Source organism: Schistocerca gregaria, chromosome 3, assembly GCF_023897955.1.
Source record: "Schistocerca gregaria isolate iqSchGreg1 chromosome 3, iqSchGreg1.2, whole genome shotgun sequence".
Lineage (NCBI taxonomy): Eukaryota > Metazoa > Arthropoda > Insecta > Orthoptera > Acrididae > Schistocerca > Schistocerca gregaria.
In genome coordinates this window covers 169,866,784-169,938,872 of record NC_064922.1, presented here as the reverse complement: position 1 = coordinate 169,938,872, position 72,089 = coordinate 169,866,784, and the positions used below count along the sequence as shown (strand labels likewise).

General features: G+C 42.3%; 1 protein-coding gene across 2 annotated transcripts; it reads right to left on the bottom strand.

Moving 5' to 3' along the window:
- Positions 1 to 22,935: 22,935 nt before the first annotated feature.
- Positions 22,936 to 67,932, bottom strand: LOC126354464 (15-hydroxyprostaglandin dehydrogenase [NAD(+)]-like). Of its 2 annotated transcripts, XM_050004162.1 has the most exons (7): positions 67,850 to 67,932; positions 58,269 to 58,362; positions 50,174 to 50,297; positions 46,945 to 47,051; positions 41,162 to 41,335; positions 36,976 to 37,130; positions 22,936 to 23,364 (listed from the first exon to the last, which is right to left on the bottom strand). In XM_050004162.1, exons 2-7 carry the CDS (start codon positions 58,359 to 58,361, stop codon positions 23,247 to 23,249), a joined length of 771 nt encoding a protein of 256 aa, XP_049860119.1. In that variant the 5' UTR covers position 58,362; positions 67,850 to 67,932; the 3' UTR covers positions 22,936 to 23,246. The 2 variants fall into 2 exon arrangements, with proteins under 2 accessions (XP_049860119.1, XP_049860120.1); XM_050004163.1 differs by lacking the exons at positions 58,269 to 58,362; positions 67,850 to 67,932 and adding an exon at positions 53,132 to 53,218.
- Positions 67,933 to 72,089: the final 4,157 nt, after the last annotated feature.

Genomic DNA, 72,089 nt, shown 5'->3' with positions numbered 1-72,089 from the left:
AAAAGGAATTTATGGACTACTGTAACTCTGATGTAGATATTCTGCGTAGAGGTTGTTTGGAGTTAAGGAAACAATTTTTAGAGATTGCTAACATAGATCCATTTCAGTACATAACTATTGCGAGTGTTTGTATGGGTATTTATAGGTCCAAGTACCTCCAGGAAATTACTATGGCTGTGATAAAAAGTGACAAGAAAGAAATGTATAGTAAAGAGTCGATAACCTGGCTCAACACCTTCGGGGGTGTACAACACGCTTTGAATGGTGTAGAAGTAACGATTCGTGGGACAAAAGTAGATGGATTCAATAAGGACACTAATACAGTATACCAGTTCCACGGTTGCTTTTGGCATGGATGTCCTGATTGTTATCAAGAAGAGACTATTAACAATGTTAACCATGAGACTATGGGAGACTTGTACGAGAAAACAAAGCGAAGAAGTTACCAAATTAGGGAAGCAGGATACAACCTTGTCGAAATGTGGGAATGCAAGTGGGCTAAGAGTAAAGCATACAACAATACTACTCCAATCGTTGAACCCTTGAACCCTAGAGATGCTTTCTCTGGAGGAAGAACAAATGCAAGCAAGCTTAAAGTGTGTGGTAAAAAGCTGAGATACATAGATGTATGCAGCCTCTACCCTACAGTTCAGTATTTTGATTACTATCCTGTCGGTCACCCTATAAAATTATACAAACCTAAGAGGTACAACAAAAATTGGTACGGTTTGATTAAGTGCAAAGTATTACCACCGCGCAAGCTGTATCATCCTGTTTTGCCTATTAAAAAGGATAAGTTGATATTTGGGTTGTGTGGAAAGTGTATTGAGGAAAAATGTGGTGCTTGTCAGCACACAGACGATGAAAGGGTGATAATAGGAACGTGGACTACAGATGAAGTGAAGAAAGCTATAGAGAAGGGGTATAAAGTGGTACAAGTATACGAGGTTTGGCATTTTGAAGAAAGAAGTAATGATCTATTTAAAGGATACGTTAAGGACTTTATGAAAATTAAGCTAGAAACGAGTGGGTGGAAAGAAGACTTTGAAACTATTGAAGAGTACACCACAGCGGTTAAGGAACATCTTGATATCGATCTGAATCCCAAAGAAGTGGTTCCGAATCCTGGTAAGCGTGCCGTTTCAAAGATTTGCTTAAACTCATTGTGGGGTTAATTCGGTCAAAGACAGAACTTGACCCAAAGTGAATACGTAGTGGATGTAGAGAGGTGGTACAAAGTAATGTTAGATGATAGGGTTGATATAAGCAATATGATTTTTATTAATGATAATATTGTACAAGTCACCTATAAGTACAAAGATAATTTCGTTGAAGACTCCTACTCAACCAATGTGTTTATAGCAGCATTTACAACTTCTAATGCGCGCCTACGGCTTTATGATATGCTAGACAGGCTAGGGTCAAATGTGGTCTACTACGATACTGATAGTATTGTTTATATTGATGATGGTACCAACACTGTTGAAACTGGTTGTATGTTGGGGGAGTGGACTGATGAACTGGGTAAGGATGATCATATCACAGACTGGATTTCTACAGGACCTAAGAGCTACGGGTACGTGACATACAAAGGAAAGGAGACAATGAAGGTAAAAGGTTTCACGTTAAACTATGAAAACTCTAAAGCATTGAACATCAAAACTATGAAAAATATTGTGAATAAGGACATCGATAAGGTTAAATTGAAATATAAAATGATTACAAGAGATACAAAATCTAAACGCTTGATTAATAAGGATGTTAGTAAAGAATTCAAATTCGAGTATGATAAAAGAATGACTGAGTCTGAGGTCAATGGTATTATTGAAACATATCCTTGGGGATATTAAATAACAAAAGAAATAGCAAAGTAAGATAGAGACAATCTTGAAACAGATTAAGATAAATAGACAAGTTAAGGTTAAAAGAGGCTATAATTGGTAAGATAAGTTAAGGTAAGGTTTCACCTTAAATAAGATTAATGTAGGTAAAATAAGTTAAGGTAGACACAAACCACAATCTTAAATAAGATTAAGATAATTTTTTATGGTTAATAGGACCTTAAAAAAGTGTTGGTTAAGTATAGGAATAATTCTTGAAAAATCTTCGATTACATTTTAAGGTTAAGAGTAACCATAAGTTTTAACACTTTTTATTGAGACTCTTTATTTAAATAGAATGGATGGTTCTAACCACACATTTAATACTTGTTTAAGATGATCTTTCTCAACACTTTTCAATGCATTTTAATCTTTTTTAAGATTAGTTTGAACCATATTTTTTAATAAAATCTTATGACGTTTTTTAAGTTTAGTTTTAACCTTAAAATAGGTTAACTTTTCAAGATTGGGTGAACCATAAAATAGGTTCATTATTTTCTATTACGTTTTATGGCTAGTTTTAACCTTAAACAAGATATACTTTTGGAAACCTCATTGGGGAGAGTGTGGTTGGTTTGAACCATAACTGTTGATTGTGTTGTATGGTTGTGTTAACCTTAGTTTTGAAAACCCCATTGGTGTTTGTGTGGTTGGTTTTAACCACAAACAAGGTTAAAAATAAAATGAATTTAAGGTGAACTTGAACCATAAATAAAAAATTGAGAATTGATTTTTAAGGTTAAATAGGACCTTAAAAGTTAAATAGAATTATGGTCGAATTTAACCCTAGAAGAGGGGGTGGTCCCAAGTGACCCACATACTACCTTATACGACTGGTGAACATCAATGCTACATACAACATAAACATCAGAAAGGCGGAAGGTGTGAAAGTCGGTGTATTTGTAAGGCTACCGATAAGGAGAGTTTTTTGGAACACTTTGTAGCTAAAAACAAGGATAAACTTCTCAAAAATGTTAAGCTCACTACCCTTCAAAGACAATTTGGTAATGGAGATATTTCACAACAAGAGTATAAAGTACTCTACAATAATACACTGACTGAAATTATAACGTTATTAAATGGTTGCCATTACACAGAAAAGTTTATCTGGTTCGACTATGAAGCTGAGCAAGATACTGGAGTGCACATCCCCAACCTCGTAGTAGCCCACTATATTGACGGTACCAAAGTTTCCTACAAAACAAATGAAGAGTTCTGCAAGTGGTTGATTTCTAAGAACCACCAAGGGTACACGGCTATTGCACACAATGCGAAAGGCTATGACTCACAATTCATTTTAAAATACTGTATAGAGAATACGTTGAAACCATACACTATATACAATGGAACAAAGTTGATGATGCTAGAGGTAAACGGACTAATAAGCATTATTGATAGCCACAATTTCGTAGCTTCTCCTTTGAGTGACTTCCCTAAAACATTCGGGCTGAAAGAACTTAAGAAGGGTTACTTCCCACATTTCTTCAACACAAGAGACAATCAGACTTATGTAAGACCTATTCCTGAGACCAAATACTATGGCGTAGACACGATGAAGACAAAAGCTAGAAAAGAGTTTCTTGAGTGGTATCATCAAAAGGTTAAAGAAAATTATATATTTGACTTTCAAAAGGAATTTATGGACTACTGTAACTCTGATGTAGATATTCTGCGTAGAGGTTGTTTGGAGTTAAGGAAACAATTTTTAGAGATTGCTAACATAGATCCATTTCAGTACATAACTATTGCGAGTGTTTGTATGGGTATTTATAGGTCCAAGTACCTCCAGGAAATTACTATGGCTGTGATAAAAAGTGACAAGAAAGAAATGTATAGTAAAGAGTCGATAACCTGGCTCAACACCTTCGGGGGTGTACAACACGCTTTGAATGGTGTAGAAGTAACGATTCGTGGGACAAAAGTAGATGGATTCAATAAGGACACTAATACAGTATACCAGTTCCACGGTTGCTTTTGGCATGGATGTCCTGATTGTTATCAAGAAGAGACTATTAACAATGTTAACCATGAGACTATGGGAGACTTGTACGAGAAAACAAAGCGAAGAAGTTACCAAATTAGGGAAGCAGGATACAACCTTGTCGAAATGTGGGAATGCAAGTGGGCTAAGAGTAAAGCATACAACAATACTACTCCAATCGTTGAACCCTTGAACCCTAGAGATGCTTTCTCTGGAGGAAGAACAAATGCAAGCAAGCTTAAAGTGTGTGGTAAAAAGCTGAGATACATAGATGTATGCAGCCTCTACCCTACAGTTCAGTATTTTGATTACTATCCTGTCGGTCACCCTATAAAATTATACAAACCTAAGAGGTACAACAAAAATTGGTACGGTTTGATTAAGTGCAAAGTATTACCACCGCGCAAGCTGTATCATCCTGTTTTGCCTATTAAAAAGGATAAGTTGATATTTGGGTTGTGTGGAAAGTGTATTGAGGAAAAATGTGGTGCTTGTCAGCACACAGACGATGAAAGGGTGATAATAGGAACGTGGACTACAGATGAAGTGAAGAAAGCTATAGAGAAGGGGTATAAAGTGGTACAAGTATACGAGGTTTGGCATTTTGAAGAAAGAAGTAATGATCTATTTAAAGGATACGTTAAGGACTTTATGAAAATTAAGCTAGAAACGAGTGGGTGGAAAGAAGACTTTGAAACTATTGAAGAGTACACCACAGCGGTTAAGGAACATCTTGATATCGATCTGAATCCCGAAGAAGTGGTTCCGAATCCAGGTAAGCGTGCCGTTTCAAAGATTTGCTTAAACTCATTGTGGGGTTAATTCGGTCAAAGACAGAACTTGACCCAAAGTGAATACATAGTGGATGTAGAGAGGTGGTACAAAGTAATGTTAGATGATAGGGTTGATATAAGCAATATGATTTTTATTAATGATAATATTGTACAAGTCACCTATAAGTACAAAGATAATTTCGTTGAAGACTCCTACTCAACCAATGTGTTTATAGCAGCATTTACAACTTCTAATGCGCGCCTACGGCTTTATGATATGCTAGACAGGCTAGAGTCAAATGTGGTCTACTACGATACTGATAGTATTGTTTATATTGATGATGGTACCAACACTGTTGAAACTGGTTGTATGTTGGGGGAGTGGACTGATGAACTGGGTAAGGATGATCATATCACAGACTGGATTTCTACAGGACCTAAGAGCTACAGGTACGTGACATACAAAGGAAAGGAGACAATGAAGGTAAAAGGTTTCACGTTAAACTATGAAAACTCTAAAGCATTGAACATCAAAACTATGAAAAATATTGTGAATAAGGACATCGATAAGGTTAAATTGAAATATAAAATGATTACAAGAGATACAAAATCTAAACGCTTGATTAATAAGGATGTTAGTAAAGAATTCAAATTCGAGTATGATAAAAGAATGACTGAGTCTGAGGTCAATGGTATTATTGAAACATATCCTTGGGGATATTAAATAACAAAAGAAATAGCAAAGTAAGATAGACACAATCTTGAAACAGATTAAGATAAATAGACAAGTTAAGGTTAAAAGAGGCTATAATTGGTAAGATAAGTTAAGGTAAGGTTTCACCTTAAATAAGATTAATGTAGGTAAAATAAGTTAAGGTAGACACAAACCACAATCTTAAATAAGATTAAGATAATTTTTTATGGTTAATAGGACCTTAAAAAAGTGTTGGTTAAGTATAGGAATAATTCTTGAAAAATCTTCGATTACATTTTAAGGTTAAGAGTAACCATAAGTTTTAACACTTTTTATTGAGACTCTTTATTTAAATAGAATGGATGGTTCTAACCACACATTTAATACTTGTTTAAGATGATCTTTCTCAACACTTTTCAATGCATTTTAATCTTTTTTAAGATTAGTTTGAACCATATTTTTTAATAAAATCTTATGACGTTTTTTAAGTTTAGTTTTAACCTTAAAATAGGTTAACTTTTCAAGATTGGGTGAACCATAAAATAGGTTCATTATTTTCTATTACGTTTTATGGCTAGTTTTAACCTTAAACAAGATATACTTTTGGAAACCTCATTGGGGAGAGTGTGGTTGGTTTGAACCATAACTGTTGATTGTGTTGTATGGTTGTGTTAACCTTAGTTTTGAAAACCCCATTGGTGTTTGTGTGGTTGGTTTTAACCACAAACAAGGTTAAAAATAAAATGAATTTAAGGTGAACTTGAACCATAAATAAAAAATTGAGAATTGATTTTTAAGGTTAAATAGGACCTTAAAAGTTAAATAGAATTATGGTCGAATTTAACCCTAGAAGAGGGGGTGGTCCCAAGTGACCCACATACTACCTTATACGACTGGTGAACATCAATGCTACATACAACATAAACATCAGAAAGGCGGAAGGTGTGAAAGTTGGTGTATTTGTAAGGCTACCGATAAGGAGAGTTTTTTGGAACACTTTGTAGCTAAAAACAAGGATAAACTTCCCAAAAATGTTAAGCTCACTACCCTTCAAAGACAATTTGGTAATGGAGATATTTCACAACAAGAGTATAAAGTACTCTACAATAATACACTGACTGAAATTATAACGTTATTAAATGGTTGCCATTACACAGAAAAGTTTATCTGGTTCGACTATGAAGCTGAGCAAGATACTGGAGTGCACATCCCCAACCTCGTAGTAGCCCACTATATTGACGGTACCAAAGTTTCCTACAAAACAAATGAAGAGTTCTGCAAGTGGTTGATTTCTAAGAACCACCAAGGGTACACGGCTATTGCACACAATGCGAAAGGCTATGACTCACAATTCATTTTAAAATACTGTATAGAGAATACGTTGAAACCATACACTATATACAATGGAACAAAGTTGATGATGCTAGAGGTAAACGGACTAATAAGCATTATTGATAGCCACAATTTCGTAGCTTCTCCTTTGAGTGACTTCCCTAAAACATTCGGGCTGAAAGAACTTAAGAAGGGTTACTTCCCACATTTCTTCAACACAAGAGACAATCAGACTTATGTAGGACCTATTCCTGAGACCAAATACTATGGCGTAGACACGATGAAGACAAAAGCTAGAAAAGAGTTTCTTGAGTGGTATCATCAAAAGGTTAAAGAAAATTATATATTTGACTTTCAAAAGGAATTTATGGACTACTGTAACTCTGATGTAGATATTCTGCGTAGAGGTTGTTTGGAGTTAAGGAAACAATTTTTAGAGATTGCTAACATAGATCCATTTCAGTACATAACTATTGCGAGTGTTTGTATGGGTATTTATAGGTCCAAGTACCTCCAGGAAATTACTATGGCTGTGATAAAAAGTGACAAGAAAGAAATGTATAGTAAAGAGTCGATAACCTGGCTCAACACCTTCGGGGGTGTACAACACGCTTTGAATGGTGTAGAAGTAACGATTCGTGGGACAAAAGTAGATGGATTCAATAAGGACACTAATACAGTATACCAGTTCCACGGTTGCTTTTGGCATGGATGTCCTGATTGTTATCAAGAAGAGACTATTAACAATGTTAACCATGAGACTATGGGAGACTTGTACGAGAAAACAAAGCGAAGAAGTTACCAAATTAGGGAAGCAGGATACAACCTTGTCGAAATGTGGGAATGCAAGTGGGCTAAGAGTAAAGCATACAACAATACTACTCCAATCGTTGAACCCTTGAACCCTAGAGATGCTTTCTCTGGAGGAAGAACAAATGCAAGCAAGCTTAAAGTGTGTGGTAAAAAGCTGAGATACATAGATGTATGCAGCCTCTACCCTACAGTTCAGTATTTTGATTACTATCCTGTCGGTCACCCTATAAAATTATACAAACCTAAGAGGTACAACAAAAATTGGTACGGTTTGATTAAGTGCAAAGTATTACCACCGCGCAAGCTGTATCATCCTGTTTTGCCTATTAAAAAGGATAAGTTGATATTTGGGTTGTGTGGAAAGTGTATTGAGGAAAAATGTGGTGCTTGTCAGCACACAGACGATGAAAGGGTGATAATAGGAACGTGGACTACAGATGAAGTGAAGAAAGCTATAGAGAAGGGGTATAAAGTGGTACAAGTATACGAGGTTTGGCATTTTGAAGAAAGAAGTAATGATCTATTTAAAGGATACGTTAAGGACTTTATGAAAATTAAGCTAGAAACGAGTGGGTGGAAAGAAGACTTTGAAACTATTGAAGAGTACACCACAGCGGTTAAGGAACATCTTGATATCGATCTGAATCCCGAAGAAGTGGTTCCGAATCCAGGTAAGCGTGCCGTTTCAAAGATTTGCTTAAACTCATTGTGGGGTTAATTCGGTCAAAGACAGAACTTGACCCAAAGTGAATACATAGTGGATGTAGAGAGGTGGTACAAAGTAATGTTAGATGATAGGGTTGATATAAGCAATATGATTTTTATTAATGATAATATTGTACAAGTCACCTATAAGTACAAAGATAATTTCGTTGAAGACTCCTACTCAACCAATGTGTTTATAGCAGCATTTACAACTTCTAATGCGCGCCTACGGCTTTATGATATGCTAGACAGGCTAGAGTCAAATGTGGTCTACTACGATACTGATAGTATTGTTTATATTGATGATGGTACCAACACTGTTGAAACTGGTTGTATGTTGGGGGAGTGGACTGATGAACTGGGTAAGGATGATCGTATCACAGACTGGATTTCTACAGGACCTAAGAGCTACGGGTACGTGACATACAAAGGAAAGGAGACAATGAAGGTAAAAGGTTTCATGTTAAACTATGAAAACTATAAAGCATTGAACATCAAAACTATGAAAAATATTGTGAATAAGGACATCGATAAGGTTAAATTGAAATATAAAATGATTACAAGAGATACAAAATCTAAACGCTTGATTAATAAGGATGTTAGTAAAGAATTCAAATTCGAGTATGATAAAAGAATGACTGAGTCTGAGGTCAATGGTATTATTGAAACATATCCTTGGGGATATTAAATAACAAAAGAAATAGCAAAGTAAGATAGACACAATCTTGAAACAGATTAAGATAAATAGACAAGTTAAGGTTAAAAGAGGCTATAATTGGTAAGATAAGTTAAGGTAAGGTTTCACCTTAAATAAGATTAATGTAGGTAAAATAAGTTAAGGTAGACACAAACCACAATCTTAAATAAGATTAAGATAATTTTTTATGGTTAATAGGACCTTAAAAAAGTGTTGGTTAAGTATAGGAATAATTCTTGAAAAATCTTCGATTACATTTTAAGGTTAAGAGTAACCATAAGTTTTAACACTTTTTATTGAGACTCTTTATTTAAATAGAATGGATGGTTCTAACCACACATTTAATACTTGTTTAAGATGATCTTTCTCAACACTTTTCAATGCATTTTAATCTTTTTTAAGATTAGTTTGAACCATATTTTTTAATAAAATCTTATGACGTTTTTTAAGTTTAGTTTTAACCTTAAAATAGGTTAACTTTTCAAGATTGGGTGAACCATAAAATAGGTTCATTATTTTCTATTACGTTTTATGGCTAGTTTTAACCTTAAACAAGATATACTTTTGGAAACCTCATTGGGGAGAGTGTGGTTGGTTTGAACCATAACTGTTGATTGTGTTGTATGGTTGTGTTAACCTTAGTTTTGAAAACCCCATTGGTGTTTGTGTGGTTGGTTTTAACCACAAACAAGGTTAAAAATAAAATGAATTTAAGGTGAACTTGAACCATAAATAAAAAATTGAGAATTGATTTTTAAGGTTAAATAGGACCTTAAAAGTTAAATAGAATTATGGTCGAATTTAACCCTAGAAGAGGGGGTGGTCCCAAGTGACCCACATACTACCTTATACGACTGGTGAACATCAATGCTACATACAACATAAACATCAGAAAGGCGGAAGGTGTGAAAGTCGGTGTATTTGTATGGCTACCGATAAGGAGAGTTTTTTGGAACACTTTGTAGCTAAAAACAAGGATAAACTTCTCAAAAATGTTAAGCTCACTACCCTTCAAAGACAATTTGGTAATGGAGATATTTCACAACAAGAGTATAAAGTACTCTACAATAATACACTGACTGAAATTATAACGTTATTAAATGGTTGCCATTACACAGAAAAGTTTATCTGGTTCGACTATGAAGCTGAGCAAGATACTGGAGTGCACATCCCCAACCTCGTAGTAGCCCACTATATTGACGGTACCAAAGTTTCCTACAAAACAAATGAAGAGTTCTGCAAGTGGTTGATTTCTAAGAACCACCAAGGGTACACGGCTATTGCACACAATGCGAAAGGCTATGACTCACAATTCATTTTAAAATACTGTATAGAGAATACGTTGAAACCATACACTATATACAATGGAACAAAGTTGATGATGCTAGAGGTAAACGGACTAATAAGCATTATTGATAGCCACAATTTCGTAGCTTCTCCTTTGAGTGACTTCCCTAAAACATTCGGGCTGAAAGAACTTAAGAAGGGTTACTTCCCACATTTCTTCAACACAAGAGACAATCAGACTTATGTAGGACCTATTCCTGAGACCAAATACTATGGCGTAGACACGATGAAGACAAAAGCTAGAAAAGAGTTTCTTGAGTGGTATCATCAAAAGGTTAAAGAAAATTATATATTTGACTTTCAAAAGGAATTTATGGACTACTGTAACTCTGATGTAGATATTCTGCGTAGAGGTTGTTTGGAGTTAAGGAAACAATTTTTAGAGATTGCTAACATAGATCCATTTCAGTACATAACTATTGCGAGTGTTTGTATGGGTATTTATAGGTCCAAGTACCTCCAGGAAATTACTATGGCTGTGATAAAAAGTGACAAGAAAGAAATGTATAGTAAAGAGTCGATAACCTGGCTCAACACCTTCGGGGGTGTACAACACGCTTTGAATGGTGTAGAAGTAACGATTCGTGGGACAAAAGTAGATGGATTCAATAAGGACACTAATACAGTATACCAGTTCCACGGTTGCTTTTGGCATGGATGTCCTGATTGTTATCAAGAAGAGACTATTAACAATGTTAACCATGAGACTATGGGAGACTTGTACGAGAAAACAAAGCGAAGAAGTTACCAAATTAGGGAAGCAGGATACAACCTTGTCGAAATGTGGGAATGCAAGTGGGCTAAGAGTAAAGCATACAACAATACTACTCCAATCGTTGAACCCTTGAACCCTAGAGATGCTTTCTCTGGAGGAAGAACAAATGCAAGCAAGCTTAAAGTGTGTGGTAAAAAGCTGAGATACATAGATGTATGCAGCCTCTACCCTACAGTTCAGTATTTTGATTACTATCCTGTCGGTCACTCTATAAAATTATACAAACCTAAGAGGTACAACAAAAATTGGTACGGTTTGATTAAGTGCAAAGTATTACCACCGCGCAAGCTGTATCATCCTGTTTTGCCTATTAAAAAGGATAAGTTGATATTTGGGTTGTGTGGAAAGTGTATTGAGGAAAAATGTGGTGCTTGTCAGCACACAGACGATGAAAGGGTGATAATAGGAACGTGGACTACAGATGAAGTGAAGAAAGCTATAGAGAAGGGGTATAAAGTGGTACAAGTATACGAGGTTTGGCATTTTGAAGAAAGAAGTAATGATCTATTTAAAGGATACGTTAAGGACTTTATGAAAATTAAGCTAGAAACGAGTGGGTGGAAAGAAGACTTTGAAACTATTGAAGAGTACACCACAGCGGTTAAGGAACATCTTGATATCGATCTGAATCCCGAAGAAGTGGTTCCGAATCCAGGTAAGCGTGCCGTTTCAAAGATTTGCTTAAACTCATTGTGGGGTTAATTCGGTCAAAGACAGAACTTGACCCAAAGTGAATACATAGTGGATGTAGAGAGGTGGTACAAAGTAATGTTAGATGATAGGGTTGATATAAGCAATATGATTTTTATTAATGATAATATTGTACAAGTCACCTATAAGTACAAAGATAATTTCGTTGAAGACTCCTACTCAACCAATGTGTTTATAGCAGCATTTACAACTTCTAATGCGCGCCTACGGCTTTATGATATGCTAGACAGGCTAGAGTCAAATGTGGTCTACTACGATACTGATAGTATTGTTTATATTGATGATGGTACCAACACTGTTGAAACTGGTTGTATGTTGGGGGAGTGGACTGATGAACTGGGTAAGGATGATCATATCACAGACTGGATTTCTACAGGACCTAAGAGCTACGGGTACGTGACATACAAAGGAAAGGAGACAATGAAGGTAAAAGGTTTCACGTTAAACTATGAAAACTCTAAAGCATTGAACATCAAAACTATGAAAAATATTGTGAATAAGGACATCGATAAGGTTAAATTGAAATATAAAATGATTACAAGAGATACAAAATCTAAACGCTTGATTAATAAGGATGTTAGTAAAGAATTCAAATTCGAGTATGATAAAAGAATGATTGAGTCTGAGGTCAATGGTATTATTGAAACATATCCTTGGGGATATTAAATAACAAAAGAAATAGCAAAGTAAGATAGACACAATCTTGAAACAGATTAAGATAAATAGACAAGTTAAGGTTAAAAGAGGCTATAATTGGTAAGATAAGTTAAGGTAAGGTTTCACCTTAAATAAGATTAATGTAGGTAAAATAAGTTAAGGTAGACACAAACCACAATCTTAAATAAGATTAAGATAATTTTTTATGGTTAATAGGACCTTAAAAAAGTGTTGGTTAAGTATAGGAATAATTCTTGAAAAAATCTTCGATTACATTTTAAGGTTAAGAGTAACCATAAGTTTTAACACTTTTTATTGAGACTCTTTATTTAAATAGAATGGATGGTTCTCACCACACATTTAATACTTGTTTAAGATGAAGCTTAACCATAATCTTTCTCAACACTTTTCAGTGCATTTTAATCTTTTTTAAGATTAGTTTGAACCATATTTTTTAATAAAATCTTATGACGTTTTTTAAGTTTAGTTTTAACCTTAAAATAGGTTAACTTTTCAAGATTGGGTGAACCATAAAATAGGTTCATTATTTTCTATTACGTTTTATGGCTAGTTTTAACCTTAAACAAGATATACTTTTGGAAACCTCATTGGGGAGAGTGTGGTTGGTTTGAACCATAACTGTTGATTGTGTTGTATGGTTGTGTTAACCTTAGTTTTGAAAACCCCATTGGTGTTTGTGTGGTTGGTTTTAACCACAAACAAGGTTAAAAATAAAATGAATTAAGGTGAACTTGAACCATAAATAAAAAATTGAGAATTGATTTTTAAGGTTAAATAGGACCTTAAAAGTTAAATAGAATTATGGTCGAATTTAACCCTAGAAGAGGGGGTGGTCCCAAGTGACCCACATACTACCTTATAAGACTGGTGAACATCAATGCTACATACAACATAAACATCAGAAAGGCGGAAGGTGTGAAAGTTGGTGTATTTGTAAGGCTACCGATAAGGAGAGTTTTTTGGAACACTTTGTAGCTAAAAACAAGGATAAACTTCCCAAAAATGTTAAGCTCACTACCCTTCAAAGACAATTTGGTAATGGAGATATTTCACAACAAGAGTATAAAGTACTCTACAATAATACACTGACTGAAATTATAACGTTATTAAATGGTTGCCATTACACAGAAAAGTTTATCTGGTTCGACTATGAAGCTGAGCAAGATACTGGAGTGCACATCCCCAACCTCGTAGTAGCCCACTATATTGACGGTACCAAAGTGTCCTTCAAAACAAATGAAGAGTTCTGCAAGTGGTTGATTTCTAAGAACCACCAAGGGTACACGGCTATTGCACACAATGCGAAAGGCTATGACTCACAATTCATTTTAAAATACTGTATAGAGAATACGTTGAAACCATACACTATATACAATGGAACAAAGTTGATGATGCTAGAGGTAAACGGACTAATAAGCATTATTGATAGCCACAATTTCGTAGCTTCTCCTTTGAGTGACTTCCCTAAAACATTCGGGCTGAAAGAACTTAAGAAGGGTTACTTCCCACATTTCTTCAACACAAGAGACAATCAGACTTATGTAAGACCTATTCCTGAGACCAAATACTATGGCGTAGACACGATGAAGACAAAAGCTAGAAAAGAGTTTCTTGAGTGGTATCATCAAAAGGTTAAAGAAAATTATATATTTGACTTTCAAAAGGAATTTATGGACTACTGTAACTCTGATGTAGATATTCTGCGTAGAGGTTGTTTGGAGTTAAGGAAACAATTTTTAGAGATTGCTAACATAGATCCATTTCAGTACATAACTATTGCGAGTGTTTGTATGGGTATTTATAGGTCCAAGTACCTCCAGGAAATTACTATGGCTGTGATAAAAAGTGACAAGAAAGAAATGTATAGTAAAGAGTCGATAACCTGGCTCAACACCTTCGGGGGTGTACAACACGCTTTGAATGGTGTAGAAGTAACGATTCGTGGGACAAAAGTAGATGGATTCAATAAGGACACTAATACAGTATACCAGTTCCACGGTTGCTTTTGGCATGGATGTCCTGATTGTTATCAAGAAGAGACTATTAACAATGTTAACCATGAGACTATGGGAGACTTGTACGAGAAAACAAAGCGAAGAAGTTACCAAATTAGGGAAGCAGGATACAACCTTGTCGAAATGTGGGAATGCAAGTGGGCTAAGAGTAAAGCATACAACAATACTACTCCAATCGTTGAACCCTTGAACCCTAGAGATGCTTTCTCTGGAGGAAGAACAAATGCAAGCAAGCTTAAAGTGTGTGGTAAAAAGCTGAGATACATAGATGTATGCAGCCTCTACCCTACAGTTCAGTATTTTGATTACTATCCTGTCGGTCACCCTATAAAATTATACAAACCTAAGAGGTACAACAAAAATTGGTACGGTTTGATTAAGTGCAAAGTATTACCACCGCGCAAGCTGTATCATCCTGTTTTGCCTATTAAAAAGGATAAGTTGATATTTGGGTTGTGTGGAAAGTGTATTGAGGAAAAATGTGGTGCTTGTCAGCACACAGACGATGAAAGGGTGATAATAGGAACGTGGACTACAGATGAAGTGAAGAAAGCTATAGAGAAGGGGTATAAAGTGGTACAAGTATACGAGGTTTGGCATTTTGAAGAAAGAAGTAATGATCTATTTAAAGGATACGTTAAGGACTTTATGAAAATTAAGCTAGAAACGAGTGGGTGGAAAGAAGACTTTGAAACTATTGAAGAGTACACCACAGCGGTTAAGGAACATCTTGATATCGATCTGAATCCCGAAGAAGTGGTTCCGAATCCAGGTAAGCGTGCCGTTTCAAAGATTTGCTTAAACTCATTGTGGGGTTAATTCGGTCAAAGACAGAACTTGACCCAAAGTGAATACATAGTGGATGTAGAGAGGTGGTACAAAGTAATGTTAGATGATAGGGTTGATATAAGCAATATGATTTTTATTAATGATAATATTGTACAAGTCACCTATAAGTACAAAGATAATTTCGTTGAAGACTCCTACTCAACCAATGTGTTTATAGCAGCATTTACAACTTCTAATGCGCGCCTACAGCTTTATGATATGCTAGACAGGCTAGGGTCAAATGTGGTCTACTACGATACTGATAGTATTGTTTATATTGATGATGGTACCAACACTGTTGAAACTGGTTGTATGTTGGGGGAGTGGACTGATGAACTGGGTAAGGATGATCATATCACAGACTGGATTTCTACAGGACCTAAGAGCTACGGGTACGTGACATACAAAGGAAAGGAGACAATGAAGGTAAAAGGTTTCACGTTAAACTATGAAAACTCTAAAGCATTGAACATCAAAACTATGAAAAATATTGTGAATAAGGACATCGATAAGGTTAAATTGAAATATAAAATGATTACAAGAGATACAAAATCTAAACGCTTGATTAATAAGGATGTTAGTAAAGAATTCAAATTCGAGTATGATAAAAGAATGATTGAGTCTGAGGTCAATGGTATTATTGAAACATATCCTTGGGGATATTAAATAACAAAAGAAATAGCAAAGTAAGATAGACACAATCTTGAAACAGATTAAGATAAATAGACAAGTTAAGGTTAAAAGAGGCTATAATTGGTAAGATAAGTTAAGGTAAGGTTTCACCTTAAATAAGATTAATGTAGGTAAAATAAGTTAAGGTAGACACAAACCACAATCTTAAATAAGATTAAGATAATTTTTTATGGTTAATAGGACCTTAAAAAAGTGTTGGTTAAGTATAGGAATAATTCTTGAAAAAATCTTCGATTACATTTTAAGGTTAAGAGTGACCATAAGTTTTAACACTTTTTATTGAGACTCTTTATTTAAATAGAATGGATGGTTCTCACCACACATTTAATACTTGTTTAAGATGAAGCTTAACCATAATCTTTCTCAACACTTTTCAATGCATTTTAATCTTTTTTAAGATTAGTTTGAACCATATTTTTTAATAAAATCTTATGACGTTTTTTAAGTTTAGTTTTAACCTTAAAATAGGTTAACTTTTCAAGATTGGGTGAACCATAAAATAGGTTCATTATTTTCTATTACATTTTATGGCTAGTTTTAACCTTAAACAAGATATACTTTTGGAAACCTCATTGGGGAGAGTGTGGGTGGTTTGAACCACAACTGTTGATTGTGTTGTATGGTTGTGTTAACCTTAGTTTTGAAAACCCCATTGGTGTTTGTGTGGTTGGTTTTAACCACAAACAAGGTTAAAAATAAAATGAATTTAAGGTGAACTTGAACCATAAATAAAAAATTGAGAATTGATTTTTAAGGTTAAATAGGACCTTAAAAGTTAAATAGAATTATGGTCGAATTTAACCCTAGAAGAGGGGGTGGTCCCAAGTGACCCACATACTACTCACGTAGCGGTAACTTCAGTTGACATCAGCATTGACTCACTTAGTTCAGTCAAACAAAGGCAGACATCCCGCTAACGTCATATTTCATTAAACTGTATAATAAATATTCTTTCGTCTTTAAAAAATAAATTAATATTTCTAGCTTGTTTTGCGTCACAAAACAAAAATTTGTAATTCGTTCCGTGAGGTAATTTCCTATCAAAAATTTAGCCCGCCTGCCGAAGAGACTGGCCACCCCTGCTTTAGATGATCCATAGTTACGTGTATATTGCGCCAAATAAATTACTCTTTTCGTCTTTTTCCTAAATTTTCTTGATAGTGTTTCGCGAAAAGAACGTCGTCTTCCTTCCAGGGATTCTCACGAAGAATCTTCCTAATGCTCTCGTACTGTCCGTACCTACCGGAAGCAAATCATGCATCACTCCTTTGAATTGCTTCGATGTGTTCCTTTCACCCATTGGGGATCCCAAACTCTCTAGCAGTACTCGGATTTCTTTTCGCGAAACACTATCGAGAAAATTTAAAACTTGCATTAGTGAGTGACTGCAGACCGATTCTACTGCCGCCAACGTACATGTCGCTTGAGGAACACGCAGAGAAGATGAGAGTAATGGCGGTTCGTACGGAGGGATATGGACAGTCGTTTTCGCTAGCTCTGTTCGCATGTGGAAAAAAAAGGTTCAAATGGTTCAATGGAGCACTATGGGACTTAACTGAGGTCACCAGTCCCCTAGAACTTAGAACTAAAAACCTAACTAACCTAAGGACATCACACACATCCATGCCCGAGGCAGGATTCGAACCTGCGACCGTAGCGGTCGCGCGGTTCCAGACTGTAGCGCCTAGAACCGCTCGACCACCCCGGCCGGTGGTGCGCAGTGTTCCTTTGACATAAAACCTATGACAAGAATGAAGTGTTAAGGCCGCGGGTCGAGAATATCGGCGTAGTTACAACATCGGACGGCATGGCCGCGCATGCAGTCAACACTTGGGTTCGCAATTTTGAAGCAACGGTTCTGAATTGAAAAAGCAATCTGCAAGAAGACCCGAACTCGCTCGTACGAGAGACAAGTCAAACTGCTTTCGTAAAATGCTTAGTTCATCACGCAGAGTCTCTACACTTGAGTCGAATATAAAAAGAGGCTTTAAAGTTCCATCTGTACAGGCTGCGGATCGTTCAGCAACTTCAACCTAACGATCTGCTAATGCGTGGACCATATGCTGAACACATGTTCGCAAACATGCACGGCAAGGACAGTTTTATTAAGAACCTGTGGATGTCGGACGAAGCTCACTTCCACCTGTGCCTTTTTCAATAGACACAATTTTCACTCTTGGTCTCAGCAAAATCCACGTCAGCTACATGAGCGTCCATCGCACAACAGCAAGGTTACTCTATTGTGCTCCATTTCATCGAGTGGCGTTATACGTCCCTACTTTTTTGAAGATGATCACGTTAACAGACACTGTATGTAGGATCCGTATGTTGCCATGACGAAAGGTTTTGTTGCGCATGCACTGCCCCAGTTTCCTGCCAACAGTTGCTTTCAACATCACGGAGCAATGGCACGTACGGTACGGATATCAACGGGAGCTGTACGACGATTGTTTGGTAACTGTGTTATTTCGAGGCACGATGACACTGCATGACCCCCAAGATCGCCTGACCTGACAGCGAATGGTTTTTTCTTGTGGAGTCACCTTAAGATCGCGATATACCGTACTCGAAGCTACCAGATGGCGAAATCATCTTGGTGGTTGATCAGTGCGTCCCCACCAAGACTGTTCGCTCTCTGTGCGCAGAGGCGAGGCAGTTTACATTTGAGACTGAATTTTACCAGGGCAATGACGAGTCCAGCCGCAGAAAGCGGTCGCCGCTCCGTGACCAAGTAAGTGTGACATGCCGTTTCTGTACGCGGTTGAAAATGATTTTGGGGTGGGAGTTAGCTCGATTTTATGTTAGGACTCTCTAGAGCGAGTAAACTAAATCGTTAGGAGCAGTGCGGAATTCTCGCGAGTGACGTTTTACGTAAATTTGTATAGAATTGAAATCGGTCTTTAATAAAATACAATCCACATCATGCATCGTGTGTCCAGTTACCTCTCGTGAGTCACGAGTAGGCTTTGATGATTCATGTACTAATAGTTAGTTGTGACCTTTGCTTCGCATGGATTGCGCATCCATGTTGCAATTCCTTGGTCCAAAAATTCCTGCTGACTAATAATGATTGATACGTTAGTGTCGTTCGCTTGTATCAAGCAAAAATATTAGGTCTTTAATGTATGTTCCACGTGACAGCAGTTTCAGGAATATGCTCCAACTATTTACTAATTGTTCACTCTGCTGCTGCTTACTTTCGACATGCCAGCACACTTTCCCTCTTCAACCGCATTCTGCAGCAGAGTGATTTCATATTTTCTAGAATAGTTACGCACCAACAAGGGTGATTGTGCGGGTGCATTATCGTGATGCAAGAGCCATGATTGGATCGCCACATTTCGGGCCGTTTCCTTCTCACATTTTCTCGCAGGCGTCGCAACACGTTCCGATAGTACCATCGATTAACCGTTTGTCCCTGTGGCAGTAATTCATGATTAATTAATCCTTCAAAGTCAAAGAAAACAGTAGCATGGCTCTGACATTTTACCTGACCTCTCCCGATCTAATATGAAGATTGATCCTTTGTCTCAGAATCGTAGCTGTATACCAATTTCTCATTGTCACTTATGACTCTCTTAAGGAACCTCCCGTGGTCTTTTGCGTGACCCAAAAGCTCTTTAAGAAAAAAGATTGTGAAGCGAAGGTCTTTCTGGTCTTGACTCTTGAGCCGTAGGGACGAACTTATCGACAACACGATGCATTCAAACATGCGGTGTGAGGATTTCATGACATGATCCAACTGAAATGTTTCATTCTTCTGCAATCTCTCGGACAGTTAGTCTTCGATTGGCAAGCAGAATTTCCTGACACGAACGTCCTCGGTACACGTTCTGAGCGATGGTCATCTGTAACTTCCGTACAGCCATTTTTAAACTGTCTGAACCATTTCGTAACACCGAGTACGGCTTAAGCACTCACCACCGTTGACTTCCTGCATCATTTAGTGTGTCTCTGGAAAGGTTTTCTTGAGTTTCACGAAAAATTAAATGAGACGCATTGCTCCTCTAACTTTGCCATCTCGATATTCACAAACTGTACGGCGCAACGTTGTACTTAATATAGCATTTGTAAGTAGGCTGTTTACGTTTTTATGTTGGTAATATCACGTAGCGCTCTGTATGAAAATCACTGACTGTGCTGTATGCAGTCTGTGGCTGGTTTGCATTGTTGGAATATTTGCCGTTGTAGTGTTGGGCAGTTGGATGTGAACATCACGTAGTGCTGCGCAGTTGGAGGTGAGCCGCCAGGAGTGGTGGATGTGGGGAGAGAGATGGTAGAATTTTGAGAGCGGAAAATATATATATATATATATATATATATATATATATATATCAGTTCATGATATCCAGTATTACAAATTATGACTTTTGAACGATATTAAGGTAAATACATTGTTTGTTCTCTATCACAATCTTTCATTTGCTTAGTATGCCTATCAGTAGTTAGTGCCTTCAGTAGTGAGAATCTTTTATTTAGTTGGCAGTATTGGCGATCGCTGTATTGCAGTAGTTCGAGTTACGAAGATTTTTGTGAGGTAAGTGATTCATGAAAGGTATAGGTTATTGTTAGTCAGTGCCATTCTTTTGTACGGATTATTGAAAATAAGATTGGGTTGCGCTAAAAATGGTGTGTGTTAGTTTAGTGTTGGTCATAATAAGTAAAGAGCGAAATGTCTGAGTACGTTCAGTTCTGATCAGCTGTTTGAAAATGAAATAATGTAAGGGGTTTACCAGCACAGTAATTCACAAACTTTCCTAAGGGGACGTATCACATTGAACAATAATTAACAGACATACAACTTCCGTCAGTAGCACACTAAAAACAGGCGTGTGCAGGAATGCCTACCGCATTTCGCTTCAACACAGGATTGGCGCGAAATTAGAAATGTTCCGGAACGTTTTGAACAGACCTCATATTTTAGGCTAGTTTGTGTTACGTAGAACGTTGTTCTGTAGTGCAGAATGAGCCCGCCTAACTCTGGCTGGGATGGAAATCCGTCTAAGTTACCACAGGAGTAGATGCAGGGTGACAATTGCTGAACTATACGAAAAAAACCTAAATTAGTTACAAACAAACGGCGTGCACACACTTTATTCAGTATGTAAACGTCACTACAGATATTCAGCTTTAGGTTATGACATGTTCGATATGCCTGGCACCATTGGCGATGATGTGGCGCAGACGGATAGCGAAATTCTGCATAGCCCGATGAAGTGTCGGAACATTCATGCTGCCGATGACCTCCTGAATGGCTGTTTTCAGCCACAGCATGTTTTCAGATCCGGAGAACATGGCGGCCAATCGAGGACCATGCTAGTTGCTCTGGGTACCCCAGAGCCAGAATGCGGTTCCCAAAGTGCTCCCACGGCACATCGAACTTTGATGGGTTCAAACTCCGTCTTGCATGAACCACATCTTGTCGAAATCAGGGTAATTTTGGATAATAGGGATGAAATCATACTGCAATACCTTCACGTAAAGTTCGATAGCCACTGCAGCATCAAGAACTATCGCTGATATGCTGTCTGGCACAAGGTTTTTAATCTGCCAGGAAGTTTCATGTCAGCACACACTCCACTGCAGAGTGAAAATCACATTCTGGAAACATCCCCAAGGCTGTGGCTAAGCCATGTCTCCGCAATATCGTTTCTTCAAGGAGTGCTAGTTCCACAAGGTTCACAGGAGAGCTTGGGGGGAGGGGGGGGGGGGTGTCTGGCCCAGAGGACACCTACCCCTCCTCCCCTTGCGGTTTCTGAATTTAAGCCACCTATGATCGATTCTACTTCTGACCTCCGCGGATGGGAGAGTGCGTCGCAGATTGCGCGGATTTTATTTCTTTTTTATTTTCCATCTTCTTTTCTTTTTCTTTACCCAGCATTTATATATGTTTTTCTCTGTCGTCGATGTGTTCCACATAATTTCATGATAATAGTGAATATTACAAAAACACAGTCCAAATAAACAAACAACAACAACGCCTTCCACTTCTATTGATTCCTGTCTCCCACTTCCCTGTACCCCACAGGCTCTGTGGTGATGAGGGGGACAGTGTGGCCATGCCTCGGTTTTCGACCCCTACCCACTTTACCTCCAGAGCCCCCACCGTTCCATTATCCCGATTTAAAAAAAGAAAGAAAAAAAGAAGAAAATTTAAAAATAATAAAAGATGGTATTGCACTTGCTCGCGAAAGGCAAAGGTCCCGAGTTAGAGTCTCGGTCTGGCACACAGTTTTAATCTGCCAAGAAGTTTCACAGCAGAAGAAATACTTGTAAAAAGGCAAGTCAGCACGGCACACACGACTGGCCATTTTCCGTCTTTTATTGATTCAAGGTATAAGCGCATGTTCATTGTTATGGAAGGCAGACCGAGTTACAACCGAATGAAGCCCGCCCTCCATAATCGAGTGTCTGGTGTCACATTTTGTAAAGAGAATATAATAACTTCTACAGTATTATTTCAGTGGTAGAGGATGGCGCACGAAAAATCTGTCCCGAGTACTAGACTGCTCATTGTCTCCCACCAATCGTCATCTATTGTTTCGAAGTTGTCGTTTGCATTAGCTCATTTGTTATTTCTTCACTACCTAATTATTACATGTTTATCTATTCTGTTCGTAGCGGTCAACAAATCATGGGTAATTGGCAAACAGTCTGTACTCGGGGCCGGTTTTTCGTGCTCCACCTTATATTATTTCACAGAGATCAGCCACATAACGCTACAGTTGGAAAAACGAAAGGTTTTACAGAATCACGAAAACTACAAGTGTGTGAGAATTCTGCTATGAATAAAAACTCTGTACTCCACGGGGGAGAGGCAAGTGCCCCCTCTTGGCGCCTTCCATCTTCAGTCACCTATGCTACTAATTTTCAGTTTTTCATAAGAACCACATACCAAGCACCAATGAGCAGTGAACGAGTAAAAATTAACGGTTCCCAAAAAAGAGCGATCACCAGTGAACTAGTTCCCAAGGATGAACGAGTTTGCCCATCTGTAGTTCTAACGCAAAGCGGTCAGAAGTTATGACAATTTTATTTCATACAGTTCAATAATTGTCACGCTACAAGTCATACAAACCATTTATTACACTTCAATGTCCTGAACACTACCTTTTTAGTACAATAAGCAGCGTCGTAAAACAGTAACACAAGCTGTTTTAGACCCTAGGTAATGCGAAACAATGCATGAGAAAATGGAGTCAGTCACATGAAACAGAGCTGCTGTAGGAACTGTTGGGTTCACATTTTATTGTACAGGCAAATATACATCGTAAAGGATGCGTAGACCGGGTGAGTACAGCGCTAGAGGCGTGGCGGACGCGCCTCACTTGTGGAGCTGCGGAAAGTGCACCTCGTAGTGGTCTCCCAGGTTCGAGACCCAGGCGGAGCCCGACTCGGCGTTCCGGATGACGTGCATCAGGCCCTCCGCGATCTGCTCCGGCCTGCAACACAGCAGTGGCTGCTCTGTAAAACTCACCACTCCTCCCTCCTCACAGCTGCTTTGCAACATTCGAGGAGTCTGGGAAACGGTGGCCGATAATGAAGTATCGGCTTAGTGATATATGAAGAGGTAGGGAAGTAATGTAAAGACGGGTTTGGAAATGCTTAGTTACCAAGATAAACAGTCTACTGTAAAGTCAAAAAGCCTCAGAAGGGCGCTCTACGAGGGCTGCTATATATATTTCTGGCCTAGGCAACACTAAGTGTTGCCAGGTGCAATCTAACATTTCCATTGGAAAGTTTGACATTTTTTAGCATAAATGTACTTAGAACTTTTTGACTTACGACAATTTTTTTTTTCTTTTACAGGGACTTGAAGAAATCAATTTGGCACAAAAATGGAATTAACTCGTGAACATTTTCGTGCGATCATTTTTCACAACTTTCGACGTGGATTATAACGACAAGAGTGCATCGATGAACTTAAATCTTTGTATGGCGACGAAGCACCATCCTATAGCACTGTGAAAAACTGGTACAACGAATTCAATCGTGGCCGACGCTCGCTCAAAGACGAATTCCGTGAAGGTCGTCCAAAAACAGCCGTTGTGCCAGAAAACATCGATGCCGTACGTGAACTGATAATGCAAGACCGTCATGTGACATACCGTGAGATAGAGGCATGCCTAGGCATTTCTCCCACCAGCATACATTCGATATTGCATGAACACCTGGCCGTAAAAAAGGTTTGTTCTCGTTGGATCCCGCACAATTTGACAATCGCTCAAAAGAAAGCTCGTGTGGATTGGTGTAAAGAAATGCTGAAAAAATACGATCGCGGTGCTTCAAAAGACGTTTATAAGATCGTCACAGGTGACGAATCATGGATCTATGCGTATGAGCCCGAAACAAAACAGCAATCGACCGTGTGGGTCTTCCAAGACGAGCCAAATCCAACGAAAGTTGTTCGTGGAAGAAGCACTTCGAAGCAAATGGTCGCCTGTTTCTTCGGCAAAACTGGTCATGTGGCGACTGTTCCGCTTGAGCAACGTAGGACGGTCAATTCTGAGTGCTACACCACCATTTGTTTGCCTGAAGTCTTCGGAGAAATTCGAAAAATGAACAAGAGAAGACGAATCATTGTGCACCATGACAATGCGAGCTGTCACACATCGGCTCAAACCAGCGCCTTTTTGACCGGCCAAAACGTCGAAGGGATGGGTCATCCGCCGTACAGCCCTGACTTGGCACCCAATGACTTCTTTTTATTCCCACACATCAAGAAAAAAATGCGTGGTCAACGATTTTCGTCGCCAGAAGATGCTGTTGCAGCATTCAAAAACCATGTTTTGGAGGTGTCTCAATCGGAGTGGAAAAAGTGCTTCGAAAATTGGTTTGAGCGCATGCAAAAGTGTATAAATCTTGATGGAGAATATTTTGAAAAACAATAAACCATTTTCGTTGATAAATATTCGTATTTTCATTATTAGGCCAGAAATATATATAGCAGCCCCCTAGGAACGTTCCTTGTGTAACAGGTTCTAGGTACGTTCCTTGTGTAACAGGTTCTCTGTTTCCTTGAATAACGAGAGCAGTGCTTCAGGAACTACTGGATTCAAGGCTGTGTGATCAACGATAACTAAGTGCTAATTAAAATGGTCAGTGGTTAGTGTGTGTAGTATCTCTTATTTTAATATTGTTTCTGTTACGTCTGCCACAGACGGCCCTGCCATGCAGACTACACTCAAGACACCCCTGTGTACCATATAATATACACAAGCACTTTCAGGCGCAACCAAGAGGAAAACAATTCTTCAAAACAAACAGAACTTGTTAGAGACTGATGTGAACCTTTTTCTGCAGAGGTCACCCCACAGACAGGGAAAGTTGGAGAACTCCGTCGACCTCCGCCGGCCTTATTAGGCCAGCGCAGCAGCAGTACAGCCAGTTCCTCGCCGAGCTAGGACCAGCTCCGATGGACCTCACCGACGCTCTTGATGAATGGTCATCTACAGGTTATTTGTTTTTTGTGTATATAGTGATTGTTCGAGAAGTGTAGTTCAGTTTCAATAAACGATATTATACTGAGTGTTCTACAATATTGAGTATTCTTCAGTTTCGCTAGTAAATTATCAATACACTAGATTTAATGTCACCAGATAGACTTGGCCTGTTTTGAAATGTTCTCACTGTAACAGATGTGAGTGACCATGAGGCACTTGTGATAACAATGATTACATACTTTCCAAAGCCAATAAAGAAGCATAACAAAAAAAAGAAGTGATGTAATGTCTATAAGTGCAGATATTTCTGTTGGTGACCGAGGATGATGTACTGAACAACATTTCATCAGCATTTACATCATTTTCAGACTAACAATATAGCTATTAGACGTAATGTGTTTTTAGGTTGGATAGTACCTCCAAGTATGTGTGACGAGAGCAAGCCATTAACGTTTTCCCTCTGTGTCTATCACTCTTGCCACAAACACGTCGCAAACTTTATGACCTGATGTGTTCTGCACAGTCGTAACTGCAGCACCAAGTGGACTGCTGCTGTCACTGGGCAGCAGGTCAGGTGTTGAAGGGTGGACACAAAACGGTTAGTCTACAATGACAGCAGCAGCCTACTCGGGGCTGCAGTTACGACTGTGCAGGACACATCAGATCATAAAGTTTGTGACGTGTTTGTGGAGAGAGTGATGGACACAGAGGAAAAACAACCAGTACCTTTATATTTATACACGACTGGTCATTAAAATTGCTACACCAAGAAGAAACGCAGATGATTAACGCGTATTCATTGGGCAAATATATTATACTAGAACTGGCATGTCATTACATTTTCACGCAGTTTGGGTGTACAGATACTAAGGAATCAGTACCCAGAACAACCACCTCTGGCCATAATAACGGCCTTGATACGCCTGGGCATTGAGTCAAACACAGCTCGGATGGCGAGTACAGGTACAGCTGCCCATGCAGCCTTAATACGATACCACAGTTCATCAAGAGTAGTGACTGGCGTATTGTGACGAGCCAGTTGCTCGGCTACCATTGACCAAACGTTTTCAGTTGGCGAGAGATCTGGAGAATGTGCTGGCCAGGGCAGCAGTCTAACATTATCTGTATCCAGAAAGGCCCGTACAGGATCGGGAATATGCGGGCGTGCATTATCCTGCTGTAATGTAGGGTTTCGCAGAGATCGAATGAAGGGTAGAGCCACGCGTCGTAACACATCTGAAATGTAACGTCCGCTGTTCAAAGTGCCGTCAATGCGAACAAGAGATGACCGAGACGTGTAACCAATGGCACCCCATACCATCACGCTGAGTGATACGCCAGTATGGCGATGACGAATACACACTTCCAATGCGCGTTCACAGTGATGTCGCCAAACACGGATGCGACCATCACAATGCTATAAACAGAACCTGGATTCATCCGAAAAAATGACGTTTTGCCAATCGTGCATCCAGGTTCGTCGTTGAGTACACCATCGCAGGCGCTCCTGTCTGTGATGCAGTGTCAAGGGTAACCGCAGCCAAGGTCTCCGAGCTGATAGTCCATGCTGCTGCAAACGTCGTCGAACTGTTCGTGTAGATGGTTGTTGTCTTGCGAACGTCCCCATCTGTTGACTCACTGATCGAGGCAAAGCTGCACGATCCGTTACAGCCATGTGGATAAGATGCCTGTCATCTCGACTGCTAGTGGTACGATGCCGATGGGATCCAGCACGGCGTTCCGCCTGAACATACCGATTCCATATTCTGCTAACAGTAATTGGATCTCAACCAACGCGAGCAGCAATGTCGCGATACGATAAACTGCAAATCGCGATAGGCTACAATCCGACCTTTATCAAAGTCGGAAACGTGATGGTACGCATTTCTCCTCCTTACACGAGGCATCACAACGACGTTTCACCAGGCTACGCTGGTCAACTGCTGTTTGTGTATGAGAAATCGGTTGGAAACTTTCCTCATATCAGCACGTTGTAGGTGTCGCCACCGGAACCAGCCTTGTGTGAATGCTCTGAAAAGCTAATCATTTGCATATCACAGCATCTTTTTCCTGTCGGTTAAATTTCGCGTCTGTAGCACGTCATCTTTGTGATGTAGCAATTTTAATGGCCTGCAGTGTATGTGTGACAAGAGCAAGCCATTAATGCTTTTTTTCCTCTGGACAGCAGGTCATGTGTTGAAGGGTTGACACCGAACGGTTAGTCTATAGTGACAGCAGCAGTCTACTCGGTGCTGCTGTTGCGACTGTGCAGAACACATCAGGTCATAAAGTTTGTGACGTGTTTGTGGGAAGAGTGTTAGACACAGAGGAAAAACAACCAGTACCTTTATATTTATACATATTAACGTGCCGTATATAAAAATATCAGAAGTTACACCCGTTACATCCAGCGACAAAAAAAATTATAACACGAAGGAGGAGTTGTGTGAAACAAACGAAAGTTGGTAGGCATGTTTCGACATATGAAAGATGAGATCTGTTCATATTTCGCTCCAGTCGCATAAGAGTGGCGCTGTTGCGTCGCCGTCAGGATGCAAACCAGTTTTACTTTAAATAAGCTCCGTAACGGGTGAGGACGGTAATTACCTTTGAGACTGGTCATAGTAAGGTGACGCTGGTCAAGAATCCATTTAAGACGACAAAGACACCATTATCAGCACCTCGCTGAGCTTGAACGAGGTAGCCTAATAGGACTACGAGAAGCTGGATGTTCCGTCTGCAGAAAGACTTGGCAAGAGTATAGCCACTGTCCCTGATTGCTGGCAGCGGTGCTCACAGGAACGTACAAGAGCAACAAGATCTGACTCCAGGCGGCCACGTGGCACTGCCGAGAGGGAAGACCGTCGTGTTTGTAGTGTACCTATGGAGCATCGTTCTGCGTCTGCAGCAGAAATTAGAGCAGCAGTTTGCACCGTAGTGACTCAAACAATTGTGACAGATCGGTTACTTTAAAGACCACCTCGAGCCAGATAGCGTGCATTCCACTGACCCAAACCTACCACCATTTGCGACTTGAGTGGTGTCAAGTGAGAGCACATTGAAGGACAGGGTGGAGGTCTGTTGTTTTTTCTGATGAAAGCCTCTTCTGCCTCAGTGCCAGTGATGCCGTGTGTGAAGGAGGCCAGTTGAGGACCTGCAAACTGGCGGACGCTCTGGACCTACACCTGGAGTTATGGTCTGGGGTGCGATTTCGTAAGACAGCACGAGCACTCTCGTCGTTATCCCACACACACTGACTAAAAATTTGTTCGACAGTTCAGTGATTCGACCTGGTTTGCTGCCAATCATGAACAGCATTCCAGGTGGTGTTTTCCAACAGGATAACACTCGCCTTCATACCACTAATGTAACCCAACATGCTCTACAGAATGTCAACATGTGGCCTCGACTTGCTCGACGAACAGATCTGTCGCCAATTGAGCACATATAGGACACCATCGAAGGACAATTCCAGCATTTACCATCCCTGTATTGACCGACCATTGCAACAAGCATGGAACTCAATCCCACAAACTGACGTCTGGAACCTGTACAATACAAAGCACGCAAGTTCCGGCGGTTACACTGGTTATTAATATCTAACCATTCCACATGCGTAGTGGCTTATCTCGCGCGTACATTAACTTGCGAATTTGGAATATTATTCACTTAAATATATTACCTAGACGAATGTATTACCGAAATTTAGTTACTGTACATTAGTTATTATTTTTTGTTGCGATTTTTTTCTGTCAGTATATACACAAGCAATACAGAAAAACGTCAGATCGATGGATAGGGCATCTCTCCAAGTTTCTATTCGTAAAGCGTGCCGTGGCCTAGTTGCAAGCGCGTCAAACCACGTAGACAAATCGACCGCTCCGCACTGTCGCACCGAATTTCTCCGCGCCTGTAGACAGGCGACCAAATCAACAGATTTCCAAAGCGGGCTGCTGTCATAGCTACGGCATCAACTAGTTTAATCAATAGACGTTTGCCGTGTCGTATACGGTTCTTATTTTGAGCGCCTATGATGTGATCCAAAAACTTGGAGAGATGCTGTATCCACTGATACCTGTTATTTTTCCTTACGTCTTGTACATTTCTTGCAGTCGTCTTCTGAACCCCTGGAGGTTCAGCACTGTGTATACAGGGTGTTACAAAAAGGTACGGCCAAACTTTCAGGAAACATTCCTCACACACAAATAAAGAAAAGATGTTATGTGGACATGTGTCCGGAAACGCTTAATTTCCATGTTAGAGCTCATTTTAGTTTTGTCACGATGTACTGTACTTCCTCGATTCACCGCCAGTTGGCCCAATTGAAGAAAGCTAATGTTGACTTCGGTGCTTGTGTTGACATGCGACTCATTGCTCTACAGTACTAACATCAAACACATCAGTACGTAACATCAACAGGTTAGTGCATCACGAACCTGGTTTTGCAGTCAGTGCAATGTTTACAAATGCGGAGTTGGCAGATGCCCATTTGATGTATGGATTAGCACGGAGCAATAGCCGTGGCGCGGTACGTTTGTATCGAGACAGATTTCCAGAACGAAGGTGTCCCGACAGGAAGACGTTCGAAGCAATTGATCGGCGTCTTAGGGAGCACGGAACATTCCAGCCTATGATTCGCGACTGGGGAAGACCTAGGACACCTGCAATGGACGAGGCAATTCTTCGTGCAGTTGACAATAAACCTAATGCAGCGTCAGAGAAGTTGCTGCTGTACAAGGTAACGTTGACCTCGTCACTGTCTGGAGAGTGCTACGGGAGAACCAGTTGTTTCCGTACCATGTACAACGTGTGCAGGCACTGTCAGCAGCTGATTGGCCTCCACGGGTACACTTCTGCGAATGGTTCATCCAACAATGTGTCAATCCTCATTTCAGTGCAAACGTTCTCTTTGCGGATGAGGCTTTATTCCAACGTGATCAAATTGTAAATTTTAACAATCAACATGTGTGGGCTGACGAGAATCCGCACGCAATTGTGCAATCACGTCATAAACACAGATTTTCTGTAAACGTTTGGGCAGGCATTGTTGGTGATGTCTTGATTGGGCCCCATGTTCTTCCACCTAATCTCAATGGAGCACGTTATCATGATTTCATACGGGATACTCTACCTGTGCTGCTAGAACATTTGCCTTTACAAGTACGACAGAACATGTGGTTCACGCACGATGGAGCTCCTGCACATTTCAGTCGAAGTGTTCGTACGCTTCTCAGCAACAGATTCGGTGACCGATGGATTGGTAGAGGCGGACCAATTCCATGGCCTGCACGCTCTCCTGACCTCAACCCTCTTGACTTTTATTTACGGGGGCATTTGAAAGCTCTTGTCTACGCAAGCCCAGTACCAAATGTAGAGACTCTTCGTGCTCGTATTGCGGACGGCTGCATCAGCGCATCAGGGATTCCATGCGACGGACGGTGGATGCATGTATCCTCGCTAACGGAGGAGATTTTGAACATTTCCTGTAACAAAGTGTTTGAAGTCAGGCTGGTACGTTCTGTTGCTGTGTGATTCCATTCCATGATTAATGTGATTTGAAGAGAAGTAATAAAATGAGCTCTAACACGGAAAGTAAGCGTTTCCGGACAGATGTCCACATAACATATCTTCTTTCTTTGTGTGTGAGGAATGTTTACCTTTTTGTAACGCCCTGTATATGGGCAGGTGCATGTAGGAGCACTGTCGCTATACTCAGAAGGCTACTTGACCATCCAATGGATCGATATGTGTCACTCAGAACAGTGCATCATTGGAGGGACCTTTCTTGGTATACAAGCACTATAAAGAAACTTCTAAGGATACAGCCGTTACTGCACAATACATATAAAATAAAGTATACAACTGTATACAGAGTGAAGAAAAAAATGCAACACTTGGAGAGTGGCATGAGATTCCTCATCCAGAATCAAGACAATAGTTTATCTAGCAAAATCAGATCGGGTGCATTTTAAAAACACATGTATAAAAACGAGGAGCTGGGAACATTGTCACATCGTGCAACACATCAGAATGTACAAAGGAACGTGTACCACCACACACTGCCATACCAGCCGTTGTATACTGCTGGGCATCACACCCACATCTGAAGCTATGGCACGAATCCTCGTCAGGTTTCTTTTTTTTTACTTTTTTTTACTTTTTAGACGTCCGTTCCATACTTCTCGTCGTTTACAAGCAGGACACCATTTTGTCATGTGACCATATCCTATCACATGACAATGGGATCCATTTAACTGCGTGTATACGTCTATGCCCAGTGGCCTTGCCGCACTGGTAACACCGGTACCCGTCAGATCACCGAAGTTAAGCGCTGTCGGGCTGGGCTAGCACTTGGATGGCTCTGAGCCCTTCTGAGGTCATCAGTCCCCTAGAACTTAGAACTACTTAAACCTAACTAACCTAAGAACATCACACACATCCATGCCCGAGGCAGGATTCGAACCTGCGACAGCTGCGGTCGCGCGGTTCCAGACTGAAGCGCCTAGAACCGCTCGGCCACACCGGCCGGCCCCACGACGAAAAACTGCGTCCATATCATTACATGTAAACTCAACGCCAACGGTCAAAAGACCGCATTCGTCGAGTACAGTCCTGTGAATGGCTTTTGTATCAATCGAAAGAAAATGAACAATTTATAAATAATGTGATATGGACTGGCGAATCTAACTTCACTCTGTAAGGTATTTTCAATCTGTTATTGGTCGGAATATAACCCAAATGTCGCCTGTCAACGCGGCTTTCAGGTACGCTTTGGCGTAACACTATGGTCTGGAATTGTGGGAGGAGTGCTTTGGGGCCCTTACCAGTTGTCTGACAAGTTCAATACGTCGTGCGTTTCTTTGCGATACTTTGCCTGACGCATTAGAAAAAGTTCAACCTGGTGTTTGGCGATAGCAATGGTTTCAGTACGATGGTGCACTGTCATACTTTGGAATATATATGTGTAACTATTTAAATGAAGCGTTTCCTGGGTTATGGAGTAGTCGTAGAGGTTTAATGTTTTGGCCTCTGCGTTTCCCGGACCTTAATTCACTAGGCTTTTATTTGTGGGGACACTTAAAGGAAAGTTTATAGTAATCCACCCATGGATGTATACGAAAGTGGTCGCTTTAAACATCTGCTCCAAAGAGATCGTTTCTCATACTTGTATGCACCAGCTCTTTGCAGGTAAGCCTGGACGTCAAACGTACAGAATTGAATTGTCGTGCATAGCATTATCTTCAATCTATTATAGCCTACCTGTTATGTTTTTTGTAGCTCATCGAATACAGACGATGTTGCTGTATCTACTATTATTTTCTATTGGCTTTATTTGTGCCACGGACGAAACAAAGTGGTCGTTTACGTCTGTAAGAAGTTCATGTTATGTCTTAATATTTAAATAAACGTAATAGTAACAGAAAGAAATACACAAAATACGCCACTGTGGAAGTGTAAATTGGATACAGTTTGATGTTTTAACTGGCGCGGACGCGACTCTAACATCCCTGAGTCTGAATATCGCTATGCAGGGCATTTCCTCGCCTCACTGAGCTAATGGGACAGCTCAGACACAACGCAGAGTTTATGCTACCTCTGTTCTTGGCCATGCTGCACGCTGTTATAGCATTGCCAGAGCCTGTTTATGTTTTTAATAGAATTCCTATATAACCTATTGGCAGGGCTTGGTTTTGCTAGATACACTTCTGTCTTGAATTTCGATGAGCAATCCCATGCCGACTACCAAGTACGGAATTTTTTTCTTCACCATGTATAGAGAGATTCTGAAGGGAGGGCAGTGGCTGCCAAAAGAGTAATGCATGATGCGTTCAATGGCCAGCGTAGTAGAATCTTATCCAAAGAAAAAGGAAAAACCAGAGACATTCTTGTTATATGCAAAGGCTGTAAGCTGTCAGTGGCAGAGCGCCCAGGTACTCAAAGGAACTGATGATCAGGGAAGCAAGGCAAAAGCAGAAATGGTTTACACAATGTCTGCGTTTATACGGAGACTGTGTATTACATTATAATGACATTTAGACATGCATGAACGTCTGAAGGAAGAGACACGTTTTGATGATTACAGCATTAGTAAATATTACGAAATGGATTCACAATTTGTGTACAGCTGAAAGTAAAAGGGAAGCTGTAACCCTTACTTTTTCTGACGACGTACAGCTCTGCTATGTGATTTAATGAAGACGGTATCCTTATGGGTAAATTATTCCGGAGAGGAAAAAACCCTCCATTTGGATCTTCGGGTGGTGACTACTCAGGAGGATGTTGTCATCAGGAAAAACAAAACTATCTTTCTACGTGTCGAAGCATTTAATGTTAGATCACTTAATCCGGGATGTACAGAATTTAAGACAGACATGATAAAATTAGATACAGTGGGAACTAGTGAAGTGTGGTGCACGGAGAACAGGATTTCTGTACGGAAGACTACAGTCTATTCAATGTATTATCAATTAGAGGTAATGCAGTATTAGATCTAATAATAAATAAGAAAATAGAAATGCGGATGAGCTACTGTGAAAAGCACAGTGAAGTCAATACACAACAGTAGGACAAGTTTATTAACCTGCTAATCCGCCGGTGATTAAGAGCTTGAAGGAATATACGAGAAGATATAAGAAATTTTTCAGATTTTTAAAAAAGACAAAAATTTATTTTTGTTGTGAGAGTGGAATTAGAGAGTAGGAAAAGGAACAGAAGGAAGAGTGGTAGGAGAATATTAACTAGAGAAAAGGAATAAAAGGAGAAGCAACCTTGTTTAATTTAACGCACAGCCACATGAAACAAGATTGTGTACGTGTAAGAGGCCTAGACAGAATGGAAAGTTGCTTACAGTTTATCTAATGGTAAGACGAGAGTTCGAAGCCACATCATAACATTTCAGAAATTAATTGGTTGCTAGTTTCAGATTAAAAATGAAGAAATTGTAAAAAGCTAGTAAATTAAAAAGAAGGGACATGGATATGTTGAAGCGAATTGAGGTTCTTGAGAGCTTCGAATGGAGTATTAGGCAGCAAGTGATTGAAACAGGGCGAAGTAATACAACAGCTCTGAGAGATGAAAGAGTGAAGCCAGCAGTGGATCACATACCCAAAAGAACAAAACCCAGTAAAAATATATGGATAAGACGAGTTATTGAAATTAACTGACAGAAGGAAAGCGTATAAAAATGGAAGAAATAAAACATGCAAATGGGAATACTGAAGTCTAGAAAATGAGACTGACAGAAGGTGAAAAGCAGCAAAGCTCGAGGAGAAATACAAAGCTGTAGAAGAGACCATGAGGCGATATTACCTATAAGAAAACTAAAGAAATTTCAGTAGGAAAGGGAAGAAGCTATATGAACATCAAGAGCTAGATAATAAGACAGTGGCCAAACAAGACATGGTCCAAAGACGGATAAAGATACCTGAAAATAATATTATGGAAACAGAAGAGGAAGTAGATGAACATAAAATAAGAGAAGCGATACTGCGAGAAGAATTTGATATCGCATTGGGTAACATATGTTATCCTTGGATAACACAAGAGATATTGAGCTGAATTGACAGAGCACGAAACCACACACGTCGAAATACGAAACAAAATTCCTCAATATACTGGAATAGTTGGGGCAATATAGCAAGACAAACCTATTCCAAGTGCTGTGCAAGATACATAAGTAAGGCGCAATAACGTCAGAGCTAAAGAAGCCGAGTCTGGCGGGCGCGGACCACAGATGGAACACTCGACTCGGCGCGGACCGATTAGGGAACGCCCAGCTCCTCCCAGGCATAAATACTGGACTCGATCGACCCAAGGACCAGTCTCAGGTAGCACCTGAAGAAGACAGCGAGGCACGCTGTTGAAATATCGTGCGAGAACGACGCGAACATCCGGCTGGATTCCCGAATATCCAAGATGTCAACAGATCGCCGGGAAAGCATGAAGAATTACAACAATGTAATAATTCAATTTTGCTGGAAGTTAGGTGCTTACAGGTTTGAATATCACCAAATCGTCAGTTTATTAAGTCATAGCTGCCAAATACTAACACAGATTATTTATAGAAGATTGGTAGACGCTGACGTTGAGGAAGATCAGTTTGTGTTACGGAGAAATGCAGGAACACGTGATGCAATGTGACTGAGCTACCAGAATATAAACTGAAGAAAGGGAGACCTATGTTTATAGTATTTGGGGGTCAGAAAAAGCATTTGAAATTCTCGACGTATCAATAAAATTTATAATTAGTAGATAAGTCGAATTAAATCAGGCGACATTTGAAGTAGTAGATAACTTTTGTTATTTGAGCAGAAAAATGACTTGCGATGGTCGAAGTAGGGAGGATATAAAAGGTAGACTGTCAGTAACAAGAAAAGCTTTTCTGAAAAAGAGAGATTGGCTGATATCACATATAAATTTAAGGTTCAGGAAGTATTTTTAAGTGTTATTTTTTGAATTTTAGCTTTGTACAGAAGTATAATGTGGATGATAAACAGTTCAGACAAGAAGAGAATGGAAGCTATTGAAATGTGGTACTGCAGAAGAATGGTGAATATTAGATGGGTGGCCGCACGCGGTAGCCGCGCGGTTTAAGGCGTCTTGTCACAGTCCGCGAGGCTCCCCCCCCCCCCCCCCCCCCCCCGCCTCCTAGGAGATTCGAGTCCTCCCTCGGGCATGTGTGTCTTGTCCATAGCGTAAGTTAGTTTAAGTTAAATTAAGTAGTGTGTAAGCTTAGGGACCAATGACCTAAGCAGCTTGGTGCCATAAGGTCTTACCACAAATTTACAATTATTAGATGGGTGGATCGAATAACAGATGGGAAGATACTGAACTGAGCTGGAAGAAAAGAAATTTGTGGCACAACTTGAGTGAAAGAGGGGAATTCTGAGGCATCAATAAATCGTAGATTCATTTTCTAATGAAGGGACATTTAGATGTTAAGCTGTAGACGTAAAATTGCAGAAGCAGGTTGAAGCTTGACTTCTTGGCCGCCATGCACTGTTGCTGGATTTGGGCAGCTGACTCACTCTTAAATGCCAAAGGTACCAATGGTGTTACTGAAGAGGTGGAGAATATGATGGAAAAGGTTGTAGATATGGAGATGACGGAGATGGTGATGATGGAGATCGACAAAGTGATGGAGAAGGTGATGGAAAAGGAGAAGGTGATCGAGAAAGAGATGGGGAAGGTGACGGGGAAGGTGAGGGGGAAGGTGACACATACCATGATGGAGATGGTGGTAGAGATATTACAGCACTATGAAAATGATCAATGTGCGTTTTGCTGTAAGTGGCCAGCAAGCTCACTTGTAAATGCCGTAGGTGTTCACAATGTTCGGGAGATAATGAAGAGGGTGATGCAGATGGAGATGATGGTGATGGGGATGCGCATGTAGATAGAGATGATGAGGGAGACCACACGGCATTATGAAAGAGGCCACTGTTCATTCTGATAGATGACGGTACCAGTCTCATTTCTACATGCTGAAAGTGTAGATGGCATTCTGGATGAGGTTTTCAAAATGAAGAAGAAGATGGAGGTGGAGATGAATATGATGTAGATGGAGAAAGTAGCTAGCGCGCGTTGTGTTGGACATGTCATCAGACTCACTTGTTCATGCCGAAGGTGTCGATGGCGTTCTGGAGGTCGCCGGCCAGCTGCGGGTGCAGCAAGTAGTGTTTGGCGTCATTGAGCAGTGGCGTGTCGGTGGCCCCGGGACACAGCGCCACCACCTTCACGCCCGTGCGCTCCAGGTTCACCGGCATCTGAAACACCACGTCACTCCGGTCACTACGGCATCTTACCAGCTGTGCGGAAAATAATAGGCACAAATCTCCAATTAACAGTACAGGGATTGGATGAAAACACGAAAACACTGCGGCAATTGCTCGCTTGAACACAAATGCAGATATGGCTCAAGCCTGCGGGTCCTGCTGTTGTATTTGACCATGAACGGCACATCTGCTATGTCTTCAGTACACTGCAAGTGCCAATCGTTCTCAAAAGAATGTTGCATATAGTTGTGGGTGCACTATGTCGGAGCCAAGCGAATGCCAACGTGGGCAAATTGTTGGCACTTGGGTGGTAGGTGCTTGGATAACCAAGGTGTTGTAACTGCGGCCGGGACAGTCGCGGAGTTGAAATGACGGAAAGCGCAGCGGGACCCGCGGGAGAGGACGGGCACGACCAACGGAAGACAGAACGAACGACAAGATCGAACAACAGAGTCACCAGGAAACCTAACAAACACTTCCACTCGTACACAGAGCGAGCTGTCTAAAGCGGGGCGATGTGTCCACAGACGTACGCGAGATTAGACTGGCTGGCTGAGCTTTTTTTTTTTTCCTTTATTGAATTTCAATTCCCCCCAAAGGGGGCGGGCTGGCAGCAGCTTAGTACGCTGCTCTACATCCTACAGATTTTTTTCAAAAACGGAAGAAGAAAAGAGGCAATAAAGACAGGCGATAAAACGGTGACTTAAAGTGTAAAATGGCGGAAAATCGTGGGAAGTTAAAACAGAAAGCAAAGGGGTTGGCAATGTTAATAAAATACACAGGAATCAGACAAGTAACATAGTAGACACACAGTTAAAAAAACATGGCGACAGTCTGGTTTGTGTTCGCAAGAGATGAAAAATCACACCTTGCGACTGTATGTAACGTCCCCTAAGAAAAATTGTACATGACTGTGCTTATACTGACACACAATATTTCTTTAACGCAACGCAATCTGACTTTCAATAATCCCTACAAGAGAATGGCCCTGACTAAATTAACCTATACGTTTCACAAATCACTTACCTCACAAAAATCTTCGTTACTCGAACTACTGCAATACAGCGAGCGCCACTACTGCTAGCTAAATAAAAGATTCTAACTACGGAAGGCACTAACTAATGATAGGCATAGTTAGCAAATGAAAGATTTTAATAGAGAACAAACAATGTATTTACCTTAATAGTCATAATATATATAGCAGTTCATGACATCCATTCTTACAAATCTACTGTTCCTGATGGACACACCTCCAGATTATTTCTCAAAAATCCGCCATCTCACTTCCCCACATCCACCACTGCTGGCGGCTCACCTCCAACTGTGCAACGCTATGCGCTGTTAACAGCCAACTGCCCAACACTACACTGGCAGACAACAATGCAAACTAGCTACAGACTGCACACAGCACAGCCAGTGATTTTCTTACAGAGCGCTACGTGGCGTTACCAATAAGAAAACCTAAACAGCCTACGTACAAGTATGACGGCAGTTCGCAACACACAACACGGAACACTCACTGTAAAACACTGCGCGAAAATGTCGGCACAAAGATGACACTCCCTAGCCAAGGACAGATGGATGGGGGGGGGGGGGGGGGGAGGGGGAGAGGGACCTGGAGGAGGTGGAAAACAAAGAGGGCGGAGACGGAAAAACGACAAAAGGGGGGGGGAACCAAAGGAGGGAGAGGACGCATAAGGGGGGAGAGGGGCAGGGCAGACGCGAGAGGGAAAAGGCAGAGGAGGGAAATGCAAAAGGACTCGAGGGAGAGAAGGGGGCAGAAACAGGGGAGGTGGGGAAAAAAGGGGATGGAAGGGGGGAGGGAGCCTGGGAAAAGGACAGAGGAAAGGAGGGGGAGTGAGGATCAGAGTTGATACGAAGGATAAATGGAGGGAGAGAGGGCATCATCTGGGAGTGGGACTTGAGGGAAGCCACCTTGGGAAAGGAGATGATGTAGAGATGGAGTGTAGGGGGGACTCAACAGTGAAGACGTGGCAGGGGGTGGGGATTGGAGAGGAGAGGAGCAACCAGGGGGTGAGGGGGATCAAGGCAGCGAGAGGTGTAGATGATATGGATATGTTTGAGGAATAGGAGCAGATGGGGGAAAGTGGTGAGGTCATACAGGATCCCTTGGGGGACGGGAGGCGTATATGGAAGGCGAGGCGGAGTGCATGACGCTCAAGGATCTGGTGGGACTTATAGAATTTGGGGGGGGGGGGGGGGGACAGATATCCAGGCGGGACTGGCATAACAGAGGATGGGACGGGTTAAGGATTTGTAGGTGTGGAGGGTGGTAGAGGGGTGCAACCCCCATGTCCGGCCAGAGAGGAGTTTGAGGAGTCGGAGGCGGTTATGAGCTTTGGATTCGATGGAGCAGAGGGATATTGACTGAGCTTTTTTTTCTTTTTTTCTTTATTGTGATTTTAATACCCGTATGATAACAGGTAGGCTGGCAGCAGCTCAATACGCCAATAGCTGAGCGAGAGGCAGGCGCTTAAGTACTCAATGGGGGGGCGCAGCTATTGGTCGCTGGGACCACGTGTTCCACTGTGGCGTCCCCAGACTAAAAGCGGGCCATGAGGCGTGCGCCGCCACAGCTTACGGCGCGATGGTGCAGAGACCTCTAGGGCTCTTCGACGTCCATGACGTCTGGCGGGGATTCAAATTCCGCAGCGCGCCGTACCAGCCAAGAGAGCCAAAATGTTTGGTGTTTCAAGACACAATACCGAAGATTTATACCGTGTGTAAGGAAAATGGAAAAACATCGTCCGCTAAGTCACAACACGGACTTGAGTGTGTGTGGAGTGGTCGTGACATTGAAGAAAATTGTAACGAAGAAAGACATGTGACATCTGGAAGTCGCTGCAGAACTGAATGTCACAATTGTGAACCCTCTCCGCATCAAAACAACATGAAGGGAACGCCATAAGCAGAGAATTGAGGGCGAGATGGAATTCCAAAAACACTCATTAGAGACGCAAATAGCCGTAACTTGAAAACGTAGTGGCGCAGCCGTAATACATGGATTATGGAACAATGGAAGACGTCATTCGGTCATATAAGTCTTGTTCCACACCATTTGCAACTTCTAGTGGCGTTCACGTCCCAAGAATGGGACATGAAATGGGTTTGGTGATGGTTTTGAGTAGCCATGTTGTGGTATTCCATAGGCCCCATGTTTTCTCTGTGAAGTTGCATTGCTGCTAAGGATTATGTGACAATTTTGGCTGATAAGGTCCTTCCGATGGTTCAGTGTTTGTTCCCCAGTGGTGACGCTGTGTTCCTAGACAAGTCCCTCCGTTTACACAGCCTGCATAGTCCAGGACTGTTTTTGTGAGCGCAAGGATGAATTCTCATACCTCCCCTGACAATCACAGTCACCAGATCTCAACATCGTTTGTAATCTCCAAAATTAAAAAAAAATCATGTACCCTCTCAACGAGCGAAATTTCATTTCGTTTCCTACTCTCTTAGAGGGACGTTCACTTTTTTGGTCAGGCAATGTAGCTAATGTAACATTTTGGTAAACAAACACGGTTAAAAATGAAAAAGACAGACGATATAATTCCAATTTGTAAATGCAACCAAACTGAAGTACGATAATGATAGAAGGTGAAGAAATGAATTAACATTTGTGCCATGGCCGCGTCTCTTGCTTACTAGGTAGGTGTGCTAGCCATTACAGCAGTGTACACAGCACATTTGCATAGACTACCATAGCCCAATGGCCTCCCTAAAACATACTTCATTTAACATCTTCAGGGGAGTGCAAGTCCTGGCCTTGGCACAAATTTTAATTCATTTCTTCAGCTTCTAGTATTATTGTAGATAAAGCTGAGACTCAAATGTCTTAAGGAAAATTTAATTGTGTCAGTAGTTAATTGTCGGATAACTGCGGTGCGCAGCCTTTCAGGTAACGAATGAGTTACAGACGTGAGCCTGTAGAGGAGACAGGAGGTGGTAGACTGCAAGTGAGTGACGCACAGCAGTGGGCGTGGCAGCGTGGCAGCGCTCGGACTCACCCCGTAGCCGCGCGTCATGGCGACGACGGCGTGCTTGGTGCCGCAGTAGATGGGCAGGTTGGCCACCACGGAGACGCCCACGATGGACGCCACGTTGACCACCAGCCCGCCGGGGCCGCCGCCCTCCTTGCCCATGTGCTTGAACGCCAGCAGCATCCCGTGCACCACCCCTTTCTGCGAAACAGACCAGCAACCTGATGATTACAGCGGAACAGGGAAGGAAACACCCATCTGCCGTTTACCCAGCAACTGTCTGGCATTCACAACGCCAAAACTGCTGTGGGCATCAGGAAGTTGAAAACGACATTGTTAGTAGCTCTAACACTCTGCGTGGTTTCTGTTGTTCAATATCGTGCCTCCCTGCCACTTTCGCGCAACGACGCTCTCAGCGTGTTTTGTAGGGAATTGACTAGTTTCAACCTGGGGCCTGTTGCTGGTAAGGAGACGTCAGACCACACATGACATGTAGAGTTCAGAAGAGTTCAGTGTGACTAGCGATGATATAACCAAATACTTAATGATTTCAGCGACAGCTCCACTGCACTCCCTGTAAAAGAATCTTAATACTAAATTTAGTGGAAGGAGTTCAAGGCTTTCCTATTTTTAGTTAGCTGGTAAAAAATCGTCGAAAAATCAGTTAAGTTAAACATTGGAAATTTTATTCTACTCACAAAACATAGTTTATAAATTGCACCATTGATAAAATGAAATGTTTTAATACAGGATGATAAAAACCAACTGCGTTCAACAGCAATGTGAACGAATATTCCCTGAATGGGTTTCCAAGTTCTACAATGGATTGAAGGATGACCTATGCCATATAACATCTGTAGTCTAGGTTTAAATTAAGTTTCACAAAAGAGAAAACTATCAAAATGGTCTACAGTGACCCTCAATTACCTTTAATTACTTATCTAACCTGTCGTAAATTACAGTGGCTGATGTGGCTTCTCAATAACTATTTAACAGAAAAATCACTGCGTTTCAGGTTTTTACTTCAAGTGGCAAATGTGAACACCATGAGCTTTAATTGACGATCGACACTAGTATTACACAAAAAGGTGTAACAGATGAGACTTCTGCAGTTCTGAGTGAAGCTTTATGCGCTGTTTGCAACGTAACAGAGACGCGAAAAAGTCTCACGCTAAAACTTGCAGCTGGTGTGGTCCTTTTAGTATTATCGTAAGATCTATACTGTTCTTCTGGAGGGCTCTATCTTTTAACAGAGACACGAAGAAGTCTCACGCTAAAACTTGCGGCTGAGGGGGCCCTCTTAGTGTTATCGTAAGATCTATACTGTTCTTATACTGTTTCTCCCCTCGGAACTGCGTCTGTCTCACGGTGGGAAGGTATGACATGCATTTAGGCATTCTTGTGTTAGTCTGTGGTGTTCCATTTGCTCACTCGTTACTCGTACTACTTTGGTTAATTTATCGTCACGATTTATTCGGAGCTATGTGACATACTACTGGATTTGCTCATCATGTCAGGATTTTCATGGAAGGTGTTGGATTTGCCTGACACCTTACATGGTGACAGCAACAAAGACACTTGTCAATCGATTTTCAATTTACTCTTTTGACCTGCAGTCTGGAGACCAACGTATATCTTATTTCACAAGAAATAAGCATAATTTTAAATTACTCCCATAGGCATGTAAATTACCTTTCACATCTCTTTCTAGAACTATTACAACTAACTTATTCTACTGTACCTAAAATAAATATGTTCCAAAAATGAGATACAGAAATAGATATAAAGAGAAGAAGAGTTAATGTGAACCTATATATCTGTATTTCTATAGTTACGTGCATTGCACAATATATCTACTCATACTCTGTAACTATAACTTTTCCTGAACTTAAAATATACAAATTAAAATTACGGAGCAGCCTTTTGACATGTTTCGCTTGACCAACGGGAGCATCTTCGGAGCTATAGAAAAAAGAAGTATTACTCCACTGTGCAATTAAATAAAATCACATATTCAACCTGCAACGTTTAGCTTACATCACTTATCTGAGGGCCTCACGTTACCAACATTGGGCTGTGCGTAGGGGGGCCATCATATGTAAAGTTGAGGAAGTTTGTTTGTGAACAGTTAACGTCAACTCTCTGGTCACATACATTCTAAGATTAAAAAGGAAAACATATCTCGTTGAGGAAGTCAAAGACCTTTCTATATGCGCTTTGGTTCAAACTAACTCGGCCGGCCGGATTGACCGAGCGGTTCTAGGCGCTACAGTCTGGAACCGCGCGACCACTACGGTCGCAAGTTCGAATCCTGCCCTTGCATGGATGTGTGTGATGTCCTTAGGTTAGTTAGGTTTAAGTAGTTCTACGTTCTAGGGGACTGATGACATCAGAAGTTAAGTCCCATAGTGCTCAGAGCCATTTGAACCATTTTGAAACTAACTCACGAAATCCAATATTACTAAACCGTAGAATACACAGTATGAAGAAACGAAAGCAGATGGCGCTCGATGCCATATTGAAACCGAATAAAAGTCAAACGACAGCTACTTACCACTATGGCTCGAGCTGTAGTTTCTGATCAAACTGATCTAATCTAACTGCCTAAAATGAAACTTTTATGAAACAAGTAATGATAAATCTTCAGTTAATAACGTATCACATAAGCTTTTAAATTCGTTACAGTTCACATGTGCAAAAAGTTGTTTTACCTTTTAATGACCTTCTGTTGCAGCAAGAAAATCGGGAAGCTCATTTTTCTGTCGTACTGCTGTCAGCCACCACGTGGAAACTGCTCGTTACATTCCTGTGTGGTCTTTTCTCATACTGCTGCTTATTATATGTTTCTAACTTTTACATAACATCAAACAACTGTTTACATGCAGGTAAGCACAGCAGCTAAAATTCACAACTAATGAAATGAACAAAACGTATCCACTCGCTTCAGGCTTCAGTATAGCAGACTTCTCACATGTGCATTAACTTTTGGCGCATGGATTCCAGCCGAGTTTCCATTCTCTGTATTCCCTATTCTGTGACTATAAACTATGGCAAATTAAACTAAACCAAACTCCTCCCGAACAGGCCATGAAGGCCCAATGGTTCCGACCGGCCGCCGTGTCATCCTCAGCCCACAGGCGTCCCTGGATGTTGATATGGAGGGGCATGTGGTCAACACACCGCTCTCCTGGCCATATGTCAGTTTCCGAGACCGGAGTCGTTACTTCTCCATCAAGTTGCTCCTCAGTTTGCCTCACAAGGGCTGAGTGCACCCCGCTAGCCAACAGCGCTCGGCAGACCGGGTGGTCACCCATCCAAGTGCTAGCTCAGCACGACAGCGCTTAACTTCGGTGATCTGACGGGAACCGGTGTCACCACTGAGCAAGGTCGTTGGCAAACTATGGCAAATATCCACCGCTTTTTCAGACGTTCACAGACAAGTCTAAAAATCAAATAATTTTTGGGAATCAGCAGGTAGGAGTCTAAAAATCACATAATTTTTAGACTGTAGTCTGTAAACACCTGTAACAGTGGCGGATACGCACTGATGGCCCAAACATTATGACCACTGCTCGCCCCAAGGATGTATGTTGACTGGTGGCGCTGCGGCCATGTGACGCAGTAACAGAAGTGTGTGGGGAATCATTCTAGCGATGCCAAAGCGGATATCCGCCGACTTACGCGACTTTGACAAAAGCCGGATTGTTGTGGTCCAGTGTCTGGGAGCGAGCATCTCGGAAACAGTGAAGCTGGTCTGATGTTCGCGTGCTATTGTCGTAAGTATCGATGGAAAGTGGTTGAAGAAGGTGCAGGCGACAAGAAGTTGGACGTCTATATCTCATGACAGAAGGTAGGGATCAGATGCTTGTCTGCTCTCTAAATCAGGATAGGCGGCGGGCGACCTGTGGCAGCACAGTGCCGGGGCAGACACAACTGTTCTGGAGCTCACCGTCCAGCACACAGAAGACCGCTGTGTGTTCCCACGATAACCCAACAACATCGTGAGTTACGATTACAGTGGGCGCGAGACAATCTAGACCGGACCACGGATCAATGGAATCGTGTCGCCTGGTCGGATGAATCCCGTTTATTGCTGGACCAGGTCAGTGCCCGTTTCCGGATACGCTGTCACCCAGGCGAACAGTTGCTCCAAACACGCCACGGACGCAGGCCGGCGGGAGCATTACTACACCACTGGCCATTAAAATTGCTACACCACGAAGATGGCGTGCTACAGACGCGAAATTTAGCCGACAGGAAGAAGATGCTGTGATATAAGAATGATTAGCTTTTCAGATAATTCACACAAGGTTGTCGCCGGTGGCGACACCTACAACGTGCTGACATGAGGAAAGTTTCCAACCGATTACTCATACACAAACAGCAGTTGACCGGCGTTGCCTGGTGAAACGTTGTTGTGATGCCTCGTGTAAGGAGGACAAATGCGTACCATCAGGTTTCCGACTTTGATAATAGCCAGATTGTAGCCTATCGCGATTTCGGTTTATCGTATCGCGACATTGCTGCTCGGGTTCGTCGATATCCAATGACTGTTAGCAGAATATGGAATCGGTGGGTTCAGGAGGGTAATACGGAACGCCGTGCTGGATCCCAACGGCCTCGTTTCACTAGCAGTCGAGATGACAGGTATTTTATCCGCATGGCTGTAACGGATCGTGCAGCCACGTCTCGATCCCTGAGTCAAGAGATGGGGAAGTTTACAAGACAACAACCATCTGCACGAACAGTTCCACGATGTTTGCAGCAGCATAGAGACCGTGGCTGTGGTTACTCTTGATGCTGCATCACAGACAGGAGCGCCTGCGATGGTGTACTCGACGACGAACCTGGGTGCACGAATGGCGAAACGTAATTTTTTCGGATGAATCCAGGTTCTGTTTACAACATCATGATGGTCGTATCCATGTTTGGCGACATGGCGGAGAACGCAAATTGGAAGCGTGTATTCGTCATCGCCATACTGGCGTATCACCCGGCGTGATGGTATGGGATGGCATTGGTTACACGTCTCGGTCACCTCTTGTTCACATTGACAGCACTTTGAACAGTGGACGTTACATTTCAGATGTGTTACGACCCGTGGCTCGACCCTTGATTCGATCCCTGCGAAACCTTACATTTCAGCCGGATAATGCACGACCGCACGTTGCAGTTCCTGTACGGGCCTTTCTGGATACAGAAAATGATCGACTGCTGTCCTGGCCAGCACATTCTCCAGATCTTTCACCAATTGAAAACGTCTGGTCTATGGTGGCCGAGCACTGGCTCGTCACAATACGCCAGTAACTACCCTTGATGAACTGTGGTATCGTGTTGAAAGTGTATGGGCAGCTGTACCTGTGCACGCCATCCACTGTTTGGCTCAATGCCCAGGCGTATCAAGGCTTTTATTGCGGTCAGAGGTGATTGTTCTGGGTACCGATTTCTCAGGATCTATGCACCCAAATTGCGTGAAAATGTAATAACATGTCGGTTCTAGTATAATATATTTGTCCAATGAATATCCGTTTATTATCTGCTTTTCTTCTTGTTGTAGCAATTTTAATGGCCAGTGGTGTATGTCTTATTTAGTTTGTTAGCTGTATGTTTTATGTTGTTCCATACCGGACCTGTCTAGCTATATTAGAACACCTATCGAACTTTTATGTGCTTCTGACACGAAATAAATAAATAAATAACCAGCAGAACCTAAAACAAAAACTACAAAAGAGTCGACTGCCACTCTAAACTTTATGTATGGAACACTTTTTCATTTGCTTGGTACTTAGTACGACCTCTATGTGACTTACCATATTAATGTCGATTTGCTTTTCCCAGATGCTGTCCCGCATGATACCAGCATTGTTGATGACGATGTCCAGGCGATTGAAGGTGCTTTTCGCTTTTTTGAACACTTCTGAAAAACGAAGCAAACAGGAATATGAAAACATTGCACCACCTTTTGCGACACAGTCGTTATGAGGCTCGTCTATGTACATGGCACCCGCTATTATGCCTCCGTTTTCAAGAATTTCACGCACCGAATACCAAAGACGAGTCAAGTGAAGCATGAGCCTGGCAACAGGAGCAGCAGAGTGACGTTGTAATTCAAAGTTAAAAATGTGCGGATACTCCGTACTCAGTCGTCTCTCACGGCTGAGGACAGCAACAACAAATGAAAGAGATGGCCCAGGTATACAGTACATCGGGTGTCTCGAATTGTATCTGATGTGATTCCTGGTGCGTGCTTCACCTGATCTGCATGTACCAAGAATTTGCAAAATTCAACCAATGAAAGGAAGGAGTTGTGTACTGAATATTTGTTTTTTCTGTTGACTTGCTATAATGGAACAGAGCTGCTCACGCTCGGAAAATGGGGCACGGTAGCAGACCTATCGCAAGACCACGGATTTTGGACTGTTGAATGCACAGCTGTCCTAGGCAACTGCTTTTCATTCCCCTAATAAGTTTTCGTTTGATTTTTGTCTTCGTCAGATCCTGGCTTAGATACATTTCTCCAGAAAAACTACCTTGCTCCTGCTTTTATATGAGCTCTCCAGACTGGCGTCTTCAGTTCCATTTAGACTTAGGCGCAAGACATCTTCTTGTTACCATTCATGCGTCTCGGACAAAACCTAGTTTTGAAATAATGTGATCTGTGAGCTGTCTCCGTCATTTGTTTACTTGCTATTGGAGTATTCATTTGGAGAGCACAATCTTTATGTTTACAGAAATGAGTATTCTAGATAAAACAAAAAAATAATGAAAGTTAGCTTTCTAAATTAGTGTGCTCACTTTGTAGTAAGCAATATTCTCACTACATCTATACTGTGCACCATTTATATAGTAAATAATTTGTTAGAACTACTTGTGACATTTATACTAGATACTATTGCTTCTCTTACACACACACTGGGAAGCTAATGAGTTGGTGGTGATCTTGTTCTGTTACTCGAAAAATAATTTTGTATCAGATTTATTAACTACAAAAAATGTGCTTGAGTGCAGCGTTTGCAATCAATAACAAATTGACATATTAAGTGCGTCAACTGCTGAAATGCACATCAAAATTGTTTATTTTCATAAGGTATTCTGTTTTGTACAATGGGCCAAATGACTGCAGTTACACTTCACAACATTTACTCTGATATACTCTCTTTCCATCACACACTAAGATTTAAGATAATGTTAATAGGGCTATTGCGTTAATTATTGTCTCATGGTTAATTCTTTGGGTATAAGGTATTACTTTCAGAGAAATAAAGCACAGAGAAACATGTACGTTGCAGGAGGGGATGTTAAGCTCTCAATTAATTGTTAAAATTCATGGTGAACCTTCAGCTGTCCTTTATTTTTGCGCTATGGGCTTCGCTACTAGTTCTGGTCAAACAACCATTATCAAGCATAAGCTGGCATGAAGTGGTGAAAAGTTGTAACATAATAAGAGTAATTTGCTCTTTTGAGCCCACCATTGTCGTACAATTTTTTTTACAATAGTAGCTGTGCACAAGAGACTTCATAAAGAAGCAAAGTTCACAACGACATCTAGTCACACACTAGCTAGACTGTGACTTGCTGTCGTGGCGAATTTCGCTTCTTTATGAAATCTGTTGTGCACAGCTATTATTACAATGACAGGTAGTCACACAGTAGCTAGAGGATGTCTAGCTGTCGTGCTGAAATTTGCTTCTTTATGAACTCTATTGTACACAGCTATTATTGCAAAAGAGCAGATTACTTTTACTATAATATAACTTTCCAACTGTTCATGCCAGCTTATGCTTGGTAAAGCTCATTTGATTGAAACTAGTAGCGAAACGCATCGTCGAAAATAAAGGACAGCTGAAGGTTCACAATGAATTTTAACAAAGCATAGAAAGTTGGAATTTGATAGCAGTGCCTTCGTGCATGGTATTAGCGGGTGATGATTGGTCTGTGGATGGTGTCTACAGTGCGTGATGTCCATGCTGTTCGATAGAAAAAAAAGTCTCTCTACAAGCTGCATTTCACGTATTTCAGTGGTTGAGTTGAGTTGCGTCTACTGAAGTTGGGTTCGAATGATAATCAATGCCGTTCTGCAAAATTTTCCTCTAGGCAGCTGCTTACTTCTGATTTGCCAGCTTGTGTCTTCAATTCAAATGCATGCACTGTAAGATCCTTACACTAGCGTCTCCGTTGTGTAAACATCTCCTACATTGCAGGTCAACAAAATGCTGTTCCTTCTGGATGGACCATGGTGCTTGGGGCTCCCCTTGAACGTCAGTGTCTGATTACTTGTCTGTCTCCCCACTTGCATCTGCAAGTGATTTGAAGTCTTCTCTTCTAGACACTTCACGACTTTCAAATCCCTAAATATTGATAGTTGACAACGGTGAAATTATTAATTATTGTGTCTTCAATATACATTGTTTGTAATCTTAATCATGGTTGAAATTATTATATTCGTTACTTTACAACGAAAGCCACATGTGATTTACACAAGCCTCTCCTACAGCTACACATTTTATCCATTTCTCATCTTTAGTTTTGATGTCGTTAAAATATGATTTTGAGGTATAGCTATTGGTCTCTTTCCAGAAATGTTCAAATCAACGTGTGCTCAGGCTTCTGTGAAGACCCATTCCATTCATATGATGAATCACTACAATCGTTTTACTTCATGTATCTTAAATAGATTATTGCATATGCTTGTTGTTATCAGATATTTCCAAACTTTGTCACATGAGAACAAGAACAGAAGATCTTTCCTTTCTCTTACTTGAAGACGTGTTTAGCTGATCCAGTGACTGCAGTTGCCTCTAAACCATAGGCCACATCCTTTCTTTCGATTGCTTTCAGTAGTTCTTCAATTATGATAAAAAAGCGTTTCCCAAAAGACTAAACGCTTCTCAAAGCTTGGAAAGAGACAGTTGGCGAAGACATGTAAGGCGTAGCTGGCTAGCTAGAGTTGAAAACTTGCTAGCACGGCAGAGGAACATCTTGAAATATCAGTTGCTAGTATACAAATGGCGTTATCGCCCACTGCCCCACTTGACTCACCCTCGAGCTGTGCCGGGTCGGTGACGTCCGCCTTCACGAAGACCACACGCCCGCTGCCGAACTGCTGCTCCAGCTCCTGCACGAACTTCTGGCCCACGGCCGCGTCGACGTCCGACAGCGCCACCTGCCAACATGGCGCCCGCTCAGCCATCTCGCTGCCAGCAACGTAAACAAATTGAATACACGAAGTGGCTTCAAAATACACTGCAGGCCATTAAAATTGCTACATCAAGAAGAAATGCAATGGACAAATATACTAGAACAGACATGTGATTACATTTTCACGCAATTTGGGTGCATAGATAATGAGAAATCAGTACCCAGAACAACCACCTCTGGCCGTAATAACGGCCTTGATACGCATGGGCATTGTGTCAAACAGAGCTTGGCTGGCGTGTACAGGTACAGCTGCCCATGCAGCTTCAACACGATACCACAGTTCATCAAGAGTAGTGACTGGCGTATTGTGACGAGCCAGTTGCTCGGCCACTATTGACCAGACGTTTTCAATTGGTGAGCGATCTGGAGAGTGTGTTGGGCAGCAGTAGAACATTTTCTGTATCCAGAAAGGCCCGGACAGGACCTGCAAAATACAGTCGCGCATTATTATGCTGAAATGTAGGTTTTCGCAGGGATCGAATCAAGGGTGGAGCCACAGGTCGTAACACATCTGAACTGTAACGACCACTGTTCAAAGTGCCGTCAATGCGAACAAGAGGTGAACGAGACGTGTAACCAATGGCACCCCATACCATCACGCCGGGTGATACGCCAGTATGGCGATGACGAATATACGCTTCCAATGTGCGTTCACCGCGACGTCGCCAAATACGGAAGCGACCATCATGATGCTGTAAAAAGAACCTGGATTCATCCGAAAAAATGACGTTTTACCATTCGTGCACCCACGTTCGTCGTTGAGTACACCATCGCAGGCGCTCCTGTCTGTGATGCAGCGCCAAGGGTAACCGCAACCACGGTCTCCAAGATGATAGTCCATGCTGCTGCAAACGTCGTGGAACTGTTTGTGCAGATGGTTGTCGTCTTGCAAACGTCCCCTTATGTTGACTCAGGGATCGAGACGTGGCTGCACGATCCGTTACAGCCATGCGGATAAGATGCCTGTCATCTCGATGGCATCGGCGTTCCGTATTACCCTCCTGAACCCACGGATTCCATATTCAGCTAACAGTCATTGGATCTCGACCAAAGCGAGCAGCAATGTCGCGATGCGATAAAGCGCAATCGCGATAGGCTACAACCGACCTTTATCAAAGTCGGAAACGTGATGGTTCGCATTTCTCCTCCTTGCACGAGCCATCACAACAACGATTCACCAGGCAACGCCGGTCAACTGCTGTTTGTATATGTGAAGTCGGTTGGAAACTTTCCTCATGTCAGCACGTTGTAGGTGTCGCCACCGGCGCCAACCTTGTGTGAATGCTCTGAAAAGCTAATCATTCTTATATCACAGCATCTTCTTCCTGTCGGTTATATTCCGTGTCTGTAGCACGCCATCTTCCTGGTGTAGCAATTTTAATGGCCAGCAGTGTAGATATAGAATAAATTAATATCTGAATTCTCTGTTCATGAACGGCATCCGTTTTTCGCCCCTGTATCGACTAAAGGACCACAAAGAGCCTAAGAGAGACACAACATCTAACCGACGTACGGATCAACTAGAACAGTGTCGCATGCCTTCACTTCATGAGACACGGCGGAGAGCATTGAATTTTATCTAGGACGCTAGAGTCCACTGTGGCGATCCGGAGCTTGACACCGCCACCTCTCTTCCTCTTTCTGGTCAAAAAGTAGTGCAGCAAATTTCTTCCACCACCAGTGTAACGGAAACCTGATAGTTAAGAAAGGCAGGATTCGGTTACGATTGTGGACGGGGCCGTACTCAGTTACTATTGGTTGGCCTTTCTTATCACACACAATTTATTTGAAATCAACAACAAATTAAAGTAATGACAATAATTTAAAAATTGTTTCACAGCTGAAAGCCTTAATGGGCATAAATTAAGAACTGTTTGAACTTGTTATACCTTGTATTTACAGTTATTAATATATAAACGAAAAGTGACCAAAGGTGTTAAAGTTCGCTGCAAAAATACAACTGCCAAGTTAGAATTTTAAGGCAAGTAACGACACTTACGGCTGAGTGACTTATTGGCAATAAATTAAGAATTGTTTCAGGGCTGAAAGCCTTACTGGAAATAAATTAAGAATTGTTTCACGTCCGAAGCCTTAAACGCCAAGAATGGCAATTATTTAAAAACAATTAACAAACATACTGTCGAACAGCAAGACAATAGCAAAATTTAATTTCAAAGACAGGCAATTGATCGCCAAACAGGTGAGCCAAATGATAATAAACTCGGTAGCATAACCGTTTAATTTGCTGTAACGCCAAGAGTGGCAATTACACTAGAAAATTTACATCTTACAATAATAACAAGAATAACAAGGTTAGTTCAAAAGAACAAGCAACTGATCCCCAAACAGGTGAGCAAATAATGACAACTTGGTAATACAATACTAATAAAACACAAAGGTCAGTCACAGACGGTGCTCCAGGAATCGATCTCTGAGTAGATCAGGCCAAAAACAATTTCGTGAGCAATGAGAAGGGCAGGCAGGAGTTGCACTCACATCACAAGATGGTAACTCATACTACTGGCAGTCTAACGAATGACTAATGACAATCTGCTGAAGCTACCTAACGTCCGATAACCAATGCAACGATGGAACAACACGCCAAGGCCGGAACTGGCGATCAGCACTATGTCCTCAGAATGCCGTGTTTAGAACGTCCGAAAGGAGAAAGGAACAACTACTACCAAAGTAGAAGAAACACCAACCGACCTACAAATCATGGAAACTGTCAAAATTGCACACCTTACTGGACAGCAGCGGTAAGACGAGGAAACGTACATTGCCGATACACACACTAACCTCCAGGGCAGTTAACTGGGGCATTAGCGGCTACTAGGCAGGAAAAATACCGCTGGTTAAATTAAAAAAACAGTAACACATAGAATGCAGCAATTAGTAACAAGAAGGCGAGGAAAGCTAACTAGATCCGTCTTCCCCAAGCGCTCCACTCGCTGCTCTTCGTCTCGGCGACACTGCGAGTAGCAACACGAACTCAAGTCACTGGAGAATCGCGAAATATCATAATGGTGCGGGTTTCACTACTCGGATTAAAATCCACTCAGCTTAAGGCTTGTTGGATCCGGTTGACGACCAGGTCGTGTACCCTGGCGACCACAGCCCTTCCATCCGGCAGGGCATGCGTGCCGCCAGCGGTCGCGGCGTGTCGTCCCACTGCACCCTTGGCTCCTCCGGAGTCCACAACCGAACTGCTCACTCACACGGCACGGAAGAACAACAACGTCACCCCAAAGATAGAGCCACAGTTACGAAATATCGATAACGCAGCTGCTGCCACTAGCGGACAGGCGACGCTTGCGAAACCAAGTGGCGCCAGTCAAGACGAGAAGAAGACAAACAACCGCAACCATGTCAACTAAACGATACAGTCTGGCCTCCAACAGGGGACGGAAACCTACAACAGCACCAACGCGATCCGGAGCACGGCTCAGTAACGTACCTACAACAAATGAAGCCTATGTTCGTCTGTGAAAATGGACTAGGTAGGCGACCCGAGCTATCAGTAACCGGAAGCCAACCTGCATAACACAACGTGCGTGTTGTATGAGTGTCAGTTTCACTGTCATTTAAACCCTCAACAGATCGGTACATGAAAAACTTAAAACTAACGTTCGGATAAGCTATCTGACTTTGTATTTGAATGCGAAGAACTACAGGAACAAATGAACCAGTAACAGTGAATACCTAAGCTATCTGATTGGTATTTGGCCGGCCGCGGTGGTCTCGCGGTTCTAGGCGCGCAGTCCGGAACCGTGCGACTGCTACGGTCGCAGGTTCGAATCCTGCCTCGGGCATGGATGTGTGTGATGTCCTTTGGTTAGTTAGGTTTAAGTAGTTCTAAGTTCTAGGGGACTAATGACCACAGCAGTTGAGTCCCATAGTGCTCAGAGCCATTTGAACCATTTGATTGGTATTTGAATAAGAATTTACGAGTGATATAGAATCTGGCTTGTTCAACGGAATTTACTGGATTAGAGTACATGACATTTTGTGGTGTGTCAGTGTCTCTGGTTTGCCCTAAGTTTTCGCACTCACCTCCTTAGATGAGTCCCTTTTTCCAAGTGGTTTACAGCAATTCGCAGGGGCATGCAGCAGCAGTGGCTAAAGCTTATTGCTACTAAGAATGAATTTAATAAAAAGGAGTTTGCTTGGGACCTGTTAACTACTAAAAAACATGCAAGAAAGGATTTCATACATCAAGTCTACTTAAAAACTGTAGAAATCATCATGAGCAATAATAGTTGTAGAAGTATTAATAATGGCGAAATGCTTGACACTGATCTTATACGTGTCAATAATGGCTGAGTGCCATATTAACAAATTATTTCACTTTCGAAGTTACATTAACATTTAATAACCACAGTATATTTATAAATTAGTGTGGAGAATTATAATTATTATTCGATGGGTAAGGAGGATTTAGTACTGACAAGCAAAACATGGGATTATTGCAAACTTGGGCTAACAATCAAGAGTCTAACCCTGTAATTGCGCTTTACGCTATGCTTGCGAATTTTACCTTGAGTTCCATCTTCAAGCGTAGTTAAGCCATCTAAATCTCTCCTGGCCATATACACTCCTGGAAACTGAAATAAGAACACCGTGAATTCATTGCCCCAGGAAGGGGAAACTTTATTGACACATTCCTGGGGTCAGATACATCACATGATCACACTGACAGAACCACAGGCACATAGACACAGGCAACAGAGCATGCACAATGTCTCCACTAGTACAGTGTATATCCACCTTTCGCAGCAATGCAGGCTGCTATTCTCCCATGGAGACGATCGTAGAGATGCTGGATGTAGTCCTGTGGAACGGCTTGCCATGCCATTTCCACCTGGCGCCTCAGTTGGACCAGCGTTCGTGCTGGACGTGCAGATCGCGTGAGACGACGCTTCATCCAGTCCCAAACATGCTCAATGGGGGACAGATCCGGAGATCTTGCTGGCCAGGGTAGTTGACTTACACCTTCTAGAGCACGTTGGGTGGCACGGGATACATGCGGACGTGCATTGTCCTGTTGGAACAGCAAGTTCCCTTGCCGGTCTAGGAATGGTAGAACGATGGGTTCGATGACGGTTTGGATGTACCGTGCACTATTCAGTGTCCCCTCGACGATCACCAGACGTGTACGGCCAGTGTAGGAGATCGCTCCCCACACCATGATGCCGGGTGTTGGCTCTGTGTGCCTCGGTCGTATGCAGTCCTGATTGTGGCGCTCACCTGCACGGCGCCAAACACGCATACGACCATCATTGGCACCAAGGCAGAAGCGACTCTCATCGCTGAAGACAACACGTCTACATTCGTCCCTCCATTCACGCCTGTCGCGACACCACTGGAGTCGGGCTGCACGATGTTGGGGCGTGAGCGGAAGACGGCCTAACGGTGTGCGGGACCGTAGCCCAGCTACATGGAGACGGTTGCGAATGGTCCTCGCCGATACCCTAGGAGCAACAGTGTCCCTAATTTGCTGAGAAGTGGCGGTGCGGTCCCCTACGGCACTGCGTAGGATCCTACGGTCTTGGCGTGCATCCGTGCGTCGCTGCGGTCCGGTCCCAGGTCGACGGGCACGTGCACCTTCCGCCGACCACTGGCGACAACATCGATGTACTGTGGAGACCTCACGCCCCACGTGTTGAGCAATTCGGCGGTACGTCCATCCGGCCTCCCGCATGCCCACTATACGCCCTCGCTCAAAGTCCGTCAACTGCACATACGGTTCACGTCCACGCTGTCGCGGCATGCTACCAGTGTTAAAGACTGCGATGGAGCTCCGTATGCCACGGCAAACTGGCTGACACTGACGGCGGCGGTGCACAATTGCTGCGCAGCTAGCGCCATTCGACGGCCAACACCGCGGTTCCTGGTGTGTCCGCTGTGCCGTGCGTGTGACCATTGCTTGTACAGCCCTCTCGCAGTGTCCGGAGCAAGTATGGCGGGTCTGACACACCGGTGTCAATGTGTTCTTTTTTCCATTTCCAGGAGTGTATATGAAATCAGGCTTTGAGTGTGGTAAGATCTGCCATCAACGACGTGAGGGCAGCGTGACACGTCTTGATTTCTGAGGTGTTAAAATAGACTTAATTTATGAAATCCCATCTTACAAGTTATTTAGTAGTTAACAGGTCCCAAGTAAACTCCTTTTTATTAAATTCATTCTTAGTAACCATAGCTTTAGCCGCTGCTGCTGCATGCCACTGCGAATTGCCGTAAACCGCTTGGAAAAAGGCAGCCATCTAAAGAGGTGAGTGCAAAACTTAGGGCAAACCAGAGTCACTGACACACCACAAAATGTGATGTACTCTAATCCAGTAATTCCGTTGCACAAGTCAGATTCTGTATCACTTGTGAATTCTTATTCAAATACACAATCAGATAGCTCAGTTATTCATTCTTATAGGTTCATTTGTTCCTGTAGATTTTCATATTCAGATGCGCACTCGCCGGTCGATGTAGCCGAGCGGTTCTAGGCGCTTCAGATCGGAACCGCGCTGCTGCTACTGTCGCAGGTTACAATCCTGCCTCGGGCATGGATGTGTGTGATGTCCTTAGGTTAGTTAGGTTTAAGTAGTTCTAAGTCTAGGGGACTGATGACCTCAGATGTTAAGTCCCAAAGAGCTTAGAGCCATTTGAACCATTTGAATACGCATCAGATACCTTATCCAAACGTTAGTTTTAAGTTTTTCGTGTAACGATCTGTGAGGGCTTAAACGGCAGTGAAATAACACGCACACAGTGTTGTGCAGGTTAGATTCCTATTACTGATAGCTCAGGTTGGTTATCTAGTCCATTTTCACAGATGAACATAGGCTTCGTTTGTTGTACGAGGATAATCCTAAAAGTAAGGTGTCCTATTTTCTTATAATTACATAGACCTGTTTATTTCTATTATGGTTTACATGAGTATACAGCTTGAACATTTAGCTATTTTTCGACGTAATCGCCATTTCTGTCGATGCATTTTTGTAGACGCTGTGGCAGTTTTTGTATCCCCATGTCATACCAGCTCGGCGCCATGCTGTTCAGAAAGTTATGAACCTCTTCTTTCACGTCGTCGTCGGAGCTGAATCGCTTTCCGGTCAGGTGTTCTTTTAACCTAGGGAACAGGTGATAGTCACTGGGCGCCAAGTCAGTTCTAGAGGGTGTGTGGGTGATTGTGTTCCATTGAAACTGTTGCAGGAGAGCGACGGTTTGCCGAGCGATGTGTGGGCGAGCGTTGTCATGGAGAACGTGTACTCCCTTGCTCAACATTCCTCTTCTCCGGTTCTGAATTGCCCGTTTTAGTTTTTTCAGAGTCTCACAGTACCTGTCAGCGTTAATTGTGGTCCCAGCGATTCAGCTCCTACGACGAGGAGAAAGAATAGGTTCATTACTTTCTGAACAGCATGGCGGCGAGGTGGTATGACATGGGCATACAAAAAGTGCCACAGCGTCTACAAAAATGCATCGACAGAAATGGTGATTACGTCGAAAAATAGCTAAATGTTCGAGTTGTAAACTGATGTAAACTATTGTAGAAATAAACAGGTCTATGTACCTATAAAAAATTAGGAGACCCAACTTTTGGGATTACCCTCGTAGGTACTTGATAACAGGATAACCTACGAGTCGAATGACACCCCACAAGAGCGACTTAACAACATCGACTACACAAACCGGCAATACGAAAACGAGGTGCTAGCCTTCTGACGTCTGGTGCACAATGGCAGATGTGTAAAGAAGGTCGGCGCTGTTGCGGACACATCGGTGGCTTGCGCAACACTGCACATCCCGCGAGGCGTTCTTCAGCGTGGCTTATCAGCGCGGTGCGGACGTTGCACGCTTTCCTCGGCCTTGATCCAGACGCAGCAAACACGTGACCTGTGAACACGTGACTCACGCCCACTCAAACACCCACACACACACTAACCTTGGCTCCCGCGGACAGCAGCGCCCTGCTGAAGGCTCTGCCCAGGCCGCCGGCCGCTCCCGTGATGAGCGCCACCTTGCCAGAGGGGTCCATCCTGCAACACGAGAAAAGTGCTCTGTGCGGCGCCGCAGGACGAGAAGGGTGCAAACGATTCTCTGACAACTCTGGAACACATAGTTGCATAAATATATACAGGGTGGCCCATTGATCGTGACCGGGCCAAAAATCTCACCAAATAAGCGTCAAACGAAAAAACTACAAAGAACGAATCTTGTCTAGCTCGAAAGGGTAAACCAAATGGCGCTATGGTTGGCCCTCTAGATGGCGCTGCCATAGGTCAAACGGATATCAACTGCGTTTTTAAATAGGAACCGCCATTTTTTATTACATATTCGTGTATTATGTACAGAAAACTGAATGTTTTTGTTGGACCACGTTTTTCCATTGTGATAGATGGCGCTGCAATTTTAGACGAACAGTTGGTAACAGGTAGGTTTTTTTTAAATTAAAATACAGAACGTAGGTACGTTTGAACATTTTATTTCGGTTGTTCCAATGTCATACATGTACCTTTGTGAACTTATCATTTCTGAGAATGCATGCTGTTACAGCGTGATTACCTGTAAATACCACATTAATGCAATAAATGGTCAAAATGAAGTCCGTCAACCTCAATGCATTTGGGTAGTTCGCCTTCGGTAATGATTGACAATGCGCTGACGCATGTTGTCAGGCGTTGTCGGTGGATCACAACAGCAAATATCTTTCAACTTCCCCCACAGAAAGAAATCCAGGGACGTCAGATCCGGTGAACGTGCGGGCCATGGTATGGTGCTTCGACGACCAATCCACCTGTCATGAAACATGCTCTTCAATACCGCTTCGACCGCACGCGATCTATGTGCCGGACATCCACCATGTTGGAAGTACATCGCCATTCTGTCATGCAGTGAAACATCTTGTAGTAACATCGGTAGAACATTACGTAGGAAATCAGCATACATTGCACCATTTAGATTGCCATCGATAAATAGGCGCTAATTCATCCTTCCTCCCATAATGCCGCATCACACATTAATCCTCCAAGGCTGCTGATGTTCCACTTGTCGCAGCCAAAGTGGATTTTCTGTTGCGCAATAGTGCATATTATGTCGGTTTACGTTACCGCTGTTGGTGAATGACACTTCGTCGCTAAATAGAACGCATGCAAAAAATCTGTCATCGTTCCGTAATTTCTCTTGTGCCCAGTGGCAGAACTGTACACGGCGTTCAAAGTCGTTGTCATGCAATTCCTGGAGCATAGAAATGTGGTACGGGTGCAATCGATGTTGATGTAGCACTCTCAACACCGACGTTTTTGAGACTCCCGATTTCGCGCAGTTTGTCTGCTGCTGATGTGCGGATTGGCCGCGACAGCAGCTAAAACACCTACTTGGGAATCATAATTTGTTGCAGGTCGTGGTTAACGTTTCACATGTGGCTGAGCACTTCCTGTTTCGTTTAATAACGTAACTATCCGGCGAACGGTCCGGACACTTGGATGATGTCGTCCAGGATACCGAGCAGCATACATAGCACACGACCGTTGGGCATTTTGATCACAATAGCCATACATCAACACGATATCGACATTTTCAGAAATTGGTAAACGGTCCACTTTAACACGGGTAATGTATCACGAAGCAAATACCGTCCACACTGGCGGAATGTTACGTGATACCACGTTCTTATACGTTTGTGACTATTACAGTGCCATCTATCACAAAGCGAAAAAAGTGTTCCAACTAAAACATTCTTAACGTATTACACGAATATGTAATAAAAAATGGGGGTCCTTATTTTAAAAAACGCAGTTGATATCCGTTTGACCTACGGCAGCGCCATATAGGTGGCCAACCGTAGTATTCCAGTAAGGTACAGATAATCCTTGCCCCGTGGCGGGAGTCAGTGACCCGACAGGTGACGCATACTGGAGAGCAAGTAACTCCACACATACGATTTCAAAAATCTTTTCCTGATTTCGAGGTTGATGCTCTTAGATGTTAAGATGTTTTTCTTCCTGTTAAAAGCAGCCTTTGCTTGAGCAATTCTACTTCTCACTTCTTCCGAACTCCTTACATCCCTGGTACTATTACTGCCCAGATAAGTAAATTTATCAACTTGTTCAAGCAGTTCATTGCCTACATGAACTTGGACTTTCACTGATCTTTCTTGTCGCATGCCACTACTTTTGTTTTTGCTTTATTAATTCTCATATTATATTCTTCCCCCATAACTTCATCCATTCTATTCAGTAGGACTACAAGATCTTCTTCACTTTCAGCTAGGACAGTTATATCATCGGCATACCTTATCATATCTATCCGTTGGCCATGAATTACTACACCTGTCTGTGAATTTTCTCTTACTTTTTTCAGCGCCTCTTCGATGTAGAGGTTAAAGATAACAGGGGATAGTGCGCAACCTTGTCGGACACCTTTCCGTATCTGCACCTCTTCTTGTTTTGTCCGTCTTTCTTACCACAACTGGCTATCGAGAGGCGTGCCGACGCATATCTGGAGAACGGGTGGCAACCAGGTTTGCAGGACGTCGTGTGGCCACAAGCTTCATAAAAAAACAGTTTGCTTGTCAGTTTCTATGCTTGTTCTCTGAAGTATCTTATCATTTGGTCTCACGAAAGAGTCCTTACGACAGCATAAAAGTCTTACGTGGCAACCGGGAATCGAATCTATGGCCTTCGCGTCCGTAGTAACCGACTGTAACGAATAGATGACGAAGGTAGACTGATACTGCAGAGCGTTCGACGTGTTGGCAGCCGCTGCGTACGTGCCTCCCAGCCACGCCTCCGTAATCTGAAGGCTCGGCGCACTTGTCAAGCCTGACCTTGACCGAGACAAGTGGGCTGTTCAGTCGCACGCCGTACCGAACGGCCGTTAGCTAACCTTGTGTCGTAACATTATGAAACCAAGGAAACTAGCTAGCTAAGGGGAGATAAATGTAGATTTACGACTCAGCATCCTGTCAAAGAACGCATCGTTTTTAACGTGGCGAAATCGACCGATATAAAGAAAACCTTTGAATTTTTCCGTAGGAGTATTACAGGGCCGTTGTTGATCTTGACAAATGTAGACAGCTGTTGTTGTTGTGGTCTTCATTCCAGACACAAGTTTGATGCAGCTCTCCATGCTACTCTATCCTCTGCAAGCTTCTTCATCTCCCAATACCTATTGCAACCTACATCCTTCTGAATCTGCTTAGTGTATTCATCTCTTGGTCTCCCTCTACGATTTTTACTCTCCGTCCTTCCCTCCAACACTAAACTGATGATCCGTTGATACCTCAGAACGTGTCCTACCAACCGATCCCTTCTTCTAGTCAAGTTGTCCCACAAATTCCTGTTCTCCTCAATTCTATTCAGTACCTCCTCATTACTTACGTAATCCACCCATCTAATCTTCAGCATCCTTCTGTAGCATCACATTTCGAAAGCATTTTGTTCTTTTCTAAACTATTTATCGCCCACGCTTCACTTCCATACATGGCTACACTCCATACAAATACTTTCAGAAACGACTTCCTGACACTTAAATCTACACTCGATGTTAACAAATTTCTCTCCTTCAGGAAGGCTTTTCTTGCCAGAGGCAGTCCACATTTTATATCCTCTCTACTTCGACCATCGTCAGTTATTTTACTCCCTAAATAGCAAAACTCATCTAGTACTTTAAGTCTCCCATTTCCTAATCTAATTCCCTCAGCATCACCCGACTTAATTCGACTACATTCCATTGTCCTCGTTTTGCTTTTGTTGATGTTCATCTTATATCCTCCTTTCAAGACACTGTCCACTCCGTTCTACTGCTCTTCCAGGTCCTTTGCTGTCTGTGACAGAATTGGAATGTCGTCGGCAAACCTCAAAGTTTTTATTTCTTCTCCATGGATTTTAATTCCTACTCCGAATTTTTTCTCTTATTTCCTTTACTGCTTGCACAATACACCAGACTGAATATCATTGGAGATTGAATATCACACCCTTCTCAACCACTGCTTACCTTTCGTGCCCCCCAACTGTTATAAGTGCCATCTGGTTTCTGTAAGTAGTACAGCAGAAAAAGCTGGAAGTTCCTTGGGGTTTGTTTGGGAAATATGCTCTGGCCTATAGAATCGACGATTGGTGCACAGACTGGCTTAAGATCTTGAAAGTAGGTAACAGTAACGGATCAACATTACCAAACGGCTAACTAACCCGCATGTGTATCTAGCAGCTTCCAGGGGCGCCAAAAATTTGATTTTCAGTATTTGACAAAATTATTGACCGAATTTAATATTTTAAAATGCTGTACGTACGTAATCTGCTCATTAAGAGGTATAATCTTACGCTAAATGTTTATCTCAATAAGTCACGCATTAAAGTTAGAAACTGTATGTAGGATGTCCCTACTAAGGGTCGTTAGGCTCCTTGTATCTGGTGTTTTGGCAGACATTTGAAATTTCATTCTTGCAACATGGCCGCGCGGGGTAACCGCTCGGACTAAGGCGCCTTGCCACGGTTCGCGCGGGTCCCTCTGTCGGGGGCTCGAGTCCTCCCTCGGGCATTGGTGTGTGTGTTGTCCTTAGCGTTAGTTTAAGTCAGATTACGTAGTGTGTAATCCTAACAACCGATAGCCTCAGCAGCTTGGTCCCATAGGAACCTACCGCAAATTAAAATTTTAACTCGCAACATGTAGCTGTGGTCGGTCCAAACAAACACTGCTCATGACGTCTGTCAGGCGATACTCAGCGTCACGGGTGATTTCTAAAGCGGAATTTTGCGTGACCCCGACCCTTCGACAGAGCGGTCAACATTTAGTCTAGTGTAATATTCGTTTTGTCGATATGTGTCAACAGGGACAGTAAAACACAAAGAACAACCAGTAGTACTGCAGCGACAACTGCCAATGCCATGCAGCAGCGCTGCTCATTCGCTGCTGGAACACTCATTATTATTAATCATATTTTACTGTCGTATATACTGTAGTATTTTACACTGATACTACAAATGGAATGTAGTCGAATTAAGTCGGGTGATGCTGAGGGAATTAGATTAGGAAATGAGACACTTAAAATAGTACTGGAGTTTTGCTATTTCGGGAGCAAAAAACTGATGATGGTCGAAGTAGGGAGGATATAAAATGTAGACTGGCAATGGCAAGGAAAGCGTTTATGAAGAAGAGAAATTTGTTAACATCGAGTATAGATTTAAGTGTCAGGAAGTCGTTTCTGAAAGTATTTGCATGAAGTGTAGCCATGTATGGAAGTGAAAAGTGGACGATAAATAGTTTAGACAAGAAGAGAAGTGAAGTTTTCGAAATGTGGTGCTACAGAAGAATGCTGAAGATTAGATGGGTAGATCACGAAACTAATTAGGAGGTATTGAATAGATTGGGGAGAAGAGAAGTTTGTGGCACAACTTGACTAGAAGAAGGGATCCGTTGGTAGATGTCCTGAGGCATCAAGGGATCACAAATTTAGCATTGGAGGGCAGCGTGGAAGGTAAAAATCGTAGAGGGAGACCAAGAGATGAATACACTAAACAGGTTGAGAAGGATGTAGGTTGCAGTAGGTACTGGGAGATGAAGGAGCTTGCACAGGATAGAGTAGCATGGAGAGCTGCATCAAACCAGTCTCAGGACTGAAGACCACAACAACAACTACAAATATCGCACCAGACTGTTTCGATGGAGTTATACTTCTTCAGTTCTCAACTTCCTCTCGATTGCTTGCTTAACATCAACTAAGTTAACTCATTTATAATCAGAAATCAGAACCTGTTTTATGCAGGGGATTCTTTAAAGAATCAGGCTTTACTGTTACTGTCTGGAAATTAACAGTGTTGGGCTAAAATCTACCTTCATCCCTTAGGAATGGGAATGAAAAGGGGGCGAAATAGATGCATAGCTCAGTAACACCTGAAGCAATTGCAACCAGTCATTTTTTTTTTTTTTTGCGTGGGACTTGCTCTGGGAGTAAGATTCCCCACTATCACTATGGGTGGGAGTGCGAATAAGTAGGGGTAAAAATAGTCGAAAACAATCTGATAGTGTTTATATCCTGTTCTTTGTTGACTGGAATACTTTCAAAAATACACTACTGGACATTAAAATTGCTACACCACGAAGATGACGCGCTAGAGACGCGAAATTTAGTCAACAGGAAGAAGATGCTGTGATATGCAAATCATTAGCTTTTCAGAGCATTCACAGAATGTTGGCGCCGTTGGCGACACCTACAACGTGCGGGCATGAGGAAAGTTCCCAACCGATTTCTCATACACAAGCAGCAGTTGACCGGCGTTGCCTGGTAAAACGTTGTTGTGATGCCTCGTGTAAGGAGGAGAAATACGTACCATCACGTTTCCGACTTTGATAAAGGTCGGATTGTAGAAAATCGCGATTGCGGTTTATCGTATCGCGACATTGGTGCTCGCCTTGGTCTAGATCCAATGGCTGTTAGCAGAATGTGGAATCGGTGGGTTCAGGAGGGTAATACGGAACGCCCTTCTGGATCCCAATGGGCTCGTATCACTAGCAGTCGAGATGACAGGCATCTTATCCGCATGGCTGTAACGGATCGTGCAGCCACGTCTCGATCCCTGATTCAACAGATGGGTACGTTTGCAAGACGACAACCATCTGCACGAACAGTTCGACGTCGGTTGCAGCAGCATGGACTATCAGTTCGGAGACCATGGCTGCAGTTACCCTTGACGCTGCGTCACAGACTGCATCACCCCTGCGATGGTGTACTCAACGACGAACCTGGGTGCACGAATGGCAAAACATCATTTTTTACGATGAATCCAGGTTCTGTTTATAGCATCATGATGTTCGCATCAGTGTTTGGCGACATCGCAGTGAACGCACATTGGAACCGTGTATTCGTCATCGCCATAGTGGCTTATCACCCGGCGTGATGATGGTATGGGGTGCCATTGGTTACACGTCTCGGTCACCTCTTGTTCGCATTGACTGCACTTTGAACAGTGGATCTTACATTTCAGATGTGTTACGATCCGTGGCTCTACCCTTCATTCCATCCCTGCGAAACCCTACATTTCAGCCGGATAATGCACGACCGCACGTTGCAGTTCCTGTACGGGCCTTTCTGGATACAGAAAATGTTCGACTGCTGCCCTGGCCAGCACATTCTCCAGATCTCTCACCAATTGAAAACGTCTGGTCAATGGTGGCCGAGCAACTAGCTCGTCACAATACGCCAGTCACTACTCTTGATAGACTGTGGTATCGTGTTGAAGCTGCATGGGCAGCTAGCTGTACGCGTAATCCAAGCTCTGTTTGACTCAATGCCCAGGCCATGCGTATCAAGGCCGTTATTACGGCCACAGGTGGTTGTTCTGGGTACTGATTTCTCTGGGTCTATGCACCCAAATTGCGTGAAAATGTAACGTCAGTTCTAGTATAACATATTTGTCCAGTAGGTACCCGTTTATCATCTGCATTTCTTCTTAGTGCCGTCCGTTGGTAACGGAGCGGTTCTAGGAGCTTCAGTCTGGAACCGCGCGACCCCTACGGCCGCAGGTTCGAATCCTGCCTCGGGCATGGGTGTGTGTGATGTGATGTTAGTTAGGTTTAAGTAGTTCTAAGATATAGGGGACTGATGACCTCAGATGTTAAGTCCCATAGTGTTCAGAGCCATTTGAACCATTTTTTTCTTCTTGGTGTAGCAATTTTAATGGCCAGTAGTATAAAGTGGAATTTGTCTCCTACACTACGTGATCAGTAGAATACGGGCACCCCCAAAACATACGTTTTAAATATTAGGTGCTTTGTGCTGCGACCTACCGCCAGGTACCCCATATCAGCGATCTCAGTAGTCATTAGACATTGTGAGAAAGCAGAATGGGGCGTTCTGCGGAACTCATGCACCTCCATTGTTATCAAGTGATTGGGTGTCACTTGTGTCACGCGTCTGCACGCGAGGTTGCCACACTCCAAATATCCCTAGGTCTACTGTTTCCGGCGTGATAATGAAATGGAAACTTGAAGGGACACGTACAGCACAAAAGCGTACAGGTCGACCTCGTCCGTTGACTGACAGAGAGCGCCGACAGTTGAAGAGGGTCTTAATGTGTAATAGGCAGACATCTATCTAGACCACTACACAGGAATTCCAAACTACATTAGGATCCAGTGCAAGTACTATGACAGTTAGGCGGGAGGTGAGAAACTTGTATTTCATGGTCGAGCGGCTACTCATAAGCCACACAGCATACAGGTAAATGCCAAACGACGCCTCGCTTGGTGTAAGGAGCGTTAACACTGGACAATAGAACAGTGGAAAAATGTTGCGTGGAGTGACAAATCACAGTACACAGTGTGGCGATACGATGGCATGGTGTGGGTATGGCGAATGCCCGGTGTAAGTCACCTGCCAGCGTGTGTAGTGCCAGCAGTAAAATTCGGAGGCGGTGGTGTTATGGTGTGGTCGTGTTTCTCATAGTGGGGGCTTGCAGCCCTTGCTGTTTTGCATGGCACTATCACAGCACAGGCCTACACTGATGTTTTAAGCACCTTCTTGCTTCCCACTGTTGAAGAGCAATTCGGGGATGGCGATTGCATCTTTCAACACGATCGAGCACCTGTTCATAATGCACGGCCCGTGGCGGAGTGGTTACACTACAATAACATCTCTGTAAGGGACTGGCCTACACAGAGTCCTGACATGAATCCTATAGAGCACCTTAGGGATGTTTTGGAACGCCGACTTCGTGCCAGGCCTCACCGACCGACATCGATACCTCTCCTCAGTGCAGCACTCCGTGAAGAATAGGCTGTTATTCCCCAAGAAATCGTCCAGCACCTGATTGAACGTATGTCTGCGAGAGAGGAAACTGTCATCAAGGCTAAGGGTGGGCCAACAGCATACTGAATTCCAGCAGCCGGCCGCGGTGGTCTAGCGGTTCTAGGGCTCCGTCCGGAACCGCGCGACTGCTACGGTCGCAGGTTCGAATCCTGCCTTGGCCATGGATGTATGTGATGTCCTTAGGTTAGTTAGGTCTAAGTAGTTCTAAGTTCTAGGGGACTGACGACCACGGATGTTAAGTCCCATAGTTCTAAGAGACATTTGAACCATTTTTGATGCTGGCTGTAATTTTATGTTTAGCATTTGACGATGCCATTATGGCTCCAGTATGTTAGGACACGTTTTTATGAAACAGGTATGCTTTTCACTCGAAGCTTTCGCCAACTTGTAGAATGTGTACGGTGCTGCGAGTGTTTAACGAGAGGAGGAATTACCTGTATGTTGAAATGTAAATCGATTTTACGTTTTTAATATCACTTTGTATTTTATTTCGAGGTAGTCCCGGGAATTACTGAGAGGCAGTTGAAGGTCATACATTGATCGCAGCACAGAAGGTAATGGAACGTATATCGATAAACCGAGCACGTATGGCATAAGAACTATGTATTGCATAAGACATAATTTAAATGCCAATTAAAACATTAAGGACTTATCGATAGCGTAATCGTATTGTGCGTTATTTTCTAGTTCCAAGAGATAATGATACAAGACTTGCCTACCTGCCTGGGTGTAGTATTGTTCAAACGATGAAGGTACGCGCCTGCCGTCTGCACGTAAGGGATTATATAGGCCGCCGCGGACACCTCACACGGGACTATCGAGATTGGTTAGATAGTGGCGACGCCGCTATTTGCTTGTCAAATCTTGTAAACATGGCGTCGTGTCCCGATAAAGCGGCGTTGTTTCAGATGAAAAGTGGCAACCCTTGCGCTGTCTTGTCTGGTGTGACAGCGCTTAAGGAGTTGCTCCTTCGTTGAGTCTTCTGTCGCACTACGGGCCTTCTTCGGTGTTTGCTTTTGTACGCGAGTCACTAGACTTCATATTAAAACTATAAATAGTAACAATTAGTGGAAACATGAAATGGAATGGCCACATACGCTCAGTCATAGGTAAAGCAAATGGTAGACTTCTGTCCACTGGTAAGATACCGGGTAAAGGCAGTCACTGAACAAAAGAGACTGCTTACAAATCTCTCGTGTGTCCCATCCTAGAATATGTCTCAGGTATGAAGGACCCGTACCAAGTAGGACTAACAGCTGATGTTGAATGTAACAAAACAGGGCAACATTAAGTGTCCAAGGTTCGTTCTATTCATGGCAGCGAGTAACTGAAATGCTGAAGAACATTAGCTGGCAGTGCTTAAATTAGAACGTCTTTTATTCTTTGAAAGCTGCAAAGTTTCAAGAACGCAAATGTATCGCTAACATATCCTAATCTGTAACTTCTCCCTTACACTTCACACTGTTTTGCAGAGTCTAGGACAGATAAATCTCTTGATAGTCTCTTTTATTAACCATTTTCGATTCGACTCACTTCTCCCAAAAAGACAATGGGGCGTTTTTTCTGCTTTCTTAGAAGGTTGACAGTCTGGTTTACGAATAGTTGCGGTATGACAGAGATGACTTAACGCAGCAATGCAGTTATTACCCTGTTGTTCTTGCCACTGAATCACCTTACCTTGTGCATTTTGTTAATTGCACACAGCAGGGCTCAAAACTTTTTAATACTCGCTCTTCAGAGGTTTTTAAAACAGGTTCAGGTCCTAGGCAGCACTACAGAAAACCGTCTCCAATATGTCACCAAAATCTTTAACCCTACATTTCGCACTACTTTAAATTTTGATAAAAAATATTATTGTGTTTCAGTAGGAGGTCTTTAATGCATGAAATGAAACATTTAAATTAATTAATAAAATAAATTAATAAAAATGCAAAGGATCTGGAAATACACAACAACTTAAACTAACAAAAAAATTTCGTGACAACCAGCAGCTTACAGCTACATGGTGTATACGTACCGCCTTGTGATAAAACATCTCGTTGTCCATACAGGCGCAGTCGGATGTCTATGGCTAATGGTTCAACGAGTGCCTTGAGAATGTTAACAACTGCAAAGATTGCAGAAGCATAAGGTGCTGATGAAGCAATAGAGTGTAACACATTGTTACGACCAACACATTCACACGTGTCATATATGAGGCACTATATGCCAAAAAGCTAAACATTTGCTTGGAAAAACATATATTTACATATATATTACTCATAAAGTCATGTTCTCCGTAACAGAAGACGCTGTGGTGTTGCACGTTTTTCCCTTCTTCGTCATAGAAGTGCTGATGAGGAATTTGAATTATTAAAACACAGCGGAGTGAAAGAGTTTGCGCCCTCTAGCAGTCCAATGTAAATAAATATATAGTGATCACAATATCCATATCTATGCCACGATCTGGCCCCCTCTGCTGTGCTTCAGTCATTTCGTGCACGAAGAAAAAAATCTTAATATGTGATACGACTGGAAGGACCCTCTGCTGTCCACAGTGGTTTCCAAAATTCGACTGTGGATGTAAATTATTAAGAGTAAAGATATTAAAGCGTTTCTGCTACATTCACAGAAGATCGAGAATCTGATGCAGACAATTGAAAATACGGAACACAAACACCACACTAGAGACGGGCGTACAACTCCACCCCAATCGATCGTAACAAACCAGCATCACACGTCTAAGTTACATACACAATAACAATTTTAATAATCAGCAAAGATAATCTCAGAACTTGCCAAAAAAGTATTTCTGAATACAAAACGCAGAACTGTCTCTGACTACTAATAAAAACTTTCTGGGACTTGGGTTCGATGCAAGCCACTGTTTATATTGTGAAAAAGATCATCAGTAATTAATGCCGAAGACTTCCTATATAAGAAATCATCCTCGTCCAGCCAACGGCCTTGTCAAAGGGGGTGGATGAGTGGATGGAAGTTCAGGGTGCTTTCTTTTCTGTGTTACGGGAAACTGCGTAAGAATGAGTAACGATCAACCACGTGAGGATGTAGAAGGCAATGGTAACTACCGTACAGAAGACACATAACAGGTGATAATGAGATATAGATTATAAATCCGACGAAAGGGCAACTATCATTAGCAGTTGCAACATAAGATGTCTGAATGGGGAAGGGAAGCTAAGAAATCTAACAAGGGGATCAGATGGAGTCGGTTTTTTTATATATTTCATTTATTTTTTGTGATTCGTAAAATGGCACCCGCGATCTAGGTTCAAATGGCTCTGAGCACTATGGGACTCAACTTCTGAGGTCATCAGTCCCCTAGAACTTAGAACTACTTAAACCTAACTAACCTAAGGGTATCACACACATCCATGCCCTAGGCAGGATTCGAACCTGCGACCGTAGCGGTCGCGCAGTTCCAAACTGTAGCGCCTAGAACCGCTCGGCCACTCAGGCCTGCCGCGACCTAGGGGTAGCGCTTTTGATTAGTAATCAAAACATCCTCGGTCCTAGGTTCGAAACGTGCCACGGCTTTTGATTGATAATTGGCACTGGCGGCCAAAGACTTCCGGCATAAGGAGTCACCTTCATTCTGTCAACGGCCTTGTCAAAGAGGGCGGAGGAGCGGACAGAGGTTCAGGGCACTCTCTTGTCTTTGCGGTGGAAAACTGCCCCTCAAGGTGGAAGAACCAGCACCGATCAACGGCATAAGGATACAGAAGGCAAAGGAAACGTAACTTGTATCCACGGAACATATAGCCAGGAACTGAAAAGTGTCATGATGGTCTCTCCATTGACTGAAGAATCCAGAACAGTTCCACATTCGGATACCCGGGAGGGGACTGGCAAGGGGGAGGTGCCAATGTCGCAGTCTGAATATGAAGAGCTGGAGAAAGTATATGAGGATATTGAAAGGATAACACAGTATGTAAATGGAGATGAAAATTTAATAGTCATGGGATATTGGGGGATTGGAATGCATTTGTAGGGGAAGCAGTAGTAGAAAGGGTTAATGGAGAATATGGCCTTGGGACAAGGAATGAGAGAGGAGAAAGAGTACTTGGGTTCTGTAATAAATCTCACCCAGTAATAGCGAATGCTCTGCTTAAGAATCACAAGAGAAGGAGGTATAGTTGCAAAAGGCCGGGAGATACGGGAAGTTTCCAGTTAGATTACATCATCTTCAGACAGAGATTCAGAAATGAGATACTGGGTTGTAAGGAGTGTCCGAGAGCAGATATAGATTACATTGTAGTAGTGATGAAGAGTAGCCTGAAGTTTAAGAGATTAGTCAGACAGAATCGATACGCAAAGAAGTGGGATACTGAAGTACTAAGCAATGACGAGATACGCTTGAAGTTCACTATATACTGTAGATCCAGCAGTAAGGAAAAGCACTGTCGGCAGTACAGTTGGAGAAGAATGGACAATTCCAAAAAGGGCAATCACGGAAGTTGGAAAGAAAAACAAAGGTACAAAGAAGGTAACTGCGAAGAAACCATGGATGACAGAAGAAATACTTCAATTGCTTGATGAAAGAAGAAAGTACAGAAATGTTAAGGGAAATTGAGGAATACAGAAATACAAGTCGCCCAAGAAGAAAATAAATAGGGACTGCAGGGAAGCTAAGACGAAACAGCTGCTTGAAAAATCTGAAGAAATCGAAAAAGAAATGATTGCCAGAAGGACTGTCTCAACATTCGGGGAAGTCAGCACAACCTTGGGTGAAATTAAAAGCAAGAGGGTTAAAATTAAGAGTGCAACGGGAATTCCACTGTTAAATGCAGAGGAGAAAGCGGGAGAGCAGGTAGGTGGAAAGAGTGCTCTGAAGGCCTCTATGAGGGGGAAGATTTGTCTGAAGTGACAGAAGCAGAAACAGGAGTCGATTTAGAAGAGACAGGGGATTCAGTGTTAGAATCAGAATTTAAGAGGGCTTTGGAGGACTTAAGATAAGGC

Bases quoted from the DNA above. Each gene is read 5' to 3' on its own strand.
- LOC126354464 (XM_050004162.1), bottom strand. From the start codon at position 58,361: ATGGACCCCTCTGGCAAGGTGGCGCTCATCACGGGAGCGGCCGGCGGC. The intron at 41,336-46,944 runs GTAAGTCACATA...TCTGTTTCGCAG, and splicing joins AGCAAATCGACATTAATATG to AAAGGGGTGGTGCACGGGAT. The intron at 23,365-36,975 runs GTGAGTCTGATG...GCTGTGTTGCAG, and splicing joins GACACCTTCGGCATGAACAA to GCCGGAGCAGATCGCGGAGG.